At 38.0% G+C, this 72,089-nt stretch overlaps 2 protein-coding genes across 2 annotated transcripts in view; both read right to left on the bottom strand.

Moving 5' to 3' along the window:
• Positions 1 to 17,059: 17,059 nt before the first annotated feature.
• crtac1b (cartilage acidic protein 1b) lies at positions 17,060 to 39,374 on the bottom strand. Its single transcript, XM_053502486.1, has 15 exons — positions 39,323 to 39,374; positions 35,220 to 35,422; positions 33,903 to 34,099; positions 33,648 to 33,784; positions 28,509 to 28,665; positions 27,515 to 27,649; positions 26,811 to 26,956; positions 24,133 to 24,269; positions 22,657 to 22,739; positions 22,005 to 22,105; positions 21,531 to 21,699; positions 18,621 to 18,766; positions 18,209 to 18,251; positions 17,965 to 18,108; positions 17,060 to 17,642 (listed from the first exon to the last, which is right to left on the bottom strand). The coding sequence occupies exons 2-15, from the start codon at positions 35,411 to 35,413 to the stop codon at positions 17,539 to 17,541; spliced, it is 1,893 nt and encodes a 630-aa protein (XP_053358461.1). The 5' UTR covers positions 35,414 to 35,422; positions 39,323 to 39,374; the 3' UTR covers positions 17,060 to 17,538.
• Positions 39,375 to 55,822: 16,448 nt separating this feature from the next.
• Positions 55,823 to 72,089, bottom strand: part of loxl4 (lysyl oxidase-like 4) — a 19,347-nt gene continuing 3,080 nt past the window's right edge. The window contains exons 4-15 of the mRNA XM_053503014.1: positions 71,895 to 72,089; positions 66,372 to 66,410; positions 65,911 to 66,118; positions 65,475 to 65,655; positions 61,792 to 61,946; positions 61,093 to 61,260; positions 60,446 to 60,608; positions 59,983 to 60,226; positions 58,855 to 58,970; positions 58,598 to 58,734; positions 57,580 to 57,691; positions 55,823 to 57,476 (exon numbers count right to left, since the gene is read on the bottom strand). The exon at positions 71,895 to 72,089 is cut by the window's right edge and continues 20 nt beyond it. Coding sequence (XP_053358989.1) covers positions 57,406 to 57,476; positions 57,580 to 57,691; positions 58,598 to 58,734; positions 58,855 to 58,970; positions 59,983 to 60,226; positions 60,446 to 60,608; positions 61,093 to 61,260; positions 61,792 to 61,946; positions 65,475 to 65,655; positions 65,911 to 66,118; positions 66,372 to 66,410; positions 71,895 to 72,089 — 1,789 coding nt within the window. The 3' untranslated portion in view covers positions 55,823 to 57,405. The remainder of the gene's footprint in view (positions 57,477 to 57,579; positions 57,692 to 58,597; positions 58,735 to 58,854; positions 58,971 to 59,982; positions 60,227 to 60,445; positions 60,609 to 61,092; positions 61,261 to 61,791; positions 61,947 to 65,474; positions 65,656 to 65,910; positions 66,119 to 66,371; positions 66,411 to 71,894) is intronic.

Below are 72,089 nucleotides of genomic sequence, written 5' to 3' on the forward strand. Positions count from 1 at the left end.
TGAGTACACAAATTTTCTTGTATGTTGCCCTCACAAATACCTGCAGCTAAGCTTGGATGTACATTTACATTTCAATGAAGTTTACCGATGACATGCCTCTGAAGTACTTATGGGCAACTAGTTAACATATCTTCTTCTCCATTAAACATGTTAATGCTCAGTAGTACACATATATGTTTCTTAAATGTATTTGCATTGTACTAAAATGCATTCTTTTTCAATTTGTCAGGGGCGGACAGAGGTGGCTGGACGGAAATGAACCCAATAGCAGACACACAGTGATTAAATGATGGGAAATAGTGTTTTTAGTCTTTATTTTATAAACTGAGGCTTGGGTAGCAGGCACGGCAGGAGCAGGGGAGAGAAGCAGTGGCTGTGTGTGCTTAGTGACTGGGGAAGCCTTTAGTGACGTGAGAGGAGGCGGGGCTATGACGCGAGGGGATCTCCACAATCCCGGAAGTCGAACGCGGGGAATCCTCTCGGGTTCTTGCAAGCAATCTTTTCTTTTGCTGTCAGTCCGCTTAGCACGTATAAGTTGGTGAATGGAGTGCAGTGGCTTGTCTTCTTCGGCGAAAGTGAAGATCGGCGCGCGCCGCGAGTGTCTTTTCTCCGCGAATACGGGAATGCTCGAATGCGGAAGTGCTCGCGAGCAAGGCGAGCAAGATGAAGTGGCGGCTGGAAGAGTCGTCCTTGTCCAGGCAGAGGTCGATATCCGAAAATCCAGCAGCGGGGGCAAACAAATCCAAAACGTGAGTGCACATCCGAAATCCTGGGAACATGCAAGGTCATACACATTAATCAGTCCGATAACAGCAGAAGTACAGGAGGGGCGTAGACGAGAGAGAAGTCCGAAAAAACAGGCAGGGTCGATAACAGGCTAGATAACACTGAAAACTGCTTTACAAGATAGACGTGAGGCACACGAGTAAGATACTGCGGCACTGAATGGTTCTCTCAGTGTGCTTAAAAAGCCTAGAGATGATTGCATAATAGGGTTTCAGGTGTGCTTGAGTGGCAGGTGAGCTTGAGAGGGGAAAAACCTGGAGTGGAGTTTAGAGTCTGGAGGTGCTGGGTTGATCTGGCTGGCATGTGACAGTACCCCCCCTCCTACGGACGCCACCTGGCGTTCTGGCTGGTGCGTTGGGATGTTGTTGGTGGAAATTCTCAATGAGGGATGGATCCAAAATGAATCTTGACGGAATCCAGCACCTCTCCTCTGGGCCATAGCCCTCCCAATCTACTAGATACTGGAGACCCCTGCCTCGTCATCGAGCCTTCAGCAGTCTTCGTACGGTGAACGCTTCGCCACCATCGATGACCTGGGGAGGAGGAGCTGGGCGGGCGGGTGGATTTAGCGGGCAGGAGACCAGAGGTTTGAGGGGTTTATCCGACGCATAGTGGAGGCAAGACGGAGTCTGACGGTGCAGGGGTTGATGACTTTAATGATAGTAAATGGGCCGAGAAACCTGGGGGACAGTTTCCGAGAGATGGTCTTGAGGGGGATATGACGAGCAGACAACATGACCCTTTGGCCTACTCGATAGCGCGGTGCCCTGGAACGGTGTCGGTCGGCTTGTTGTTTGAAGGCTGAGACGGTGCGGCGGATCCTTGATCTTGCATTTAGCCAAGTTCTCCGGCATCTATGAATAAAGGCTTGAGCCGAAGGGACCGAGACCTCCTCCTCCTGAGAGGGAAACAGGGGAGGCTGGTACCCGAGAGAGCACTGAAAAGGCGACAGGCCGGTAGCCGACGTGGGCAGAAAATTGTGGGCGTATTCGATCCATGGGAGCATCCGGCTCCAGGACCGGGGCTCGTTGGATATCATACACCGGAGGGCTGTCTCCAGGTCCTGGTTGGCCTGTTCCGTCTGCCCGTTAGTCTGTGGATGATACCCCGAGGATAGACTGGGCGTGGCACCGATTAGTCTACAGAAGGCAGACCAGAACTGTGCCGCAAACTGGGGTCCACGGTCCGATACAATGTCCATCGGGAGTCCGTGAAGTCGGAAAACATGAATGATTAGTAGTTCCGCTGTCTCTTTGGCCGTGGGGAGACTAGATAGAGGAACGAAGTGAGCTGACTTGGAGAAGCGGTCCACGATAGTGAGGACGCAGGTGTAACCTTCGGACTCGGGAAGCCCGGTAACAAAATCAAGGACTATGTGGGACCATGGTCTGTGTGGAATTGGACGCGGCCTAAGGTGGCCAGCAGGCGGCTTATTGCTGGTCTTGTTTCTTGCGCAGAGGTCACAGGCATTCACGAAGCGACGGATGTCATTTCTCATGGTGGGCCACCAGAAGCGTTGCTGGACAAGGGCTAGAGTGCGTGCCGCCCCAGGGTGGCAGGCCAGCCTTGAACCATGCCCCCATTCCAGGACACATGGTCGTTCTGCCTCCGGGACAAAGAGCCTGCCTGCTGGTGTCTCTGGGGGACCGGGACCCTGGTTGAGCGCTGTCCTGACTCGTGACTCGACGTCTAGCAGTGCCGCCCCTACCAGGCATTGGGGGGGCAAAATGGAGGCATCAGATGCTTGATTCTGGACTGGTGAAAACTGGCGGGAGAGCGCGTCCGGTTTGGTATTCTTCGAGCCCGGGCGGTAGGACAGGGAGAAGTTGAAACGAGAAAAAAATAGGGACCACCTTGCTTGTCGGGAATTGAGGCGTTTGGCTGTCCTTATATATTCCAAGTTCTTGTGGTCCGTCCAGACCAGGAACGGGGCCTCGGTTCCCTCCAGCCAGTGTCTCCACTCCTCTAATGCCAATTTTACAGCCAGCAGCTCCCGATCCCCAATGCCGTAATTCCTTTCGGTGGGCGAGAGGCGGCGGGAGAAAAAGCAGCAGGGGTGCAGCTTGTTGTCCGCGGGAGACCTTTGTGACAGCACCGCCCCTACTCCAGAATCTGAGGCGTCCACCTCGACCACAAACTGAAGGGCAGGATCAGGTTGTTGGAGAATCGGAGCTGAAGTGAAGCGCATCTTCAGTTCCCGAAACGCCTCAGCTGCTTGTTTCGTCCAGGTAAACGGGCTCTTTACTGAGGTCATGGAGGTGAGTGGCATAGCTACAGAGCCATAGTCTCGGATAAACCGCCTGTAAAAATTGGCGAAGCCCAAGAAACGCTGAAGGTCCTTACGGGTGGTCGGAACGGGCCAGTCGGTAACAGCTTGCAACTTTGCGGGGTCCATCTGGATCTTTGAAGGGGCAATGATGAAGCCTAGAAAAGAAACAGTGTTTCGATGAAATTCACATTTTTCAGCCTTCACGAAGAGCTGGTTCTCAAGAAGCCTCTGAAGCACCTGGCGAACATGTCTTGTATGTTCCTCTATGGAGCGGGAGAAGATGAGAATGTCATCAAGATAGACAAAGGCAAATACATTAATAAAGTCCCTAAGGACATCGTTGACCAAGGCTTGGAAGACTGCCGGGGCATTGGCCAACCCGAAAGGCATTACAAGATATTCATAATGACCAGATGAGGTGTTGAAGGCGGTCTTCCACTCATCTCCCTCCCTGATTCTAACGAGGTGATAGGCACTGCGGAGGTCCAGCTTGGTAAAGACCTGGGCCCCCTGCAGAAGGTCAAAGGCTGTTGACATCAGGGGTAGGGGATACCGGTTTTTAACGGTAATGTCGTTAAGCCCTCTTTAGTCAATACAGGGGCGCAGGGACCCATCTTTTTTGGACACGAAGAAGAAGCCTGCCCCGGCGGGTGATGATGATGGTCGGATGATGCCGGCGGCTAATGATTCTGAGATGTACTTATCCATGGCCTCTCTTTCGTGTTGGGAGAGTGAGTAGAGACGTCCCCGTGGTGGAGTCGTGCCAGGGAGGAGGTCAATGGCACAGTCGTAGGGTCGGTGTGGTGGTAGGGAAGTCGCCCGGGATTTACTGAAGACCGTTCTGAGATCAGCGTAGTCACTTGGGACTGAGGAGAGGTCAGGAAACTCCTCAGGGGAGATTATTACTGGAGCGGGGCTGAGCGCAGACTTGAGACACGATGCTAGGCAGAGTGGGCTCCATCCAAGGACGGTGTTGTGCTGCCAGTCTATTTGTGGGTTATGGCGGATGAGCCAGGGACGTCCAAGAACGAGCTGGGCTTGAGCCTTTGGCATGACAAGAAATGATACCTCCTCTGAGTGGTTCCCAGATGTCCTCAGGGTTACTGGGGCGGTCCGCTGGGTAATGGGGGGAAGAAGCGTCCCATCGAGAGCGTAGACTGACAGCGGCGGTCCCAGAGGGACGGTTGGCAAGTGCAGTTCCTCAACTTTTGATGCACTGATTAAATTCTGGTCCGAGCCGGAGTCGACGAGAGCATGAAGAACATGGGAGCAATGATCCCAAAGGAGCATGACAGGAAGAAGTGAACGGTTCTTAGGCGACTGTCCTTGGCACGCCCCCTCCAGTGTGCCTAGGTTCACTGGGGGGGCCTTGCTTTTAATGGGCACTGGAGGCGTAGGTGTCCGAGTTGCCCACAGTAAAGGCACGCCCCTGTCTGAACCCGACGTTGTCGCTCCTCCGGTGAGATCCGGGTTCGCCCAATCTTCATGGGTTCGGTCGGAGAGCCGTTGGAGGTGGTTTGACCAGGAGAATTATTGGTCCTGGGCTGGAGTTGGCCAGGGGCGCGGCGTCTTTGTCGAAGGCGTGCGTCTACTCGCCCTGCCAGGTCCATTAGACCATTAATGTCTTCAGGGAGCTGCTGGGAGACTAACTGATCCTTGACAGACTTTGTCGAAGGCGTGCGTCTACTCGCCCTGCCAGGTCCATTAGACCATTAATGTCTTCAGGGAGCTGCTGGGAGACTAACTGATCCTTGACAGACTCCGAAAGTCCATTTAAAAAGGTGTCGTACAAGGCCTGGGCGTCCCACTCAGTGGCAGCCGCCAAGGTTCGAAACTCAATGGCATAGTCGTAAGCAGACCTAGAACCCTGGCGAAGCTCCAGCAGTTGCCTCACGGCCTCCCTTCCTGCGTAAGAACGATCAAAGACCCTCTTCATCTCCTCAGTGAAGGCACTGAAGGTGGCACAGCAAGGGCTGTTAGCATCCCAGACGGCGGTTCCCCACTCACGGGCTCTGTCTGTGAGGAGGGTGATGACATAGGCCACCTTAGAGCGTTCGGTGGGAAAAGTTGAGGGTTGGAGCTCCAGTGACAGAGAACACTGAGACAGGAAGGAACGACAGGTTCCGGGATCGCCATTGTATGGTTGTGGGTTGGGCAGGCGGGGTTCGTGCCGGGTCGCGGGTGTTGAAGTAGAAGGAAGGGCAGAGCATGCCTGTTGAAATTGAGTCGACAGCTGAGACAAGGCCTGGGAGATCTGCTGGAGACTTTGCTGTTGGGAATTGATCAAAAGTCCCTGCTGGGCGACAGCCTGATGCAATCGGGAATCAGAGCGTGCGCTAGACCTGAGTTGAAGCCTGGCCTGAGAGCTAGGTCTGTGGCGAGAAGCGTCCGCTGGGTCCGTCATGGCCGCAGTATGCTGTCAGGGGCGGACAGAGGTGGCTGGACGGAAATGAACCCAATAGCAGACACACAGTGATTAAATGATGGGAAATAGTGTTTTTAGTCTTTATTTTATAAACTGAGGCTTGGGTAGCAGGCACGGCAGGAGCAGGGGAGAGAAGCAGTGGCTGTGTGTGCTTAGTGACTGGGGAAGCCTTTAGTGACGTGAGAGGAGGCGGGGCTATGACGCGAGGGGATCTCCACAATCCCGGAAGTCGAACTCGGGGAATCCTCTCGGGTTCTTGCAAGCGATCTTTTCTTTTGCTGTCAGTCCGCTTAGCACGTATAAGTTGGTGAATGGAGTGCAGTGGCTTGTCTTCTTCGGCGAAAGTGAAGATCGGCGCGCGCCGCGAGTGTCTTTTCTCCGCGAATACGGGAATGCTCGAATGCGGAAGTGCTCGCGAGCAAGGCGAGCAAGATGAAGTGGCGGCTGGAAGAGTCGTCCTTGTCCAGGCAGAGGTCGATATCCGAAAATCCAGCAGCGAGGGCGAACAAATCCAAAACGTGAGTGCAAATCTGAAATCCTGGGAACATGCGAGGTCATACACATTAATCAGTCCGATAACAGCAGAAGTACAGGAGGGGCGTAGACGAAAGAGAAGTCTGAAAAAACAGGCAGGGTCGATAACAGGCTAGATAACACTGAAAACTGCTTTACAAGATAGACGTGAGGCACACGAGTAAGATACTGCGGCACTGAATGGTTCTCTCAGCGTGCTTAAAAAGCCTAGAGATGATTGCATAATAGGTTTCAGGTGTGCTTGAGTGGCAGGTGAGCTTGAAAGGGGAAAAACCTGGAGTGGAGTTTAGAGTCTGGAGGTGCTGGGTTGATCTGGCTGGCATGTGACACAATTGCCATATACAGTATCCCAAATCACTATGGCCGTTAAAAAATACTACAAAAAAACTAACAACACATTTTTCTTTTTTTTTTTTATGAGGTGTTAGTGCAGTATGTAGGCCCGTGGCCCAGCCTAAGCTTTTATCCTTAATGCTTTTTTCCCCTTACACTACTTTTACTTTTATACTTTAAGTAGTTTTGAAACCAGTACTTTTACACTTTTACTTGAGTAAAACGCTTGGGTTGATACTTCAACTTCTAAAGAAGTCTTTTTAAACCCTAGTACTGTACAGTATCTGTACTTCTACTCAAGTAATGAATGTGAATACTTTTGACACCACTGGTATTTATGAAGTGTTATGCATGTAACTATTAGCAGTTATACATTACATGATATTATGGACAGTATACAGTATGTAGCACTTTACAGTATATGTTTGAATACAGTGATTACCAGAACGAGTTACCCCCACCCAAAACTCTAAAAACTCACACTGAAGCCAATACCAAGTGCAAGACCTGGACAATACCTGAGACTGAGTTAGGGCCGAGTATTTAGGGGGTCATGCCCAAATCAAGACTGAAATCCAATACCATCAAATTCTTTTGTTCAAGGCTAAGTATTTATTTTAGCTAGTTGGCTTAGTAGCTTAGAAATTACTTCTTGGTAAACTTTGTGCATCCAGAAAGAAAAATACAATACAAAATATATGTTTTAAAATTCATTATTAGGACTAAGAACATGTTTAATGAGACCAATGATAATTGATGTCCAAATACAAATTTCATAATGAGATAAGTCTAAGACAGTACAGAAAATGTCATCACTGTATGCTTATGTCTTCAAGAGTAGGACTGTAGGACTCTACTCCAGTCTTGGATAAAACACAACTCATTTAATTTGATTGTAGATTGTTGTTTGTTATTAACTTGTTATGAAAAGTCAACAGCAAAAAAGATTCTAAATAATTTCCAGTATTTCTCTGTGATCCCTGTTGGTTATGCTCCTGTCTAAAATAGCAATAAAAGCTAGCTTGTTCACTGACTTTTGCTAGGTCCTGTATATAATGAGGGACACTTTCATACTTCAGGCAAAGTGTCTCATGGCAAAAGCAAGCCAAACTCAAAATAGAATCTGTCTCCCCTCCTTGACATTAAGCCCAGTTACTGGGGAGGGATGAAGCAATATATTTCCATTTCAGAGGAAATGATATTGTCCTTGATCTGACAGTTATGTATAGCCAAGTCAAGGCCTGAAGGTTACTGCTATGATTTTGGCATTAGTCGGTGCTATTTGTTCTGCAGAATGATGACATTTTAGCAGTTTCTGTCCAGAACATTGGCTCAGAAGATGTTCGCCGGCTCTAATGCGATTGAAGGAAAACCTCAAATACGTCTGGAATGGAAAGAAGACCTAAAGTGATTTGACATTACCTTGAAGATAAAATCACTTTTTTCATGAACAAACTTACTCTAAATGGTTAAGACACAAAGTTCTCTTGTCCTTGATGTCAGAATGAAAGAAAGTGAAAAATACAAAGCAACGCATCAGTCAGAGCCCTCTCATAAACTGTGTAGCGATAAGCCTCCTGGGGTCATGTGACCCTAAAAACAGATTTGAGTTCTCTAATAGGAACAACACACCTGTTGCAAAAGGTCACTACTGGTTCTTAGGACATCTGACAAGAGCTTCCAGTGTTTTTACTGCTCCATCACATAACAGTGGCTCTGTTCTAGATGAGAAAGGATCTCTTTTATACATGATCAAGCCTGTTTCTTTTTCCCATGTCCAAGTACCCGAAATACCTGGTACACTTATACAGTACAACAAGCGTTCTAAAATGAGTATATTTAATGAAAAAAGATAATATTAATATTGAATAAAAAATACAACACGTGTATTTGTGTGTGTTTACAAATTATTTCAACAAAACAATTATGGCCACTATCTAAAAATTTATATTCTGTTAAACCTGCCCTGGGGAAAATAACACCACTGTGTCTACACTGGTAGTGTTTTCTAATATTTCACAGGAGCACCGATAGGTTTTAATTACAGCAATGCTATTTGCCATGGCATTGTTTTGACAAACGTACACCATTTCATAAATGTATTTCGAACCAGAAATAATTATGACAGTATTATTGATGACAGGAGAGTTGAACCACTCTATAAAATCCCAAAGATTTTCAAGCAGGTTAGAGTCAGGATTCTGTGGTTTCCAACTCATATGTGAAAATGATTCCTCATGCTCCCAGAACCACAATTTCACAATTTGAGTCTTATAAATCTTGCAATTGTCATTTTGGAATATGTTCAGCAAGCAGGAAAGAAATCCTTCATAGATGTGATAACTAGGTCATTCAGAGCATGCAGGTGGGGAGCTGATTTAATTTTATTGCCACATAATGTTGCTGAGTCCTGACCTGACCAGTGGAAACAATGCCATGATACATGCTATGGTAAAATTGTATAGCAAGCACTAAGCATGATATGCTCTTCACTTCTTACCCTGACTCACCATCTCTCTGAAATAGTGTCAATCTGAATTCATCAGAACACATGACCTTTTTACTTTTGGTATAAATGCCATTCATTATGCTTCCTACAGTAACTACAGTAAAGACTTTCTTCCTGCTTCACTAATAACAAACAGCTGTTGATACCCAAAACTTTAGGGATCAATTCATTGCAGTGCATGTGGAAATGCCCTTACTATTTTATTGAACATAGCTGAGAATTCTATTGTTGATTTTTTTTTTTTTTTTTACAATTCAGCTTCACCATTTGTTTAAATTATCTCTGATCACAGTTTTTCCAACCACATATGTTCTGCAAAAGTTTACAGTTCAGCACTATCACTTTCCAGCACTATTCTTTGTTTGATGCAAGCCAATAATTTGATCCTTCTGAAACACAGTAACATCAAACATGGTAACAACAACCACAGGATATATTTTCTGACATTGTTGTTACTCACTGCATCAATTAAGGGTATCAATTTAAAAACAAATGTTGACTTTTTGACTGCGCAGTGTGCAAAGAGAACTTGGTCCACGCTTCCATGAAGAAAAATTTAACCTCGTGAGACCCAGATGTCTGCATACAGTAAGTTCCCTACATACGAACATTTAAGTTTTAAAAAAAATAAAATAAAAATGCATTCACACATGTTCAGTTGCAGAAGTTAGATCCTATGTTGGGCGTATGTTTTCACGTGCATGCATTGTGCATCCTCTGCATTTGCTTGTAATGTAGTGTACAGTATTGTAGGCTACTGTATGGAGTAAAGTAGTCCAGTACAACCCCAAGTACATGATCAATATGTTCGGAAGCATGAAATAAGCAGCGATGAAGAAGTGGCAAACAATGTTGATGGAGACAAAATTAATTATTGGATAATTAAAAAATCATCCAATTGTGTTAGTGTCCTACAGTAGTACCTAGACAATGTAAGACAATGACTTGCCAACAATTTGGACTTACGAACGAGCTCTCAGAATGGAAAACGTTTATATGTAGGGGACTTACTGTATGCAGCATGCCAGTGTACTAAGTGGACCAAGCATATGGCAGTTATTCCCAATGACATTGTTTATATATCCTTGTACAATCCTCATATAAAGACTAGTTATAACCCCAACACTTAACCCTTTTCTTTGAAGACACTGAATAAGTTCATAGTTAAGACATGCTTATAAACAGGAACAATAAGGAAAAATTACAACGTCCAGATCTCAGGAGGTTAAGCTGCTTTATGTTCTTTGTTTTTGCATGCAGACGTCCCTCTTTAATTTAGATCACAGTTTTTTAGTAGTGCCACAATATGGAAATTAAAATTCAAAACACTGATAACATTAACTTAACCATTTTGTTTTTGAAAGTATATATAGAACATAATGTTATTTTAATGACTTTTTATATTTATCTCATTTTTGCAGGTCAACAACAAAATGTGTAAAATCATTTGTTCTCATTTCTCAAGTAGTGCTCTTTTTAGAGTGGTTTTAGAGGGATTTGGGATTCAGCCTTGTGCTAAAAGTTAGTTAGCTTTGTAGCTCAACTTAGGTGTATATCAAACAACACAGGGGCAATTATTAAGGTGAGTATTACAGTATTTAGCCATCAACAAGCCTACACTACTGTAGTTTGTAATATTTTTTAATATTATTTAATTATTACAATTAATATAATAATGCTGACTTTATTATTAAAATATTAAGTTAGGATGGACATAGTTTGCACGAATTGTTGTCGGAAAACAACCCTTATGCACAGCCATTAATTAGAGTCTAAGTTTAAAATAAAATTATTATTCACCCAGTCATCTTAAAATCCCTTTTTCTGAAGTTTAGTTTCTTTCTTGGCTGCTCTCTTTAGAAAAGGTTTCCCTTCACCTCAATGAACTTCCCTCCTCATGGGAAACCTCTCATTCCACAAACCGACCTTTTTATCTTCAAAATAACAATTTATGTTCAGGAAACTTAATGGCCCAGATCACTCAACTGGGTCATATTCAGAGTTTTTTGCATATCCTGTAAAAATGTTTGCCTAATAGATTTTTGTATTTTTTATTTGTACACATCTGTGACATGTACTGAAGAACATACCTTCCTGTGTGTCAGTAATCTATCTATCCATCCATCCATCCATCCAATGTTATTTATAAGTTGGTGCTTCATGTTCAAACACACTATCTGTTTGCATATTCACCATCATCTCTTTCATCAATAGTATTGCACCTAAGCAGTTAGAAGCATTGAAGAGCAAATGTTTTTGACTTTTATTGTAATTTTATATGCATAAATATTGTAACAGATTTGCCACTACTTGATCTTGACAGATCATTATCCCAGCTAAATCAAACGTTTTGGAATGTTAGCCTCTAAAGCCAAAATGACACTTCATCCCTTTTTACCTCAGTTAAGGAGGACAGTTAAATTCGCATAAATGCAAAAGCAAATGATGGTGGTAGAAACCATACTGCAATTTTCCTCTGCATGACATGCCATGATTCACTATGTGCTTTAAAAAAAAGAAAAAGAAAGAATCTTTCAGTTCTATGCCTGGACCCATGTCTCTCGTTTACCTCTTTGGCCAACCGCCCAGCAATGGCCAGAGGACAGCACCTGGGTAAACAGGTATGTCAGTGGTGTGAGCAGAATGTTCCGCTTGCTCTGAACCATGGGAGACATGGCTTATGGCCCAGAGCAGCACCCCACGTTCTTCAGGCTCCAAAACCTACGGCCCATCAAAGGGCTTGACCTAGCCTTAGGAATCTAATGTTGCATTCAAAGACAACAAACAGACTTTGACCTCACATCATGTCAGGCATGATCCAGATCTAATCTCTTCCCACACACTCTCTATTCTTTACTAATCTGGCTCCTCGCACACACTCTTTCTTCACACTCACAATTCTCCAATTATTAATCATAAATTTCCCTGACACACAGAGTTGTATGATTTTCAATTCAAATGTATGCCAGTACTTGGCACTGTTGGAGACACAGGCGTATTATATATCACAGTTTCCAAAAAACTCTTCACAAAACGGCATAAAATATTCCAGCTTTTTTTTTAGGGGAAAAACGTCAGTAACAGCTCATACTGCAACGACAGATTTTTATTCAGTAAAAATGAAAGACATAAGCATAGTGTAGCTATATTTAGGTGCCTGCTTTCTCTGCTGTTCTCTCCAGGGCACACACTCGCCTGCTTTCTCCATTCACTTGCACCTTAAAAACTGAAACTGCCCTCATCATTGGAAGCATTTCATCCCACACACAGACCTCAACATTTTGTTTTCAAGATAATAACCATTATCACTCCACACTTAATCAAAACTTGTTTTTGCATGTCCTGTAACAATGTTTGCATAAGAGGTTTAAAATAATAATCAAATTAGTAAGCATTTTATGCTGTAAATTTTTTTTCTAGAATTTTTAAATAATAAAATAAAATAAAAATCATTTTGTAATTGCTCAATATATAGCAATTTTTATATAAAAATATATTGTAATATAATATTATATATATATATATATATATATATATATATATATAATTTATTAAAATGTTGGATATTTTTTTTGCTCATGCCTTTGCCATATTTAATTTCTAAAGCTAAACCACAAAACATGAAGCAGGAAATAAATTTTTACCCTTCACCACATACCATGAGCCACTTCTGGAGAACCACCAACCACCTCTGGGGCCAAAGTTATATATCACACTAGAACTGTCATTGGCTAGAGGAGAGAAACAGGATCTAGCTCACAATTTAAAACGATATAAAATGAATACTGGTAATAAAATGCATTTAAGGAATGCTGTGAATACATATGTATTTATATTATTTGTACCATGGTCATGTGTTTTCATTTTCAATTTGGACCTGCTGAATAAATCATTAAGCAGCCATTTGGGAGACAACATAATTTGTGTAAGAAACAGGCCGCAAAAATATAAACATACTTACAGTACATACTTTTAACACATATTATTTCTAAACAAAACGTTATGCATTCAGAGTTGCATTGGGTTTTCTAATCTAATCTAGTATAATCTAACTCATTTTATTAGTAATTTAAAAAAATGTGGAATTTGAAATGAGACATATTTCTGCACAGTGCTCAATGTTCTACTGTATATTTACAAATCTAAATGCGTAATCCAGTACAGTAGTGTGTGAGTGTCTGTGATTGTGCCCCGCGATGGACTGGCACCACATCCAGGGTGTATCAGACCTCATGTCCTCTAGCATATGCTCCAGGCCTCCCACAACCCTGTACAGGATAAGCAGTATAGAGCATAAAGGATGGAGTGAGAGAAAATGTAAATTTATGTTATTAAAAGATTTGCTGCTAACAAACTGCAGTGCATCAGAATGAATTGCCTCACACCTGATGCTATTGCCATTTTGTATTCTGACAAAATATATTGTATATTTAAACAAATCTGTGCAGTACTGATAAACCACAGTCAGGGTGCAGTCCATGGAAACAGTATAAATGTTATAATTTATACCATTTGATATACTGTAGGAGGTTTAACTTAGTGTGCAATGGATGTGAGTAAATATTGTATAGCTCTTACTTGGGTTGAGGGAATTTCTGTTTTTTTTAATTAATGGACAGGAAGACTTGTAGGAAAAGATTAAAATATCACTTCAGAGATATGGAATTTCTCAGATAAACAAGTTTATTTAAAATATAATTCCGCGTTCCACCCTAAGTGTTAATTTATTTATATATATTAAAATATAAGTTTTTCTTTGTTTCTTTCTGATGCTGTGCTCATACATGTTCCATAGGGGTACTTTTAAGTGGTGATTTTTGAGGCTGGTAACTGAATGAATTCTTCTGCAGCAGAGGTAAGCGTTGGTCTTGCTTTCCTGGGAAGGTCTTCACGAGTTTCATCATGGTGCTTGAGGGGTTTTGCAAATGCACTTGACAATACTGTTCTTGCAGGAACTGTTATAGAAAAGCTAACCTTCATCTCTTATATTAAATCTGGCTGTTGCTGTTACTTAATTACCTAATCCCAGATGAGTTATTTCATAGTTTTGAAATCTCCAGAATTTTTCTAGAAAGTTAAAAATTAAATAATTTTAAGGCTTGTTTAAACTTTTTACTGGTACTATATATATATATATATATATATATATATATATATATTCTTAAATTTAAACTTAAACTATTCTTAAACAAAAAATGTATAATATATTTAATTAAATTTCTTTCTTTTTTTCACTTCACTGTACCAAAAGTGAACCGAACCACGAGTTCAAAACCAAAGAACAATCTAAACCGTGACAGTTCTGTATCATCACACTCCTAGTGTACACTCATCAGCATATGAACTGCTCTGCACTTTTATGTGTGTTTTGACACAAAGCTGATCAGCTTCTGCAACATACTGTATGCTCTGTTGTTACTTGCCGTTACACACTTTTTTTTTTCCAGCGGCAGATCATAGATGAAGGGATTTATTTTACAGAATTTTTTTCATTTATTGGTTCTGTTCTGATTAGAGAAGTGACAACATGGCTTACCCACAAAAACAGAGATGATGACAAAGTGCTGAAAAGTTCAAAGCAAATGTGTCTATGGTGTAAGTCCAGAAACACCAGAAACATAACCACCAACAAACCATAACCAGGTGTTTCAACTGTGTAAACTAATCATTAAGTGTTAAATGGGAACTGTTGTATATTCAGATTTGTTTGTCACTTACTCAGTCATAAAATAATTTGATATAATTGGATCTTCACAGAGATTATATAATTACCCCTGGTGGATATGCTTGTGGTTGTAATGTGCGGTTTTACACACTCTAACCTTGTCTGAAACAGATGGTTGAGCATATGCTGCCCAATCACCAACAGTTTCTCTATATGTGGCCCTGCAGAGCTTAAAGGGGATTGGTGTCATTTGTTTATTCCACTAAACAAGCATTCAGTGGAAAAGAAAATGTTTGGTTTCAGAGTTACTAAACTGTTTGAATCCAAATGCCAAAATATGTAAAATGTAAGACAATGTTTGGTTAGGTGTCCATCCTATGCAGACATGGTTAAATAAAAGAGTTCATGCAGGCTTCTTATCTTCCGTGAGTCAGTACTTTTAGCATAGTTCAGTAAGAAGCTCATTCTTTGCAAAATGACCACATGTAGTGTCAAAGCCAAGCACACCCTCCTGAATGACTTCATACAAGGTGAAACTATGTTGAGCTGTGATCAGTTATCCAAACTAGAAATGAAAACAAAACATTAGATGTATCAAGAAATATTTGTGTGTTTAAAAGACTCTAAGACAATTCATTCACAATACAGTACATACAGTACAGAGTTTAAAATGAAAGCAACTAACTGTAGATTGGAACTAAAAGATGTGGTGTGGACAAGCTAAAAGTCCCGAAAATCCTCAATTCATTAAGCTTTAAGTCACATTACCACCAGAGCTTGGGTAAACTAAAGAAAAATAAATTAAAAAGGAAACAAATAAAATATTATTATTACTGTATATAATAATAATAATAATAATAATAATAATAATAATAATAATTGCAAGTAGTGATCCGCAGGGTTCAATATGGCCATGTTTTTAATTACTTATTAGTATTTAAATAAATATAATAAGATAAATAGAATTAGATATCAAGTTATAGATTAGCACAATGATGCCACAACCCACATTTCAACATGATCAGACTTTTAGATTCTGAGAAATACGTATTTGCATATTTGAACTTTGCATATCAACTCAGAATCCTTTGCCATACATGTGTTGCAAATTTTGTGTAATTTCATTCAGACTTTCATGAAATACAGCAGCTTGAGAAAATTACAGTAACTCTGCCCCACTTGAATTGATTTGCATGTGTCGGGCAACATGTCAGGCAACACTTTTTGATGAATTATTCAGCTTTACACTCTCCTACAGTAAGTTTTATGATATCAAATATGTGACAAGCCAAAAAAAAAACACTTTGTTTACAAATTCCAATATGTTCTTGATAATTATTGAGGTTTTCCTAAATGAGTTAACAAGAAGTTTGGATACATGAGTCAAACATCTTAGGATAGTTCACCAAAGTAGGTTTTACATATAATGCAACTAATTGTATACTTCATTAAAGTATACATATTTAAAATTTATATGGGTTCAGCCAATTTAAGAGGCTGGGAAAATGAGAGAGAATGAGACCTACAGTACAGTTGGCTGTAATGTAACTTACTAAACCTCAACCAGCGTTAACAATAAAGAAGAAAAAGAAAAGGCATCAAAACATAAACTGAGCTCCCCAGTGAACAAATTCATTGATGGTAGATAATAGTGGGGCCATATTTCTATCTAACTGCTAATTAAGTTTCACAACAATAGCTCAATATCACACTGTCTAATGCCAGATCAATCTTAATCGCTGATAGCCGCTATGTTTTTTTTTAAAATATATATATACATAATTAGGTCCCATTGCAGACACGTTCAAAAAGTTCCAGAGCTCCACCCCTATGCATGGTCAAGCCCCAAACTTTGCTTCTGACATCAGAATGTAATCCTGTAGTTGACTTTTATCAGAATACATAAGTTGCATTTCTGAATAATTAACACCAATTTTGTGTAGATCTGTCAAACAACCTACTGTATACTGTAACTACTGTAGTTTGGTGGGTGGGGTCTATAAAAAAGGGGTAAAAAAAACAATTGAGTGTACAGCTTATGGTTCTGGAAAACATTTGTGTTATAGCATCATGCTGCTGTTGCCTTAAAGTAAGAGTGTAGTAGAAATAATGCACCACATTGCAGTCACGCTATGACTTTAGCAAAGAAGAAGAAGAAGAAAACACAAGTAATAACAATCCTAACAATCCTAAAAACAGATTTAGATTTTATAGAATCAACATTAGCAATCTGAGTGTTGATCCCAATTAAATATTAAACTATTATGGACAATCTACAGTGCAATCCCAGGGAACCTCCTGTGCCTTTCATGGTTTTAATGTTTCATATTTGCAATGTATATTCACAACAAAATAAAAAACACTTTATCATATCCAAGTGTTTATACAGTACGAAAATTCTACAGCAAATATTTTTGGGAGGCTTTATTTAATTGTTTTTATTTAAGAAAATAACAATAACAATATAAGAAATAAGCATGTAAAAATAAACATGCAAATACTTCAACAAATAAAATAATTTGCATTATTGTTGTAGATTTCATGGAATCAACGCTAGTGATTTGGAAATAACTTCAAATAATTTAGAGATCACACTCAAAAAACAACCTCTGATCTTGAATATATATTTTATGTTACCATTTTATATTCACACTAAAATAAAATCAGATTTAGGCCTTTGTATGATAATGTACAGAAAATAATTTGGAAAGACTTCATAATTTCATCATCCATGTAACGCCTTTCTTATTTTTTTAACAGCTTGTGTGTTAAAATCTTGTTTTATTGATTTACTTTTGTAAAATGTTTTCTTCTTAAAACTCCTGTAAGTTCGTGTGGGCATGCACACAGTCTATTCTACAAGTATCAGTGCAGGAAATGAAACACAGCAGGGGTCACGGTGAAAGTTGGGAGTCCACAGAGAGTTCATTTACAGTTGATTCCCAATACACAAGAGGAAGAGAATGCACATCATATGCGAAGTGATGATGACGAGGAAGAAGAGGGCCATCAGCAGGTCAGGTAGCAAGCAGAGCGAGCAGGGTTAGAGACAGTACCCAAAAAAGAGAAGGCCAGTGTTTGAATGCAGAAGATCTGTTTTCCTCAAAGTACGCTACTTGAGCTGCAGACAGAAAGCACAGAGACAGCTCATTGACATTTATGTAATTGTTTTTTTATTATAATGACATTTTTTGGGAAGATCTGAAAATGTTAGGCAGCAACACAGAGAAAAAGGAAATTTAAAAAATTGGAAGCGATAAAGCAGCAACAGAAAAAAGGCATCATGGGAAAGCTGTAGGCAGTCATACTTGGCCATAAATGTGCCACACAGTCTTGAGTTTAAAAATGATGCAGTTCATGAAAGCTTAAAGCAGCATGACAGTTGGAAGGCCTTATGACAGTTCTTTCCTTTATTAATCCCTAGTCAGCAGTTTCCTACTCACCCACACAGGCTGATCCCTCATCATTGGACTCGTATCCCTGGTTACATTTCTTCTTCGAACGGCACTTAAAACTCCCGTATGTATTGGTACAGACAGGACGCTCACGGGGACACACGGAGGGAAACTGTGTACACTCATCCTGATCTGAAAGTTATAAAACAATGGAATGAGGGATTGCATGTGTGGGATATTTAAGAGGTTTCAGTGACACTCTAACAGCTATTCTTATATCCTAGATTCTTACCTGTGCAGCGGCCATTTTCATTGACAAACAATCCATATCCACACTGCAAAATATATGTAAAGGTTACATAACAGAATAGGACTAAAATGAATTATTACTTACTTATGTGGAGCAGTACTTTAAAAGAAGTCTCAATTTGGTGCGATTTGTCTAATCGATATCAAATTAGTCAAAACAAAAAATGTAAATCTCATAAGCTTATGGTCAGCTCATTTTCGTCTGGGAGTAGCAAGATGAAATAAATTGGCTTAATAAACAGATGGTAAGTTAAAAAGAGGAGGATCGACAATTATTATTATTAAGTCTGCGATTTCTTAAAATTTATTTATAAAATGAAAATTCTGATTATGTTGGTTAACCATTTACAAATCATAAAGGACAAAAAAACCAAACCAAAAAAACTTGTTCACACCTCAATCTCTACTGTTGGGGTCACTTCCTCCTCAAAGGTTGGATAGTTGATCTCCATAACTGTGTTCAGGTCACTGAGCTCCAATGGTCTGGCCACAGAATGTCCATCTGGCCAGTACACCTCCACATTGGTGGCCACGTCTTTCCCTGTTGGTGAAGTACATGGCAAGGAAGCAGAAAGCCTCTCAGCACTTACAGAACAGTATGTCTTTGTAACCTCCCCTCAGAGTTTGGAGACACAATGAATGATTTCTTCTCTTTAAGCACAGCTCTCAATGGAAAAATTCAACTCAGGAGAAAAGGCCTCCCAAGAAGCTCTCTGGCAAAAGCCAGGTTAAAGCAGGCTTGGGTTTGGCACAAGGGTTGCAGGCTTTTAACAAATGCACAAGAATGTGCAGGGCTGCAGCTGTGTGCAGTATGGACTAAACTTGTCTGATTTGATACAGTAAGTGAAAGTCTTATGACTAACAGCATACAAGACAGGATTATGGTTTGGGGAGCTAGTGGTATACTGTAGCAGGCAATGTTCCAAAGAGATGCTCTGTGGCAAAGTTCCAAACCACTAGATTAGAATTGAGGTAATTGTGTTGCATAGTGTGCTGAGTGCCAGAACATCATGGATTTTTAATACTGCCCAGCCAAAAAAAGGTCATACATGCAAAGATTTTGTTCAACTGCCTTTAGCTTTGATTACATTTCCCAGTATGCTGGCCAAGTCATGTGTGAAAATGACTCCTTATACTCTTTCAGTCCTGGAATATGCCTGTACCATCAGGGGAGGAAAAATCCATTGATGTGATATAACCTGGTTATTCAGAGCATTCAGGTAGTCAGCTGACTTCATTTTGTTTTAATATAACATTGATGAGCCTAGATCTAAGCAACTCAAGCAAACCCAGACCATAATACTGCTACAGTGGGCACTATGCATTATGGGTGCATCGCTTCATACTTTATGCCCACCTTTTTTCTAATTAAATCAAATAGCTGTTTAGTCCTAATCCTATGAGTTCTTGTCACACAGTGTGTGGAAATGCTCTTACTTTTACTATTAAACATAGCTGTGATTCTTTTGTAATTTTTTTTACAATAAAACTTTAACAAGCGTTTAAGTGAGTTGTTTCATTCATTATTCTTTTTTTCTGACCACAATAATTTCACAAATTTGACAGTTTGTATTGTCTTTCCAGGTTTTAATAATATATTGGATGGCTCTTACCCCAATTCCAGTAATTGCAAATCTCCTTAGTTATTTTCTTTGCTTGATTCAGGCCAATAATGTGATCCTTCTGAAACAGTGTCTTTTTGGCAAGGCAGTGTATATTAATGCTTTTGGTCAGCTTCTGGCAAAGCAATGTCCCAGATTTACCCAGCATCAACCCATCCAAACCCATCCAAACTGCCACTATACTCACCCATTTGCCGACAGTGGCACGACTAGAGCCTGGTTATAGTTACTACAACAGCTGGCATGGCAGCATGTTGGTCCACACAAAGACCACGCAAAGAAAGGCAAACGGCAGAAGAAGATTACAGGACACCAAATGAACAGAAATGGGAAGGGATGGGGGGAAGAGCTTGACTAAAAGCAGCTCCCATTTCCTTCCATTCCGCTTTTTAGTCAAGCATGGAGAGATATTTTGTGTGCCTTGCCAGTCTTTAATTAAAGCAACATTTCTTAGGTAAACAGATCCTCAGGGGCTCCTGCAACGACCCGAGGCTGCATCTCCAGGTGCCCCTTGGGAGAAAACACTGAATATGTCACCTGCTGAGGCTCATGACTGATTTGTTTATAAATAGTCTATGTAGAGCTCTTACAGGGTAGAAGTAATTACGCTAAATTTTGTGCTAGCATTTCAAGATTAGCAGCAGTAAAAGTTTCATGATGCAGATTTTTATCCAACATAGAATGTACAATATGAAGCAATGCATTGAATTTTACTGAATTTTGGAGTCAATCTAATCTTCGGCTCTGTGGGAGCTGCAAACTGAAGCTTTATGGTCAACAATTAAGTGCTCTGACAGCTATGCCAAGAACATAGAATTAGTAGTCCTTTAGATCCTACTGTAAGTCATCCGAGGTGATTTACAGTCTTTTACCTCTCATTCCACACATCCAGCCTCCAGCACCAAATATGCCTATGTGATGCTACCCAGGTATACACATATTTACAGACCCTCTGGGTGATCATTTGACCGCTAAAGGAGATCATTCAGATTTTCACAGCATATTTAGAAAGTTCAGAGCTTCCAACTGGCTTCTGGCTACAGCTACAAATCTGGATGATGGCTCCCTGATGAGTTGCTGAAGCCACGCTCGGCGGAGCATCCGTAACCGAGCCATGGAGAGGGAGCACAGTCCTGCGCTGACCACCAGTTTCTGCACCTGTACGCCAGTGCCTCATCACAGACTTCTAATCAGTGAGGATATTAAAAATACCGGCTTCCACAAGGATTATGTTACCGCTGCATGAACACACTTGACATATGCACCCTAATGAAACAGGAATCACAGGGGAGTCAAGCAAAGCACATGTTGTTCGGCTGAAAATTAATTCTCAAAGAATAGCTGTCAGATTATTAATATTATTATTATGTTCATTAGGTATAAAGAAATTTTTGTTTAGGTATTGTAGTGATTCTAACATTAGCTAATAAAATCTAACATTGGATTGATTATCAGCCGGCTTTGGATTGCTTTGTTGTCATGGTTATTATAATTCCATTTCCTAGATAATATTTTGAATGCATAACAACATAGCAACATAACAAAATCAAACTTAAACAGAAAATGTGGTTCACATATTCGTCTGAATTAACAGCAAAAACAAGGGATTGTGTTAAGCTGCTCTGAAACAATGAGAGTGGTTTGCATGCCCTGCTAGAAGTTAAATAGAAATACAGCACATACCAAGTCCAAAGTGAGCTACAGGTTCCATTTCACACAGGTATCCAGAACCGCCATCGATAATACGTGTGTGAACGCCGTTTCTTTTAGTGTACACCACCACCTTGGCCCCCCGAGCAAAAGCACCAAACTGCGTGCGTGGAATCACACGGAGCCATCTGTTAGATGATCCCTGTGAGGAGCAATCAACAGCATGGAACAACTGCAAGACAACCTCTAAAATGAATTCCTTTTAGAAACAGCTATGATAATGGCATTTATTGTTGTTTATTTTGAAGGATGTAACTAAATGGATTTACTAATGTATAATAAAAATAAAAAGGGCTGATTTAACCAGTAACTAAACTACAGCATACACAGCAATTTCACATATAATAGTTTCCTTTCACATTTGAATGAAAACCCGGTTTTCAATTTAGAATGCATTTCCCTGTATTTTGCGGCTGTTTTATTAACAGTTAGAAATCGTGTGCTTACTTGATTCACTCGGTACACAGAGATAGGCTGAGCTGCACTCTCACCGTGCGTCACCAGCAGATCTAACTGTCCATCTCCATCAAAATCAGTCACAGCAGCTCCTACAGGACAAACATACTGTAGATGTTAGATGCAACACAGGTGATAGTGCCATGTCATGAAATCAGACCCTTTTTATATGCACAACATCAAATCAAAACCATATAAATATATTAAACAAAAATATATGGAGACACCATGTTCATTTTGGTTTAGATATTATAGATGATAGAGAAGTTCATTTACTACTCAAGATCAAACATTAAATTTTTTATAGTCTATTGTTCATTAAATACCCTGACTTTTAGCCCTCAATAACCATACACTATATAATGCTTTCTATTTCTTTAACACTTCAATGTATACTTTAAGGCAAAGTAAATGTGCATATTTAGACACATGCAGGTACAACACCATAACACACCACAGTGGATCTCTGATGCCACCTACTGGTAAAGAAAGGTCACATGTTTTTGCTTTGATATATTTCAGGTTAAGTTTACCCTGTCGTTTAACTTGAAGATGTTCTATACCATATCATATCATATAATTTTGGTTGTTTTCATTTGTATAAAATGAAACAGTTGTACGTAGTATAATTATGAGCAGGTACCTGTTCCCCTCCCTTCTGGTTCTGCTGCTTCCCCAATGTTCAGCTCCTCTATATGTGGGTCTGAATTTTCTCTTCGAGACACCCTGTGAAGTTACATGCATGTTACTTTTACTTGTCTATAGTGTATTACACATATGCTACATCACAATGATATACTATCTTTATATTTTCTGCTACTGGGTTATTTTCTAACATGACTCACTTGAGGCTATGCTCTTCTAAATTGTATTTGGCGGCTGATTTATTTATGTAGGGCAGAAAACTTGTACTTATGCAAAATTAGGTAATTAAGTAAGTAATTAAGATAACTTGGTAATTTCTTGAGGCGGCACAGTGCCGTAATAGTTAGCACTGTAGACTCACACCTGCAGAGTCGAGGGTTTAATTCCCGGTTGTTCCTGCGTGCATGGAGCTTGCATGATCTCTCCATCCATGATGGGTTTCCTCATCCACCCTGCTTTTCTCCCACAGTCCAAAGACATGCTGATTAGGCTACCTGACATTCCCAAATTGCCTTTAGTATGTGAGTAATTGTGTGTGCTTTTGTGCCATGTGATGAATTGGCACCCCATCCATGATTTATCACGACTAGTGCGAGTGAGTGAGTGAGTGAGTGAGTGAGTCATGGCTTGATTAAAATAAGATAACTGCTCCTTATAATACTAAAAACACAGGCCTACATTTAAAAGAAAAAAAACAGTGGGATTTTTTCTTTATGTGTTCTGTCCTTTAATTATTAATTGTTGGGCACGGTGGTGTAGTGGTTACTGTAGCTCTGTAGCCTTGCACCTCCAGCGTCCGGGTTCGATTCCCAGCCAGGTTGATTCCCATCTCTGTGTGCATGGAGTTTGCATGTTCTCCCCATGCTTGGTGGGTTTCCTCCCACAGTGCAAAGACATTTAGATAGGTTAATTGGCGTGCCCAAATTGCCTGTAGTGTGTGAGTGTTTGTGTGCCTTGTGATGGATTGGCACCCTGTCCAGGGTGTAAGCTGCCTCATGCCCTAAGTCTCCTGGGATAGGCTCCAGGACCCCCCAGCCCTGAATACAGGATAAAGCGGTATAGACAGTGAATGAGAAAGTCTCTTTCCTGGCTGAGCTTTATTTTAATACAAGTTATTTGTTGAATTATGGCATGGTGGCATAGCTATTAGCACTGTGGACTCACACCTTCAGGGTTAGGGGTTTAATTCCCAGATTGGCCCTGTGTGTGTGGTGTATGCATTTTCTCCCTGTGCTTGGTGGGATTCCTCCGGGTGCTCCAGTTTTCTCCCACAGTCCAAAGACATGCAGATTAAGCTAATTGGCATTTCTAAATTGCCTGTAGTGTGTGTGTGCATGCTTGTGCCCTGTGATGGATTGGCACGCTGTACCACAACTAGTGCCCGAAGTCCCCTGGGATAACCAGTAATATAGTTGCGCTATAGAGAATGAGTGAGTGAGCGAATATTTGCTAAACTGAAATTCTTTTGGTTTACCTAAACAGTCTGTTGGCTGATGCTCCTCTATATGCAATGTTGTTGAAAAAGACCTCCAGTTCATTGTCACTGTCAAAGTCTGCTACGATGACCGTGCGCACAGGAGATGGCATGGAAAACTTCTGCGAAGCAATGTCCTAAGACACAAAGGTATCAGGATCACTTTCACTCATAAACAGTGCAACTTCATCACAACCTCCAAAATTTGCTGTGAAAGAGGATAATTTACAGTAAAGACAGATGCTGAGAAAGACACACAGTTGAACTGTTATGGATATTATGGATAAGTAAATAATTAATGTCTGACGTCCTATATATTTGATAGAGAAGGAAGACCTTAAGGTAAATCATGCAGCTGAAAGACCCGCAGCAGCTGGAAGTAAGAGCCAGAGGAAGTAACGGACATTTCCTTGGTTCAGTGGTGCAGCAATAAGTCCATGAAGAGTTATAGAGCACTGCACTCCCTCAAGTATTTACCCCTCATTTTAATTATAGGGCTCATAAACTCTGCTCGAGGATTACCCCAGAATGACCTTGTCCTCCTTAAATAAAGAAGACACGATGGACAGTTTTGGACAGGGCTCACATTGAGAAAAGGGAAAAAGCAAAAGCAAGAGAGAAGTGAACATTTCTCACAACCTTCCTTTGGCAGCGAAAGCGTACAAAGGTGCATTTTTGGTACAAAATCAAAGTTCCTTAAAATGATAAGCAGTTTGCAGTGCTTGTGCAGATCGAGGTCACTTCAGATTTAATTAGCAATTCAGCAAAGTGACAGAACATCTTAATTAGAAATGGCAGTGGTCACCAGAGCCAGCAGTGCATTGCAGATGTCCCTGTACAAGTTCTCCCACAGGACATTAACCCAGTATGTGACCCCTATAAAACAGCTCCCTAGTGACATTTATCTATCTGGCCAGAAAAAAACATTGCCCCTAGTGACAACAACATCTGAAACAGCACAGCAAGTTAACACACGGTAATTGTTACATGATCACACAAGGCTCCAGATCAGCATCATGCTTGAAGTTCGGAGTGATTTCTGACTTGTTGTTAAAATTAAATATTGCATGAAAATCCATTTAGTGTAATTTAGATTGCTTTAGAGCTTAGTTCAGTTTAAGCATATCTAGTCATGGATCATGAACAACTAGCTACATACTGTAGTAATTTATAACTGCAGTCCCTGGACAGGTAAAGAAAGACAGACAATTATTTCACATTGTGCAAGAGCAACTCATTCTGGCATGAACTCAAATATGATGAATTCCCCTGTTAGTCATAAATTTATTCTCAGAAGATTATTACAGTTTTGTTATCATAGACATACTGTACGGTATGCAACAACATATGAGTGCTGATTTAATAGATTGATAATGCAGTAATATTAAATTAGTTCACTACAAGCAGTGTATGCAAGCTACATCAGAATTATCCAAATATATTTTATTTAAAAATTTTTGGCCCATCATCCTAAATCTTGCAGATACAGGACAAGGCTTATCCTATACTATATTTATATAGGAACAAAGTGATTCCAGCCTAATTTAGAACAATTTAGTCAAACTGAGTCAGAGAAATGATTTAATGTGTATCTGGATAAGATGCTCTTCATATCTTTCATTTTCGTCTACTGTATTTGAATACTGTAATCAGTCAGATATAATCATGTAGACCTCTGATTGTATGTGTAATTGTACTGTGGTCATAGAAAAGGCCTCAGACACAGTAAGGTTTGAGAAAGACAGTCACTTCCTCATCAACACTTTCTCCACCAGCATTAGGATAATCAACAGTGCTCCAATCTGCAGAGCTCCATAATCAGCAGCCATCATAATGTCTGCCAGTCTGTAACATCTTACTATGTTTGCTTCAAGAGGAGTGACACAGAGTTAATTGTTCAGTGAAAGTAAGAATGCTTTAATCAAAAAGGTGAAGACAAATTCTGAATCATGGATCATAAAATTTTGCAAAGTGTAACTTAAGACATTTCGTAATCCAGAAGAAAATCTAAAATCCTAATCTAGAGGTATACGGCCCAAGCATCAAATTACCAGGACACAGATACATGGTTAAAAAAATTATAATAATAATCTAGAGCAATTATGCCAAAATCTGATAAATGACACCTAACATTTTTCATCAAAATTATTAGCTTTCAACTTTGAGCAAATAAATGTACTGAAGTGCAAACAGTAGAGATGGGAATCACCAGGGACCAGACAATATATCATAACGATACCTAGTTTTTGATTCTATTTGTATTGTGCTTTTGTAAATATCACAATTTTACAAATATCTCAATTTAATATCTTATCTTATATATTTGGATATATATATATTTCTTTTGTTACAACTCTAAACAAATTTGCAAATAATTCTTTCCTACCACAAGGATGCTGTGCTACGTGCCAACATGTGAATAGCTAAATGTACTGTAGGATTATAGAGGAACAACAAGGTTTTGCTACGTCAAATGCTAACAAAGCAATACATGAATTGCTACATGAAAGAATTCTAATGAATAACAGAATCGATTTTTTATTCCATTTCGAATAGCACTAGTTAGTCAAATAACAACTGGTATAAAACATTTATACTTATGAGCACTGTCCAGTAGCCATGTTTGGAATGACCTAAGGCTATCAGCTAATTTAAATGTATGGGTAAAAAAAACCCACCTTGAATCTTTGTTTGCGATTATTGTTTAATTGCAGGTATAGACGATGTGGCCCATTCCAGTTGCCATACACAATGTCTGTCCTCCCATCCCGATTAAAATCTGCTAGAGCTACTCCACGCCCATGCTGCATTGGGTCCTCAAGTCCTGCAATAAGTATACATCATCCTAACAATTATTACAAAGTATTTTTTTTTTTTTTGCTGTTGATCAGTTTGCACATTTAAAGTAAAAAAATACACTATGGAAAAGGTATTTGGACACTTGACCATCACTTTTATACGTATGTGGTTCTACTCCAAAATATTGACAACTTTAGAAGTGTACAATTGTATAGGATGACTTTGTTTCTGAGGTATCATATTTCCCCTTAAGTGAAAAAGATGGGCCCAAATGTTTCATTATGGAAGTGCTCCTGTGTACAAAGCAAGGTCAATAAAGCTGCAGTTGGCCAGTGATGGACTGCAAGAACTTGAGGTCTCAAGCCCTGACCTCAACACCAATAAACAACTGTGGGACACCTTTGTGATAAATTGGAATGTCAACCCCACCCCAGGTGTTCTTAGACAGACCACAATAATGCTTGTAACTGAACAAACACAATCACAGATCAACTCTTGGTTTGTCTGGATGGTTTTGAAATAGATCAATATACTGTATATGTGTAATAGTCAAGTGTCCAAATACTTTCCCTGTGCGGCTCACCTGCCTGCGCAGCCACATCTGTAAATGTCCCGTCTCCGTTGTTGCGGAAGAGGAAGTTGGAGCTGTACTCATTGTCACAGAATATATCAGGAAGGGTCTGGCTGAGTATTGGCCCCACTACAACCCCACGTCCTCCTATAGTTCATTGCAGGGACAAGTACATTTACCATATGCAATGTGCAAATCATTACTGCTTTTCCAGGCCATTTCTCTATGCAGGCATGCCACTGTTTCTGCTGACACAAAGTACAATCACATTATAGACTCTCTACAGCCATATTGTCCCTCACTGCATTGCTTGCTTTAATACCCTGGAGGCAATGCTAAAACAGAATGCTTAAAACTTACATCTTTATATGTTGTAAACATTTTCTCTGCAATGCATTCAATTAGATAAATTAATAACACGAACATGATTTTTTTGCACTGTCCTTTAGCAAAAACCAAAATGTACCCGAACCTTAAGCCCATGCAAATGAAAAAAATATATAGTATTTTAATTACACAGAATAAAAATGGCTTTATCATATATCCAAAATGACCTTTCAGAACAATTCTCTTGTTTTTCCTGCCTCAGTGCACAACCTTTCATACCTGTACTTCTACTGAAACAGCATGAATAGAGGATGAAAGTCCACTTCACAATCTATGCTGATTAATAGAATGTTTGGCCCATTGAGCAAGTCCGGGTTGAAGTATGGCTCTGTCGTCCTTGTGGCTCCCTATGACTTTCAGAACAGCAAACAGCTGAGTAGGCCAAAAGCTGCCAATGAGCTGCTGCAGTGCCTTTACATGCACCTTCTCTCTCTATTAGGGCTGCTTTACCCAATAAACAGTGTCCATAACTCAATGACTCGCAGCCGATATGAGCAGTGGGTTCGGGTGTAAATCACCCACAGGGTTAAGCACACTGACCCTAATGGCAGCTGCTTTTAAGAGTTTTTTAGTCATAAACCCCTTTCTCTCACACATATAAAGTAATATAACATCATACCTGTAAACTTGTTGACTCCGGCCTGCTCTGCTACGTTAGACAGCGCAATAATCCCCATGGACAGGTCGCTGGAGCTTTCATCCATTTCGATCAGAGCATGTGGCCCGACATTCCCGCTGGCGTAGTTGGCAACGTAGATAGAATAGCGCCCTGTTCCCTAATACAGAGCAGGATTATTTATTGTGCATCTACCATTGGAATCGATTCATATCTCTGCACAAACAGAAAACGTGTAATTATGCAAATACCAAACACAGCATGTGTATGTGCTTCCAAATGTTAACTACTACTTTGTTGGATTGTAGGCCTTCATTTCTCTTGTTTGAGGACCCCATTCCTTCGCCTTCTCTGCATTCTCCAGCACCTACCCCGTGGATATTAATTTCACACTCCATTATCAGACAGAGTCCCTGTGGGCCTGAACTCAGTGAAAGAGCCATCTAAATGAACTTACGCACACAGTTTCAATAAACTCTCCAGCGATCCCTGCATCTCCACACCAGGGAAATGATGAACTAAAGAAAAGTGTGCATAAGTATATAAATACCACTACCTAGTCTCTGCGGTCTTAATGAAGCATAGTAATATAAATGTCAAACACATTACATTGTTCTCTGCACTCTACTGGGAAGTTAACTCAGGTCAAGAAAACAGCTTGAGAATGAGAGTTAAGAGAATATTTTATATTCTATAAATATGACAGGCCTCATTGGTTTCAGTTTACTGAAAATTACTTAATGGGATAGCAATTTTATTTGATTCATAATCATCAGTAAGTACAGATTGGAAACACACACTGATAGATAGGTTCGATGATATCGCCCCTTCACTGGTACATGCCTTCGCCAAAACGTATGAAGCCAGCAACCGCAACCGTCTTTTTTTTCCACACACATGAGCTGACAGACGGCCATAATTGGCTAGTGTCGCTCTATTAACAGAGTAATGCCATTCTATCCATCCAGCATGCCCAATTATACTTTCTTGGACTCCTAGCCATGAATGACTATGGCATCTTCAGTATTAAAACTCCAGACAATAGAAAAACAACCACTCTAGCACTTTTTAACCTCATTTAATAACTATCAGTCCAGAACTGTCAGTCATTTATGCAACCATCATGGGTAAAAAAAAATTGACAGATTTTCATAGAATGAAACACACTTAAAAGGGATGTCCTACCATATTTTTCCTAATGCAATTTTGAACTAAATTTCTTATGGGATCCATATGCATGCAGATACTGAGGCATTGCTACTGTATGTTTAGCAGATTATAGCAAATCCCCTTCATATGAAAGTTGCCCTACCTCTGACAGGTTGAATTATGCAGACAGTCTCCATGATGTATGGCTATCCTGTGCTTAGTAATCATGGGACAGACTCCATATCCACAGGACCCTTCAGTCATTCTCATTCATTGGTTATTAAAGATAACTAAATGAAAAGTTGCATGCAAATGTTTTGGCAAGCCTTGCCAAATTACATAATTTGCTGATTTAAGAAGTAAAAAAAATTGGTAAGCCAACCAAGCTAATAGTAAATCACAGCGTTCAAAGGGTTTCTGTAGCCAGCTTAGATACTTTTATTCTTGCTTAATACATTTTCATTCACTTTTATTGGCCTTCAGGGGAAAATTTTTTAATTTTTTGAAAATACAAACAACTTCTTCACTGATTATGTCTCTACATGTACATTTGGTCTGATATTCTTTTTTTACTGGGATCCATCTTCCTGTTCGATGTTTTCTGCCACACTGGCTGATACACAACCCCAAAGCACAAGACATGCATCCATATGTTTAACAGTTATGGATGTTAATAAATATGAAGTAACGGCATTTACCAGTTAGCTGCATAACTATCACCTCATGGATAGGAAATTAGTGGCATGATGGATGCATTGATAACCTGACAAGGACATGGTTAGGAAGTAGTATGAACTTGTTTAATGCATATTTTTCCATTTTGATCCCGTTCCAGCTGGGTTCTTTAATATTGTTCGCACACGGTGGGATCTTCATGGTCTTTGTCAGATAAAACAGCAAATTGTGCGGTTTTATTAAATGCTGTTGCTTCTTTCTCCAAACATATCTTTAGTGATTGTGACCTTAGAATTCCATTTGCACTTTACTAGCACATAGCACTTGTTTCCAAACTTCCACTTGTTACTAGACATTGTCTTGCATAAATCAGATATTCAGTTTTGTATTAAGGTTTCCTTCTGATGATTCTTCATGCCAACATACAGAAATTTTTATCTGAACATTTCCTTGCTCTTCCAGACGTCTGCAGTTCCCCTAAACTGCCATTTTTAATGACAGTGCCAATTGTGAACTAGAAGCACTTTGAAATCTTTTTAGAATATTCCTCTACTTGGTAGTTATCAGTGAACTTAATTTTCAGAATTTCATTCAGCTACTTAGATGACTTACCATGGTAGTTAAGTGCTAGCACAAGGTTTGAAGAGTCAGGGAATTTATTACTCAAATTATTATTCCTAATGACAATTCTTGACCAGCCTAATGAGACTTAATGAGTCAGTTAAAGCTTAATGAGTTAATTAAATTCTGATCCTTTTGAACTAAACTTTCACACACACAATTACTGTTTTTTTCTGTCATTCCAAGTTATATAGTGAATTAGCTTTAAACTTTGCAGTTTTATTTTTAAATATATTACTGCAGATACTATAGTAACTTTTTTTCAATTCAATCTGAAGAAGCTGCAGCTAGATAAAATATAACATGCTGCCCGGCTATACACAGACTGACTTACTGACAGCAACTTGTATGTGTGGTAATAGTTTTAGTTTTGCTAGAATTGTAATTTTAAATATCAAGTGATGGAAACTATAAAATAAAATGTCCCAGTGTTGTTAAAATGCTGCTTGTCCTCTCAAGTAAGTGGACTGAAACAAGCTGTTCAACTGTAAAAATCAATAAAGTATGTTTTTGGCTCAACTTTTAAATACAGCTGTATAAATTCCTCCACTGGCTAGAGTGTATGTTTAATCAACATGGACAAAGGTTACCTGCATGTACCTTATTATATTCTGTCAAATATAATAAAAAAGATTTTCCCACATTATTCCTGCAAAAAGAGCGGCTTGATTTCTAAAATACTAAAATATGCAGATATTAAGCGTAATCAGGAAATGTACTGATTAATCTTTTGGCGTAAATCTAGAAAAACAAAATAAATCACTAAAATTTAAAACAACTGCACTTCCATTATAACTGAGTTTCAATTAAACAGGTTTTCTGCACTTTTCTCAGGATTGTGTGAAAAATAGTGAGTTTTATTTATTTTTATTTTTTTTGGGGGGGGGGGGGGGGTTATTACATAATGTCCTTTGACTACATGCTAAAAGAGACCAGTTCAATCATGCTTTGCTTGTATATCTACAGTATATCTAAACGCACAGGTAGAGCTGTAATTCATTTTTTCACCTTTTCATTTGACACTCTGGCTCATTCTGGATATCTTATATATCAGTTCCTACATGAGCTGAGTTAGTTACCAACTTCTAGCTTATCTCAAACATGTTGTATATAATCACAACGAATTTCAAATTAATTTACTAAACTTGGCTAAAATGTTGTGTGAGGGAAAAAAAAGGATTGCTCTAATAACTAAACTTTGGCATTATATCTCATGCTAGTTTTAAAATAACAAAAAAAAACGAAATAAACAAACCAACAAACAAACAAATAAATAATTTAATAAATCCTCGAGTAAAAGCTATTGGAACTGGACCAGAAGGGCAACGAGCTGTATATAAATAGAAAATGCAGCCCTATTCAATATAGTGTGTATATATACAGTATATAGCCTACTGTATATAATTGTTGAGGAAAACCAGAGAACCCAGAGGGAACCCATGTAGACACAAGGGAACTCCATAAACAGTACTATAAGAGCAAGATCAGGTGGGTCCTCTGGATTTACACCAACATTATACCACTAGCGAATGAGGCGTATAAAAATACTTTGTGTTTTAGATTTTAGATAGACAATATTAAACACTGCAAACCATTGTTCCTAAAAAAAAACACAAAAGACCAAAAGAACAGAATAAATTTTTGTCTTTGCTCCATTATATTGCAAATAGTTAAAGAAAAAGACATTGCTCTGCCAGTTAAATGCTGGTCTTTTTCCTAATGCATCCTGCTTCTGTTGGAAAAGGTTCCAGTAACAACCATAAAACCCATGGATAATTACTGGCCTGTACAGATAGGAGTGAGTAAGAACCGATTTATCTCCATTCCACAAGCAGGTCAATTTATCTCCCTGTCCACCCTTAAGAGACAAATGACAGTACTTCATTGTCAAACAGGACACTTTCTTTAAAATGCTTTTCTGTATTCATTGTCCTTCATGTTGATGGGTATTTAGCAGATGGATAAATATCAGCGGACCTCAAGTTTTAACACATACAGTAATACCTAATCCACTGGCATTTCTTTGTACTAATTGTTTCCAATGCCCTTATTGGACTGCAACTTCAAAGAGGCAGGTTTAGCAATCTATAGCACTACATTAAATGTTTATTTTAGTCTCCCTGGGGATCTCTTAAAACCTCCTTGCTGTTATTAAATGATGCTGTGTGGTTCTTCCACAGTTCAGTTAAATCTAGACTGAACACATTTGTGTTGTTTTAGTTTACACCCTCACCCAGCTGTGCTACATCATTTACGCAGTACCGCAGAACAGCATCCTCTTATTGCTCAGTCAAATGGAGCTGCAATCAAAAAATCTATTTCAATCCCTCGGCTGCTGCCTCACAGGATAAGTGGACATCGTTCATTGCTGACGGCAGTGGAGAAGAGTAGGGAAGCCAGAAATATGCAGTTCAGCTTATTGTACTTTAGCTATCAACTACATAATTTACACCATAAGCAATCTATAAACTTTTGCTGATTAGCTCTGAATTGTATGGAACAGCATCATCTTTCATGTGTGGTTCTAATATAAGGTCTTGTCTTGTAACATGATGCTCAGTCAGATCTAAATATTTTGCAGATGTTCCACGGAAATGAGGCGTAGCGCTTTTCCTAGCTGCCCATTTGACTCTCAGTAGACAGTCTAAGAGGATGTCTAAGAGACTTATCAGGTGAAATTTGATAAAGTTCTGTTACCTTTCTATCCACACAGGCTACAGACCGGCCTGCCATTCGATTTGCCACATCTCTCTGTTCGTTTATCTCGTCATTTAAAAGATCTTCAAAACGTCCATTGCGAAACTTGAAAAGCTTATCAGTATACGTTGCTCGACCTGGTTAATGAAAGCAGAAGATTGTACTGTATAAATAGAAATGCATTGCTTTCCTTTACATGCCTTTTGTGTTTGTACTGTATCACTGCATTAGAGTATGTGTAAGTACAGTACATACCAGAGAAAGCATTATTGGAGTTAAGAACATAAATTTCTTCCCTTCCATCACCATCTATGTCACAAGCAGTGACTCCAATTGCATTCCCCTGTCGGTCTCTGAGTGCATAGTACGGTGAACTGCGGTTATCTACAGCAATGTTCAATAATCTTTTCTTGGCTTTATCGTACTTCAGCACCAGATTTGGGCCATTGTACCTGCAGGTGGAAAAAAAAATATATATTGATTAATATTATACTTTTCTGTCAAAATACTTTTAGAGAAGTTCATCTATCAAGGAGTTTCTATTTATAATTGTTATCATGATAAATGATGTCATTTTGTAATTTTTGTATGTTTTAAAGAACATTAAGTTTATCAAAACTGCAGCATTTTAAGCCATCTATAGCTTAACAAATGTAATGAAAAAATGTTTTACTCTTGTTGTTTTCAATTATGTTATGTATTATGTATCACTTTAGAAATTAAATTATGTTATGTATTACGTATCACTTTAGAAATTTAATCTAAAATTGTTTTACAAATTTACACTACCATACTGCGTTATTAAAGCCTTTCTCCAGCTTCTTCTCTTTTTCTCTTAGCTAAATGACACTATTTAAAAAGATTATATTACAACCATAGCTGTTTTTCTAACATTCAGCAGTTCCTTGTTTGTAATAGTATAAATCAATCAGTCATAACATTCTGACCACTGGCATGTGAAGTAAATAGCATTGATTATCTCGTTACAGTGGCATCTGGAAGTTGGATATATTAGGAGCATGTGAATATTTTTTTTGTCCCTGATGTTAATATATTGTAAGCAGAAAAAATGGGCAAGTGTAACGATTTGTGCAACTTCAAAAAATGTAAAATTGTGATGGCTAGATGCCTGGGTCAGAGCAACTCTTCCAAGTCCCCAGTGGTCAAGGCCTACCTAAAGTGGAGGATCATGGGCAAATAGGATCATGTGCAGCCAAGGCTTGTTAATGCATGTGGGGACCAAAGACTGACCCCACCTCGCAACTTATAGAATCGGCCACCGATGGCTTGGTGCCAGATATTACAGAATACATTCAGAGGTCATTCAAAAGGGGACCTACTGAATATTAAGACTGTGGTCATAATGTAATGGCTGATCGATATAAAGTTTGGTGCTGGCATCTTTCTCAAGCTAACATTTGTACTTTCTTTTTAATTTTTCCCTCTTAAATATCTGTTTTGACTAAAACCTGATCAGGTTTCATGAAAAATTTTTTATAAAAACTTTTTAATTGAATATACGACCCCAATCCATATTTTGCTTTGCAAGGTCTTGTGTTTTATAATACTCACCCAGCCACAAATATTTCCAGGTCCCCGTCCCCATCCACGTCAGTGACAGCCACACCGTAATTTAGCTGAGTGGGGTTGTTCTCATAATCAGGGGGCAGCACACTCTGAGTGACAGCTACAAACATGGGCTCTGAGCGCTGAGTCAAGCAATGACCCACCATACCAAGAGCTACCACTATCACCCACGAAGACATGGCCACCTGCTAAACACATAGATAATGTTAGTGTTTCCTTTCTGACCTGGTGCTGAAATTTCAGGTGCTGAAATTCTTAATATGCATTAAGTTGATTTAGGAATATCTAACAGCCAGATATGTCCATGGATAATCTTATACTATGCCACAGTTATATAAATGTGGTTGTTAAATTAAAAATATTACTAGTATTACAGACTTTATCTCAGTTGTTCTTTAAACATGTTTTACATAGTTTTACAATACAGTACCTCAGTTTTTGCTACATTTTTAAATTCTTGGATATAATCGTTGATCTTTAAATCATTTAGCCATTAAGTCATTATAAATTTTTCATGGACATTAGGGCTGCAGCTAATGACTATTTTCATAGTCAAATAATTGATTACTGAATTAAATAATCAGCTTTTCAGAATATGAATCACACAGCTTTTCATTGGCTCTTATTTACCTAGCAGCTTTTAAATTTAGTTTGAGCTTGTTTTAGGCATGTGCTTACTACCAAAAAAACAATAAAAGTGCATACTTCATTCAAAATTAAATCTTTCAATAAACTTTCCTGCTGACAGAAAATATATCAAAACCTTTTTTTTTTTTTAAATCCAAGAACAAGGCTAAGCAAAGAAGCATCAATAAAATATACCGGTTCTTTAAAATTTAAAGATGGCAGATGGCAGTGATGGCATTTTAAGTTGAGATATGAAGAAAACTGAGCGTGTGGTGGTGGATGCGTGATTAGGCACTTATCTGTGAAGGGAGAAAGTCAAGGAGGTGGGAAAGGACACATAGTTAAGGAAAATGTGACTAAAAATTGTCTGTGGTTGCTGTAAGTTGAGATTTAATAAAGAGGAAACAACGAGAGTAAGAGGGAGAGAGAGAGAGAGAGAGAGAGAGAGAGAGAGAGAGAGTGAGAGAGAGAATAAAGAAAGTGGTCAAAAACCAGCAACATTGTGTATGTGATTCACTTAAAAATGGTTCACAGAGGAGAACTAGAAATAAAACACTGGCTCACAGCAACACAGACACTGTTTAGCACTTTGCCAGCATCTCCTCATGTGTGCGTCCTTTCCCACTTTGCAGAGCAGCAGTTGACTTCACTCCCCACCACCACTACGAAACATTTTTTTTTCCTGACTGTTTTTCCTGATGTAAAAGTAAAATAATATTCCCACAATTTGGGTGTCAATGCCTACTGTACATGTCAGAGCATTCAAAGTGTATTAATTATATTTTTTTTGCTAGCTAATTTGGTCATCAATTTTAGGCTTGCACAACTAATGAACAATAGCCATTAACTGCTAAATAAGCTGTGTATTTCTTAAATCCGAACATTATGTTTGATCTTAAATCAAGTGCAATATGCAATATATAAGTGCATATCTTTCAGTACAAGAAAAATATCATAAATCTCTGTCCAGTAAATTGCATCTTCTATGAATTTACAGCATTGTAAATAGTACACTTCAAATTAAACAAAATGGTTAAACAAACATGTTGATGTTAAATAAAATACACAATATCAGACTATTGCATCAAAAGTTAAGGTGTAATACAGCAAGCAAGTGGCAGCAACATACTGTAACTAACCATCAGGAGATGCTTGATGTCACTTATTGAGCTTGCCTGCTATACAGTATGTAGCCTTAAAATTCTCTGTGTAAGGAAGTGTGCACAAAGCACAATAGGAAACACAGTTCACTGACAGCTGGATTTAAAATGTCTTCCCCTGTTAAGAGGCAATTACCCGGTCAACTTTTCACTTACAGGGCAATAGCATAAATCAGGGGATTGAAGACAGGTGATAGACCAAGTCTAAATTAAGACCTGAGAGAAAAAAACAATCCTATTGCATGAGGCAGACATTTTGAAAAGAAACCAATCCATATGTGACCGAAAAAAGGGAAGAAAAAAAAAAAGATTCAAAGACACTGGAGCATCTGCTCAACAGCCAGGATGAGGTCAATGGAATGAGAGTATTTCAAATTGAACAGTGGACAGTCTAAGGATAAATGGCCTAGTGGACTAGATTCTGATGTATAAGGAGTGAATTCATCACACTGACTAAATACTAATTTAGAAGAAGCACTGCTTAAAGACAATGACATTGACCCGTAAATGTATGTAAACACTATGGTACTATGGTACATGAACTGAAGTGAAACTACGCTGAAATTATGTAAAGGAAAGGGTGTTGTGATTGGGAGAAATGACTGAGAGAAAATGAGCACCACGAATTTCACAAGGCTGCATGGTTTACTGTATAACGAGCTGCTTTTATTGATATAATACAGTATGATAACACAAAATTATTAAAGTCCTCAATGTGACAAAGGTGCCCTTGGTAAATGCAACATTTATAGCATGCAAACACAATCGCACAAAGTCCATTTATTTTGGCTACTCTATTTCAGACATAATAATAAATATAATGGAAGTGTCTGATTACTTAAACACAAAGGTTTAACCATTATAGGGGCTAATGGAGTGGGAAGAAGGTTGGAGGAAATGCTGAATGAAAAATGAATGTGTCGTTTTATCTATTATGCAGTGATTGTAAGGACAAAGGACAACATCCAAGACTGATGTTGTCTTTAAATGTGATATAAAATAACGGGTTTAAATAAAAAGGGAGTGTGATACTGATTCAAAGAGTATGTCATATGTATTTTTTAAAAGGAAGAATTTTGGCTAGAAATAAGAAAAAAAAAACAAGATGCATTACAGGCTAAACATTGTATGGATGCTTTAAAAGTCCTTATGCAAATGACAGTAAGGATGAAGGCTTCCTTACACATGCTAATTTTCTTAAGGTGACATATGGTGGCTCTGCATCTCACTGCAGTTGTGTACTTTTGAATGCTCACATAACACTGGCCTTCTGATAGACATTTCACTAATACAAATATCCCAGTGCAAACTGTAAACGCCTCACTGTGACACCTAGAAGCCGTGGGCTGACTTTTATTAGTGGACTTTTATTAGTAACGTTTAACATTTGAGCATTCCTGATTATACAGTATAAACTTTCCTTTGGATTATTTTCTAATTCGACATCTTTCGAAAATGACCCATGTAAAAAAACAATCATAAGGTGCCTTATCGTACTGTGCCATGGGAGCATGAACAAATATGGTAAAGCTAAATATTAAGCTCTAAGATTTTGCCATAAGCAGAAATATTCGTAGGCTGGTTAGTAGCCTTGGACATTATGCAGGTTTGGATGACAGTTTGCTGTCATTTTGCGTCAGGCAGGCTATTAAATTTTATCCTAAATGACTGCGTCAAAGAGCTGCAGCATCAGTTTATGAACTCGTGACTCTTCTCTCCTCTGAAGGACTTAAATACACACATTCACAGCAAGTCCACACACTCATTGCAAGTCCATACACGCAATGCAAGTCTATACACTCAATGCAAGTAAGTTAAAGTTAGAAAGCAGAGGTGCAAAATGAATGATGTTACCAGCACTTCTGGTACACACACACACACACACACACACACACACAAACTATATAATGTTTGCTTTTTCATGAATCATGTCTAGGCAAATCAGGGTCTTAAGTTGATAATCATCATCATCATTATCAACAACAACAACTACTGTACTACTACTACAACGACAACCATAACAACAGAAGAGAAGAATAATGAGAAGCAAAATGATCACAACCAGCAACCTTAATGATGACCGTCTCATCCGATTCTTAATAAATCTCTTTAAGTTCAGAAAAAAAACTTATCCTGTCATCTATTTGCCTACAAAATACAAAACATCCGAAATTCCCCATAAATTCTTAATGCATTATGAGAAGTAATGCGCATTCGGCATGCAACGCATCCTGATGGTCCGCTGTAAACTTTCTCTAGGAGGGAAGCCGAAAGCCCGGGAGCATGCACTCAGACACCTACATGAAAAACCGCGTCGCCGGCGAGCTAAAGGATTCCCTCCGATGCGATGCTGAGCGGGTATCCTGGACCAGTCTTGTGTGCTACACTCTCGGGTTTTTTAAAACACAACTTCTTACACAACTGAGTTTATGAACGCACTTGTGTAAGAATCTGCCCAATTATGAGAGCCTGGATTGAATACTTACCAAGATAGCCAATGACGTGCGCGGAGGGCGGAGCCAAACCTGCGGCAAGAGACACAGACTTCTTCTCATCTGATCTGAGATCAGTTCCCTTTCACACCATAAAATACTATAGACTATATAAACCGGTTGAATGGAACTATTAAATACAGTGATTATTTTTAATGGGCTGGTCACCCCCAGACCCACACCTGTCTGAGACTTTTTAAATGATTGATCTAACATCACATTGCATGTGCTAGAGTTAGTTTCTTTGAGGAACATGTTACATGTGATGGAGCATTATATGTTATGGCAGTTACTTACTGCTTCTGTGTGAGTAGTAAACAGCTTTGCATTGTATATACCATAATTTTTATGCATATTTTCCAACTCCAAGCTGTATAAACTTAAATGCTTATTGGATTTAAGCATATCAGGTGTGTTTGTTTAATGAGGGAGGGTGTACATACAGAGTATGATATGCAATGAAATGCTTATACAGTATGACTTCCTTGACCTAAAAAAGGATTAAAACAATTAAAAAAATAATTTAGCAATAGAGAATACAATGAAAAATTAAAATATAGAATTGCAGTGCAAAACATTCTTTGTGCTCTAAATTAAATCTTATACATGTGGGATCCTTTGTGACTGGTGTAGGAGAAAAAAGCATGTTTGGTGCCATTGAACTACATGTCAGTCTGCTGATACAGTTTTGTTTCTGAAACTGGCAGTATAATGCATGTCTGGAAAGCTTTTCCAAAGAAATACAGTACGTATGTTGATTTACTGTAGTATCTTGTTAAAGGGTGCAAGCTTCTGTTGATTTAACTGATCCAAATGCATGATAGATAGCCAATGTGCCTAAAAATAAATTCAGATAGACTTCTCAGCTGTGGTGTGAACATAGAACTTTAGGGCTAATGAGACTTGCTGCTGATTATGGTTCCCTGAAGAAAGGTCAGAAGCCTACAACTTGCATAAAAAATGCACAAGATCCACCTGATAGGTGGATAGGTTTACCTGAAGGTAAACACAAATAAGAAATTCCCTCCAAATATCTAAACAGTTAAGTAATTGACAGGTTTCAGATGATGATAAAACAATTGCCTTTGTCATTAAGTACTATACTAAATGTCATTAAGTATTACACCCTCCCTATAGGGTGTGTGATTCAAATTCAAATTCAAATTTTATTTTTCACATACACAACCATACACAGTATGATACCCAATGAAATGCTTACACGACTGTTTGTGACCTTGAAAAGAAAAAAGGAATTAAGGAGGGAAAATGCTAATAGAAAAGAATTAAATATGTAATCTACAATTTTGTTGCAATAAAATAATATAAAATAAAGTAGAAAGTGAAAATATGTTAATATATAAAAATGTAAGAATTTAAAAATTAAGAACTGTATAAATAAACTGTGTTAAGTATGTGGAATGTGTAATGTGCAGACAGCAGCAATACATGGTAGTCATGAAGTGATATTGTCCATCTTTAAAGTGCAGTAGTGCAATAATAGTCCTCTTTTGCATCTAAACAGAAGCAGGAATGTGCAACATATATGTTTTGTTTACTTCAGCCTTGTGCAATGTGCAAATCTTTAGTTCCATCTTCGGGGTCTGTGTGCATGTTTTTTCCCTGTGCTTGGAGGGTTTCCTCTGGGTGCTCTGGTTTCCTCCCACATTGACATCAGATTAGGCTAACTGGCGTTCCCAAATTGCCCGTTGTATGTGAATGTTGGAGGTCCCACCAGGGTTGTAAAATAGGAGTAAATTTAATTGTAATTACTATTGGCCTCCACAGTCTCTAGTTGGAGTAGAGAGGTGATGGATGGATGGATGGATGGATAAATAAATAAATGGATGGATGGAAAGAGATGGTACTCTGAGTGTGTGAGCTAGTGAGCCAGTATCAGGATTTATTTATTAATAGAGACGTTATACCTAGATAAAGTCATTTACAGCAGAATATTTTCATACATTAATTTGACCTGTGATTTGAATTAGAAATTTTGAATTTAGAATTCAAAATTTAATTATTCTTCTTTGCTTAACTGTGGCTAAAACTGTTTTAACAAATTATACTTTACATTGCACTTGCATTTATACTTGCAAATTATACTTTACATTGCACAGTGTCTACTGTGTCTATTCATTAATTCCCTAATATTTAAAGATTTCTTACTACATTATTATTCCACATACTACATATCGTATATTGTATTCAACAAGCAGAAATGCAGACAGATCCTTCCTGTCATGCTGCTCAATACACACACATTTTTACACAAGCTTATATCTTTAGGAGTGGTAATATTGTCTGCATCTTGAAAGCATTCACCTATTAAAAGCCTCAAAGATCCGAAAGATCCTGACTCATCAGTAAACCTCATAAGCCACCAGACAAGTTGGTTATTTTGGCCTCTGTTTGTCAGTCTCTGTGATCTGTTTATTGCTACAATACTGTATGAACAGAGCAACAGGGTAAACTTTGAAATCAAATGATGAGGGTTTAATTTCAGTGGTGGAGTGCTATAACATTGTTATCCAGTGTTTATGTGCTATAATCCATTATATCCATGCATTGTTCTGAAATTCAATGCAAATTCTTGCTAGTCTGAGTTCAGACTGCAGTAGAGGAAAACACATTTCGTGGATTTTGGTTTATTGCTAGGTCCGTACATCATTGAAGCCTGGCAGCACACTAAAACGTCCTTGGCAGACTCTCTCTTCCACTTGCTTCTTCTGCCTGCCTGCCTAGCTTCTGATGGATGCTGTCATATTTCTCCCACTCTCCTGAAATGCACCAATCATCGTTGGTGCTTGTAACGTGCTACATAATTCTTTATAGATGCTGATAGGTATTCTAAAATAAATGAACCATTTTCAGTGCTATAGCACGTTTGTTTCTTATTTATTCATATACCTGATATCTTTTTCATGAATAGGTATTGAGAATGCTGCCTTTCCAAGGCTTTAATTAGCTCAAATGTCTAGCTGCTGGTTCAGAACAACAACTGCTTTCTTTGTTTTTTGTCCGGCTCTAAAGAGCCAAAGCATTGTACATTTTAGTTTTCCACCTCATTTAACATTTGATTTACCTCATCAGCTAATTATCAGGGCTTTCAGGTGCTGAATTCAGTTTGCTTAAAACAGAAACAAAATTTCTGTGGCTGTCCTCTGGCACTGCAGTCTGACATAAAACCATGTTCTAATGTTGTGAAGTCAACATATCAACACCCCCACGAAATTTCACCTGTAAGCAGACTGATGTTTTTTGTTTTATATATATATATATATATATATATATATATATATATATATATATATATATATATATATATATATAATTTTTATTTTATTTTATTTTTTTGCCAAAATTCAACAACAGCACTACTTTGGCCACTTCGGTGTGACATCCCAAATAATTTCCTATAAACGCAATATTATTATGCTTGAATGTTACTCATTATGCTTACATTACATTGATCAAGTTAAATCTCTTCCTTACTGTATGACTGAGTCACTTTTACTTGAACTAGTATTTTTTAAAACCCTTTTTATACCCACTTTCCCCACCCTACAATATGTCACTCTTTAATTTGATGTATGAAATAAATGAATTATGTGTCAGTAGAAGGATGCATAAATCTGTTTTGTGTTGGAGAGCAATAATGGCATTTGTGTCCTTGTATTGATTGATATCCTTAATAGTGTTTGTTCTTTATGATCTGAGAAAAGAAAGGAATTCTGTAGAATGAACTTCCACAAAGAGCATTAGTGGAGTTGACAGTGGAGTGTTAGTTGCACCTCCAGGGTCCAGGTTCGATTCTTGCCTCTGTGTGTTTGCATGGTTTCTAAACATACTGTGTGTGTGAGTGTGTGTGTGTGTGCCCTGCGATGGATTGGAACCCTGTCCAGGGTGTATCCTGTCTCGTGCCCTAAGTCTCCTGGGATAGGTTCCTGTATACAGGACTAAGCGGTATAGACAATGAGTGAGTGAGAGTGAGTGAGTGGGTTATAAGACTTACGGTAAAACAATATATGGTGCCTTACCTAATTAAATAATAAATCTACGGAAACAATAAAAAGTCTTCCATCCATCCTACCATTGTCCGTACCACTTATCCTGTGTAGTTTGAAATTCCATTCACACAGTGTCCTCCACAAGATTCAAATGCCCATCCTGGAGGTGTGAGGTGACGATGATAAACAATAAGCCACCATGTTGCCAAATATACTTTTGTTAATTTAATTTGACCTAATAGCTTTTTGCCATGTTGTCTTCCCACCTACTCTATTGTTTATGGAATAGACTCTGCATTCACGACAACTGACTAGGGTAAAGTGAAATTATGATGAATTAATAATTCATTGCATTTGTTTTTGCTGTTTTCACATGAGGAATCTACACCGTAATCCTTGTTGATGGACACACAGTCAGTGGTCCTGCAGAAAGACAGAGTGAAGTCTACTGGCACAAAAAAAGGAAGGTTAATGGAGCTCAATAGCTAGTCTTAACAAATGAGCTGAAAAACATATCTGAATACTCAACAGATTAAACATTGAGGTAGATAACAAGTTTGTGATAATACAGCATAAAAAGCTGAATTCAACAAAACATCTAAGACATCTATTAGAAAATTTTAAATAAACTAGACATGATTTAGCACATTTTCAGCTGTTCTGTTTTGGTAAGCCTGTGCCTGCTCTACCCTCAGACTCTTGTTTTTGGCCAACAGGAGTAAAACCCAATGTGGCATTCTGTTGTTGTTTTCCATCCATCTCATGGTTCAACATGTTCTGGGATGCTTATCTGCTGACTACATTTGTAAAGGAGGGGTACTTGCGTTACCATAGACTTCATGTCATCTCAAACCAGTTCTCGAACCTGCTCATTCTCCTCTGATCTTGTATAAAATTGTATGTTGTGAACATACGTAAAAATACAATATAGTTTCACAAATAGCTCTTTAACCTTGTAAGAATATATTAATTTAAAATTTCCAGGTAAAACATTCCAAAACTATGCATTCTTTTGCTTACAGTAAAGTCTTACAAAATTAATTACATCAGTGACTGAGAAAAACACAGCTTATCTGCAGCCAAAACCCTTATAGGCTCACAAAAAGAACACAGAAATCACAACAACAACAAAAAAGCACTACTATATTTCTGCGCCACCGTTTTTTAAACCGTATAGTATTTTATGTCTAGGCTACAATAAAACATAACACAATTTACCCATCATGACAGTTTTGACACATGACTGTCATGTTCTCAGGATTTGTCAAATCAATAAGAGAAATCAAACTGTATTTTTAACCATTCCAGCTTGTATATGATCTCAGGGTGTGTGTCTCAAATGTCTTAACCAATCAGTGTCACAATGTCAGTCAGGAATGACTTTAAATAATGTCCATACATACTAAATAATCCTGCACATTTCACACTGTACAAAGGCATGCTTGCTTGTTTTGTTTACTTAAATATGGGAAGAATGTTTTAATATCTGCTCCGTATGATGTATGATGTTGTTATTGTTGTTGCTGTTGTTTTGTTGGTTACTGCTCTTAAGGGGTTGCCACTGCAGACCATGCAATCCACACATTCTGACTTGGTGCAGGTTTTATGCCAGATGCCCTCTGAAACATAACCCTCCCAGCACTGGCTGGGAATACAAACTAGGCTTTTTGACATGGCAGATGAGAAGCCTGAGCCACCAGTACAGATGCCTCAAACCTATCCAGAACCGGCAAAAAGGCTGTGCCAAGTCACCAATGTTAATCTGCTCCATTGTATACTGGGTGTAAAATAAGGAGGAGTAAAAGAAATCATTCAAAACAGTTATGTCTGAGATTTAAATCGACTGTGTACAAAAATTGCTTTGCTGAGATAAAGAGGCATGTCAGCACAAGGTGATAAACTCTCACCTCTGTCATATTTCTTGTTTGCTAAAATTAATTACAAATCGATTTAGAGAACTCTTATAAAAGCCTTAAGAAGACCTGTCCATCTCCGGAGATGGGAGTGTGAGGTAGGAACTAGATGCCAGCATGGATAGTTTTTGTAGTTTCCTGGCAATTAATCTCTGCAATATTCTTCAGAAAGTGTACAGTAATTGCTTTTTATCATTTTTGTTCTCTCCATTTTCCACAATGCAATCAAGTCTACTATATGCATGTTGGATGACAGACTTATCTTCCCTGTGAGGACTTTCTAATTTGAATGTAGCAACCCAGAATTTTTAGCAATTGTTTCTCTTTTACAGGAATGTATTTACAGTACATGCTGAATGCAAAGACACAGTGATTGCACTGATGCTAAGCGCACGGATAAAGCTGGTGCTATTCCCAAACTAATGGACTATTGATTTTAAGAAAGTGGTAAAGTAGAACCCACAAACAGATCCTCAACTTCAACAAAATACAGTCTACTTTCTGCACCTTAAGTAGTCAAACTGAGATTGAAAGATTTGTAAGTAAGCTATGCAAGTTCATACTTACTCAAACCATGAGTTATTAAGTATGGAATAAAAGGGGGCAATGTAATTATGAACAGGATGGTTACCTTTTGTTGAACTGTGTAACTGCAGGAGATTTTTTTTTACACATAACGGATAGATTTAATTCAGCATCTCCTCTATATTTTATCACTCAAAGGTGGACATTAAGAGTCTCACAGAATTACTTTTGATTTCCGCCTGTGTCTGGTTTGTAGGATAAATTTATAATAATTCAGCATGGTAACTCCCGCCACCCACGAGTGTGGCCAGCTGAGGAAATTCACTTTTTGCTTTAATTTAAGGAATATTGATCCCAGAGGGGTTTATTGCTGTATGACATCCATAATCACAACAACAGTGTGACAGAGCAGATAAATAACGAGGCAACGTCAGGGAGGGGGCACGTTCCAGAGAGCGCTGGGGGTAATCTTTCATACCACCATATTAATTACACATTTCCTTGACCGTGATTGATTTCTCATAACACCTATAAATTCCCTTTTTGTAAACTTCTATGACTTCTGTTTGTTGAACATCACTTTAGAAGATTGAAATTCAGCACTAATAAATCATCATACTTGTGTAATTACATGGAATATAAGCAAACCGTAGTGACAAAAGAGATATATAACACTTTGTGCATAAGGCTTACATCACTAGAGACTGAGACATAGACTGAATCTCTTATTACCCATGTTAGGCTCAAAAATGACTTGAATGTACCCATTTTACTCTTCTTAGGAAGGAAAATTCTTTTGATTGTGTAAAGCTGGTTTGTGATGATGTAAATCTTTAAAAACGCTATACAAATAAAATTAAATTGAAATTGAATTGAATTGAAAAAGCTGTGCTCAAAGGACTAAACTGTCATTTGCACTCTTTTCTCTAGCACAGTGGAAGTTATATAGTGAGTGTTCTCTGAAAGGCCTTGTTCAGGATTTATTTATTGTGCAGTAAAACCTGGCAGCACCTAGTGATGTGTCACCGCGTTCAGTTTTGCATATAGAGTTCAGGGTTTATCTGCACTGAGGGTGAAAAGGGACGCAGGACTGCACTTTATCTTCTTAGCCAGGAAACTTTTAACCTTGAAAAAATTTGTATATTAAACACCTTAAATGGACAGTTTTGGTTATGCTTCATTACATTGCTCTAAACTACTACTACTACTACTAATAATAATAATAATAATAATAATAATAATAAGAGACTGTACTGACCGAAATTAATGCAAAAATAACCATAATCGTTTCACTGACAGACATTGGTTGTTTAAATTGCAAATCCTGGTGAACTCTTTGTAGTGGCGCGCCCCACTAGTGGGAAATACAGACATGACAGGTGAGGGAGGAGCAATGAACGGGAGAAAATTATAGAGGTACAATATATAAGGAAACATTCGGTATTACTGTATACGTAATTTCATTTATTCCAATGTGTATGCTGATGTTTATGTATTTTTGGCAAAAATAATATAATAATAGGCAGTACTAGTCCGGCATTTCTAGTTTCCAGTGTGGCAACAAAGTTGCTTTTTGATCCTTCAGGCACTGAACAGAAGGGAAGATCAATATCGTTCTGCGCTTTTTGTTGGTGTGCGGCATTTTGCGATGATCCCTAAATCATTAGTTGTGCCGTAGAGAGTAACGGTGTTTATGCTTTTAAACATGTATAATTTAAGGCGGATGGAGCTTAAACACAATGTAGGGAGGAAATATATGTAGGTATCTTATTTGCGGGTTTATTTACGCAGCTATTGAATTCGGAGATGCGAATATGCGAACATTAAACTAACTTTACTGCGGACACAAACCGGGTCAGTAGCGAACTGTATGTAGTTCGCATAATAACATCAATGGATGCATTTGTTACACGGACCACAAAAAAGCAGGTGATTCAGCACTATCAGCCTAATCAACCAAAAAGCCAGCCAAAAGGAAAACATGATGAAGCCTATGTTGCTCTTGGATTCACGGTGGGGATGGTGGGGCAGAGGAGAGACCTGTGTGTGTTTTGTGTCTTAAACCGCTGGCAGCAGACAGCACGAGACCCAACAAAGTAGGAAGACACTCAGAAACAACACACCCCAGTCACCTTAATAAGCTACTCGACTTCTTTGAAAAGAAAGCTCTAGATAGGTGACGAAGTAAGACTGGTATAACAATTGCACGTGTATTTTATCTGTTTTGAACTTGGTGTTATTTGATCTTATTGGTTTAGAAATTGATATTTCAATAAATAGTAAACTTGGTCGATTTTCCCCAGAAAATGTTTGAGAACCACTGGTATAATCTATTACAAGCACCGCATTTGAGCCACCTCTCAAATCCTCTTTGAAATTCCCCTTTATTGCTCTTAACGGTCTCCCACTGCTTGGTTTGTCTTCAATGCTGGTTTTCTCTTCTTTGCACTTCTTCCTTCATCTGTGTACATTACTCTTGCCAATGGTGTCATCGCCATAAACATTATCTAGTACATTGGGAGACCATCTGCGACTAAGTGGATTTTCCATGATCAAAAGTAAATGCATGGCTTGTGGTTAAGACTATGTAGCACCTTTTGTATAGAGAAAGAGTTACTCTACTAAAACCTGCAATCAGAACACATGCCAGTTTTTAAAAAGGTTTTGCCCACTTTTGCAAAGAAATCTAAATCTAACTGGAAAATATCTATCTAAACCACTTAATATTTATGCAGTGCTAGACTCATAATTGATAATAAAGGTTATGGTTTATCAAACATGTAAACAGTAATTAATCACTTTTGAGAGTTGACGAAAAAAGAGCAATTTAAAAATAGTTTAATAAGGTGTGTGTGTGTGTGTGTGTGTGTAGAATTAATAATATTATTATTTTTACACAGGGATGACTCCTGCCCAGAAGTTTGTAAACATCATTTAAATAACATTTTTAACAACATTTAAATGTTTCATTAATGAAAACCTGCAATGCTGAATGAACAGCTGCAATGCTAAACAAAACATTAGCTGAATAATAAAGCATTCAGTTACTCTCTGTTTATCTTTGAGCACATTGCAGGTTTTGGAAGCTGTTTTAGATAATGAAATGTTTCAACTATAAGGACTTCTTTGTTTTCACAAGGACCTTTCACCTTGTATTTTGAAGGTAAGAGAACAGGCCACTGTAGAACAGGAATATTATTATAATTATAATGATTTATCTGTATGAAATATGTGGTAAGAAAATCCAAGAGGAACTTGTCAGTTGCCTAAAGTAAACCTTTAATGAATGTTTCATACAACTATGTACGTTAAATCTTTCTTGAGAACCAAATCTGAAAAATTAATCTTTTCATAAAGGCTTAAGTCAATTCCTATGACAAAAGGCATCTTATTAATATAAGCTGTTAAGGAATACACTCTTTAAAAAGAGTGTATATATATATATATATACACACTCAACAAAAATATAAACGCAACACCTTTGTTTCTTGCACCGATTTTTCATGAGATGGACTTAAAGATCTAAAATTCATTCTAGATACACAATATTACCATTTCTCGCAAACAATGTTCACAATTCAGTCTAAATGTGTAATAGTAAGCACTTCTGCTTTGCTGAGATAATCCATCCCACCTCACAGGTGTGCCACATCATGGTTATAGTATAGTATAAGGTACACCTGTGTACTACTCATGAATTCAGATCAGCATCTTGATGTGAATTACCTGTGAGGTGGGATGGATTATCTCAGCAAAGCAGAAGTGCTCTCTCTCTCTCTCTCTCTCTCTCTCTCTCTCTATATATATATATATATATATATATATATATATATATATATATATCAGCAAACATATAACAGCTTACAGAAAGTAGGCATTTAAGGTCACAGTTTTAAAAACGCAGGACACTAAAGAGACTTGTCTACCGACTGTGAAAAACACCCAAAGAAAGATGACCAGGGTCCCTGCTTATCTGCGTGAACCTGCATTAGGCATGCTGCAGGGAGGCATGAGGACCGCTGATGTGGCTAGGGCAATAAATTGCCATGTCCGCACTGTGAGACGCCTAAGACAGCGCTACAGGGAGACAGGAAGGACAGCTGATCATCCTCGCAGTGGAAGACCACATGTAACAACACCTGCACAGGATCGGTACATCCGAATATCACACCTGCGTGACAGGTACAGGATGGCCACAACAACTGCCCGAGTCACACCAGGAACACACAATCCCTCCATCAGTGCTCAGACTGTCCGCAATAGGCAGTCCATGAGGAGGAGATGCACTGCAGTACTTTACGCAGCTGGTGGCCACACCAGATACTGACTGGTACTTTTGATTTTGAGCCTCCCTTCATTCAGGGACACATTGTGAAACATTTTTAGTTTATGTCTTATGGTGTTGACTCTTTTAGTGTTCATACAAATATTTACACATTAAGTTTACTGAAAGTAAAAACAGTTGAAAGTCAGAGGATGTTTCTTTTTTTGCTGAGTATATATACAGTATGTGTGTGTGTGTGTGTGTGTGTGTGTGTGAGTGTGTGTGTGTGTGTGTGTGTGTGTGTGTGTGTGTGTGCGTGTGTGTGACCTTGAAATAATTTTGACATTGATATGCCATTTTTGGCTGTGACTCCATGCAAAAGCACTTTCAATTATGCAACCCAGTGGAGTGAGAACAAATATGTGATAAGTGACTGGAAGATCAGCCAATAGTTAATGTTCTCTTACTTGTCTTAGCCACAGGGAACGGTTTTACACATGAAAGGTGGCTAAGGGGAAATCTCTCTCCACTGTCCTGGTTTCGATTAACTTTTCCTATAAGTGCAAAGACAGGTCTATGTGTGAAGATGGAGTGATACCCTAAAGAACCTTGTGCGTTGTGAAATGTCTGTGTGATTACTGTTTGCATTGGAGCGCATGAACCTAAAAATATCCTGACTCCTTATTTCACTAAAATCAGGACCATATGCACAGATAACTACAGTAGGATGATTACAATTTTTGTTATAGACAAAAAATTTAATATTACCCAGAATTAAATATGAGTATTTCTAGACAATTGTTGCAATTTTACGTTTGCAGTTGTTTAATTCTGCTGGCAGATAACTAAAATAAGTAACATTATCTGCCCTTTTTAAGTTTTTAAAATAATAATAAAAATTTTTCAAAAAAAAAATCTATATTTTACCCAATATAATACAGTAACAGTTTGTACCTTCTTATTCAATGTTTTTTCTTATTTGTTTTTTCATATTTAATTGTTTCTTTCTTATTTTCAATGTTTTTCATTAATTTTTCAACATTACATATTAATACCAATATGTAACCATCAAAAATGCTTTAAATAACCCATGATTTGTTTTTTATTTTAGATTCTGTAGAGTAGTCACCTTTTGCTTTGATGAGAGTTTTTCACACTCTTGGCATTCTTTTAGTCAGACTTACAAAGTAATGGTATACAGTGACTTTCTAACAATCTTAAAGGGGTCATCCAGACACATTTTTCATTAAATGTTAATATGATCTTTAGGGTCCTAATGAAAAGTTTGTAATATATTTAATAAAAAATTCGCAATGGTTGTGTAAAAAAAACACTACTTTTACCTGGTAAAAAACTAGCTCTGTTCTCAGCAACCTGTTTCAGTACATGCTCCTTTAAATGCTTATGATCTCTGCTGAGCCCGTCCCTCCAGTTCTGTGGGGCGTGTCTTCACAACACACGTGGGGTATAGCCACGGAAGTGTAGTCTAGTGCGGGCAATGCTTTGGACTGCATTACCCACAAAGCATTGCCCACAACGCAGTGCGAGCAATGCTTTGTGGGTAATGCAGTCCAAACTGAAAAACGCTGGAATATAGAGCCTGAGCCTGTTTTCTTAAGTAGTTTTTGGTTTAATTTAAGTACGGAACCTATGCGGAAGTTTGTAATATCGCCTGACAACGCAGAAATTAAAAGAATGGACATGCATCGACTCGATTTGTCTTTCTCATCACTGCATGGGCATGAATTAACGGGGCTGTTACGCTGCCGCGAGCAACAACAACAAAAGCGGAGAAGCTTACTGAGAGAGATACGAACGCGATGTGTTTACTGATGTGTTTACATGACTTCTTAATCTTCGACAGACATCGTTATAAACCATCTAACGTAACAAAGGTAAGCATAATATAGTTTTCCGACTACGTACACAGTTTGCAACTAGACAATCACCTTAATGCATTGTTTATTATAAACGGGCGATTAGGGATTATATAGAGACGGATGTACATAGAGAAGAAGCCATAACCATGTCCTATGAGAGTGTAAGTTAACTTATACTCCGCATTCGTCGTGATTATTAGAAAAGGCGATCTGCAAAGATTCATAGAAAAAGAAATTACTCACCAAGCCTGGTAAAGATGAAGCAGGAACACGAAGCGTTAGTACAGATCCATTTTTCAGGAGCAGCTTCGTAGCAAAACCTGCTTTATATTGACCCGCGTTTATAAAGCAGTCCGGTGAAAAATGATTAGTGCAAACATGAACGCATTTAGGTAGATCGGCGGGGACGTTAGCTTTAAAAACTAAATTCAGCCACTGCGTCCTCAGCGGCTCAGATGTCAGGAGTGAATGACGACTGCTGTGTTCACAATTACACCCAACAACTGTACACAACACTCGCTTAGGCGTCATTTTGCTCCAGCGGCGAAAAACAATGGCCGACAGCTTCTTCTCACTCGGGGCGGGTCTTTGCTAAAACACCGGTGTCAATCAACTAGTGTAGGAGCGACCTCTTGTGGTGTGGCATCACAGTGACAGGCATTTGAGATTGGCCTGATTTTAGAAGGGGCATGTTATTTTAACAAATGAAAAGAAAACCACTGGGTGGCTCTTTATTATCGTAGAGTGGTTGTGTACGCACTCTCCTAACATACAGTTCAGTCCAAACAGCTTAAAAAAGTGCATGTAGGCCTGTATGACCCCTTTAAAGAAGTTTCCAAAGGTGTTGAGTAATGGTTGGCTGCTTTTCCTTCACTCTCTGGTCCAAGTCCCTCCAAACCACCTTAGGTGAATTCAGATCAGATGATTGTGAAGGCCTGGTCATCTGATACAGCACTCAATCACTCTCCTTGTTGGTCAAATAGCTTTTATATAAGCTAGATGTGTGTTTGGGGTTATTGGCCTATTAGAAAACAAAAAATGGTCCCACATGGGATGGCATGTTTATGCAAATTGCTGTGGTAGCTATGCTGGTCAAGTGTGCACACAATTTTGACTAAAATCACATACTATTACACCTCGTCCTACTTATAAAATATGTCTGCCACTTGAACTCCAAGTAGCATTTATGTGGGCTTAAATCTGAGGTGCTGTTAATCTGCTATTTCTTTGGCTGGTCATTCTTATTCTCTGCAGCAGAGGTAGTTCCTGGGCTTACTATCCTGGACTATTCTTTGGTCATGTTACTCTGTTTCAGACAGGTCAAATTACTGGCCTGAATTAAGCAAAGCAAGCAAATGCTCTACAGTGTTGGACAGATCATGGTAAGAAGACAGGCAGATGTGATGCACACAAGTGATACACTCATCATATGTAGTGGTTTTAGATTTTAGATAATAAAGGGAATCCTTATGTTTGTAATTATGTTAGTTTATTCCATTATTTATTTGCAACTAAAATGTGTGTATTTGTGTACAAATTAAAGTAATTTTGAATAGTTATGCCATACATACATACAGTACTATTTCATTTCAGGTTCAATGTGGGTTTTTTTACACAGCCAAATATCAGTAAGAGAGAGAGGTGATAAACCAGTGGCATCAGTGATGATGCTGTAATGCAGCTTCAGTGCTCGGTGCCCTCTGATGGATAGGTGTTCCACCCAGTTTGCAATTCTACCTGAAAGCAAGTGAGTAATGCTTTCATTCTTCACCACTAGATGGAGACACATTTGTAATGATCTACAAGTTTCCATATGATTTTTTTCCCTTTGTTAGATGATTTTTTAACTATGTATCTTTCTGCACAGTTGGAAGGATAGTATATAAGTTGATGTTTATAAAAGGTTACAAATTACATATATTGTCCAGACATGTCTAAAACAAATCTACTAAGAATAGGAATGGGATGTAAGAATAAAGAGATTAGTCTCAGATTAGTTCTGGGTCTATACGTTTTCTGGCGTACATTATGTGTGTAAATATTAATTAATGAGTCAACCATATAAATAAAGAAAGGTATATTAGAATGTACGTCACAGGATCTTTATTTTATTTGGAATGTTTATCCCAATTTCACGTCAGGCCACCCCACATATAGAAAAAGTAGAAAATGTAAATCATAGTGTAGGAATCTCTTCTGAGTAGTCAGATATACTGCCTTCATAAAACTGCAAAATCAGTCAAATTAGGCAATAATCTAAAGTACTCTCTAATGTCTTGGGCCAGCAACATTTTTTCCCCTGTGTAAGAGTACAGGCTCTGTTCCATTCACTGAGCACGAGCCTCATGACCCTGCTAAATCCTTCCTTTTGCCATTGGCTCTGTCCCCAATCCACCCTATAATCAGCACTTTTAACAGCTCTCATTTTCTTCAGTATATATAGCTGTAATTGTCAGGACACCCTCCCAGTGCAGAGTGGGGCTATAAGGAGTCAGTCAGATCTCTCTCTCTCTCTCTCTCTCTCTCACTCGCTCTCTCTCTCGCTCTTTCTCCATTTACTACTGTACATGCACATATACGTGTTGCCTTCAAATAAGTGGTCTGAATGCAAAATGGATGTAATGTGATATATACCTTAATGTTAATTTTTACAATACTGAAATGAGAGATTTTAACGCTCTTCTGTTTCTTTTTTAGTTTAGAGCACTAGTGATCATTACACACAAATTATGACACAATTACTGATCAATATGACACCATAACACCTCTACACAATTAGCATATGTCAGTCAGCTGCTGGTGGAAATCATCAGTGTGTACATTAATGATTTTGCTGCCATGGATGTGTATTATTAAAATAATAAATTCAAAAATTTACATTAAAGTTGCAGTTTATTCTTTATTTGAAAATAATTTGAGGTTGAACCTTCAGGAGTCTCAAAGAATGGAGTTAGAAAAAGCATGCCTTTTTGAATAACTTTGGTATTCATATTCATAAAGTGTAATAAGAATGCTATGTTGTTTAAAGCAATTTAGTATATTTAGGGCTGTAAAGGTTTAGTGCTTTATTATGACTTACTTTCCCTTATGTGTGTATTTGCTTTTTCTACGGTCACATAGTACTTGCAAGTTATTTATCTCTTGAGTGAGGAAAGGGTGGAGAGAACTTGGCATTTCATATGCAAACATGTTTGGAAACAGGACATACTTTTGGTTTGCAAGGGTAATATGGGAACACAGTGGCTGCCAGTTCTGTGTGTTGATGCTGGGTGATAAGCGTCACTGTAGTGAGTTCACCAGGTGCTTAAATCCACCCACTCATTAGAAAGACTTCTCAACTGTGCCCTTTAAATACACTCCCTATTTTACTATATTTATGGAGACACAAATGTTCAGTAAATGTAAAAAATATTATATTTACATGAACACAAAATTCACAGAATATATGGAAAAAGAATACATACAGTACATTTTTATGTGTGTTTGGTTGCTTAGTGTTTACCACTACAAAATAAGAACATACATTTCGGTTAAAAACATACTCCTATTTATTGGTCATTTATTCATTTAGCTGACTTACACCTGATTAGTTATTTTCATTCACATTAGAACACAGTCTTTGCATTAACATTATTAATAAAACTATTAATATTTATTATTAGTGCATTGACCACCAACCAGTGAGAAGCCACCTTTATGACAAAGTAACACAAAAAAAAAGGGGGGGGGGGGGGGGGATCAGCACTCTGGATTCACAACATCCAAAATGGTTTGATTTTCAATCATTTCGGTATGCTTCAGAACCTTTAATCTGACCAAAAATTTGTCAAGAACATGAAACAAAACCCAGTAAAGCAACTGTTCATCCCTGAGAGCAAATGGGATAAAAAGCATTAGTTTAGACTGTGTTGGGGACAGAGTTTTGGTTTTAGTAAAAGTGTACATTTGGTATGATATAAAAAAAACTTTCCTAGCAACATTAAACACAGTTTTCTTATGGTTGAAATACAGTATTGTGTGATGAGAGCTAGTCAATACAGTAAGAAAATAACAGTAAGTCATTTGGCAACTTTTAAAACATGACACCTAAATCCATAGCCAATTTATATAAGCCCATTTTTTAAGCTTTATAAACGTTCACATAAATACATAAACATAAACATAAAATCTTTCAAGAAAAAAACTCTAAAATGCCATTGAGAAGTACAGTTATAGGTTATAGTCTAAAATGTTTATACAGTTACTGGCTGCTAGTAAATTTAATTAAAGGGAGCCTACTGAGGTAAAAAGAGGTCAAAGATTCATAGCTGTAAAATAATAATATAATACTCATTAATATATGTGTTTCTCCATCAATGAATACATCTTTGCCAAACATTTAATCTAGGCCAAATAAAGGACCCAAGATTATGTATCATAGTAAAATGCCATGCATCTGAGCCTTTGAACAGTGCAACAATATTTAATTTTTCTCTATTTAGTTTTCATTTCTTACACTCTCCTTTTAAACCTGTCCATAAAATTCCATTAAGTAAGGCTAAACATTGTGAACAATATGCAGCATGCACTGGTTCTTTCGTTTCAGGCTCCCGATGGGTTAAGGGGTTGGCACGATGTTTTTTTAACTTAAAGCAGTAACTACATATCATACATGTTTATTCAATTTAAGGATTAACACAATAAGCTTTCCTCTTTTCAAATATAAAGTGAGCTCAACAAAGCATTAAATAAATTAAGTTGCAGTTTACACTGTACAATGCCTATAATAAGGTATAACCACTTCAGGAACTTCCCAAATTCAATAGCTTCATGGATGGGGGGGGGGGGGGGGAGAGAGAGAAACATATGAGAGGGAGTAAATACTGAATAAGACAACTAGGGGGGAAAAAGACCACTAAACTGACCCTGTGATAACAATCGGGTAATTTCTATAAGAATACTGATGATCAATAAATAAAGTGCAACACTTAAAAAAATAACTGAACATATTGTGATCAATTTCACTGTTTTGGAACCCAATAAATAAGATTCAATTGATATGTTCAGATAAAAATGTATAAAATATGTCTAAACCTAAACCCAGTAGAACTTATATCGTTATTATTTTCCATTCACCACCTTTCAAAAACATTATAAATAAATCTTCTCCCCTTTTAGTCATTTGCAGTAACTGGATAGCACTGAGTTTCTGAATTTTTTGTGTTATTTTTTGTTTGTTAACAGTAAATAGTAAAGTGATGATGCTTTTTTAAATGTCCATAGTGTCACAGGTCACAGCATGTGCTGTCTGAACAGCACAGACCTCAGAGAAAGTTATTAGTGATCTGACGCTGGTGTTCAAACAAGTCCTCTATTTCAGCGCTATAGGCATCTCCTGTGCAAGAGAAAATCAGACATAATAATGACAATTACATATTGTGTAGTTGGTGAATATAATTAATGTATGTTTGAGGTTGAGTTCAATAATATGACCAGACCTGTATGACAACCATACATGAAGACTCTGTAACCGTCATATCGACACCTACAGCGCATTACATTATTCATGTTGTCTGACTCAGCCATATCCAAAGATGGATTTACTTCTACCTACAGTGACAAAAAAAAAAGAAAAAAGCACAGTTAGTTTATTGCAACACATACAAGGCTAGAGCAACAACCTACATCTACCACAGTTACCTTCTTTATATACAGAAGTAGGCAAAGTATAAAATGGTCAATTACATAGAATTAGCACTTCCAGTTTCCGATTAGATGTGTCTTATATAAGGGGCTTGGTTGGAAATACTTTCTCTTTGTCTATTTTTTGTGCTCAGTTGAGAGATAAGAGGAAATAGTTTGATAAAAAAGAGTATCAGCTATTCTTAGAATGAATAATCTGCATTTTCTTTACATTTGGTTGAACCCACAGTGTGTAGCCACAGACAGCATCTCGGTGTTTGTTTGGATTATTTGGTATCGGCATTTATGTGATGATCAAATGGGCCTCATAAACCTTAAGTATTACCACAGCGCAGTTTATTGCTACAAACAGCCATAGCAAAATCCTGGTTTATAATTAGGATCTGAAAAACATGCCTAAAATATATATGCACCATCGTGTGCTCAGACATTTTGAGTAAATAAAGCTTTTAAATGGTATATAGACATAGGTAGACTGTAATTAAAACACAGCTCCGTGGAAACCCACCTTTTACTGCACAGTATGCATATGTATATAAAAAAAGGGTCCTAAGGCGGCTCATGCAAATTTTGTAGCTTGTGGTATGAGGCATGCTAGGGGTAAAATAGGTTCAAGCTCAGAAATAGTGATTTCAGTGGTGAAGTGGCCCATAAAGATTTGACTGATTAGCGTGTAAGTATGTTAATCCAAGAAAGAAAACACTAAAAATTCTTGCCTTGACTGCAAGGTGAGCGGAGGCTTATTTTTTAAGGGCAGGTCCATCATGTATAATAAAATATAAAATATACTATCAAGAGTATAAAAAAATCTACCTGGAAGATATAATCTCCTGGTCTGACATCTGTCATATCGACCCACTGGCAGTCAATATCATGACGATATGTATCCCAACAGCCCACGGAAATTCCTTGATCTCCATAGTTGTAACATGAAAAGCGTTTCTGAAGTCCTGAAGAAAAGACAGTAGACAGCAGTATAGATTTTTGCTATATGCAAGGCAAAATCTTTAAAAATATTTTTTTACTTTGTCTGTTCAGCATGATGAACACAGAAGCTAAGTAGTTTTTACCTTCAGGACAAAAAGTGTCCTCCAGACAAAAGCTGGCTTTGTGGCCTTCTGCCACTCTGGTTCCGTTCATCGTGAGAAGGTCATAGTGTGTAAAGACTTCAATGCTGTGGTAATGCCTGTGAATACACCAAATCAATCCGTCACTAATGATCACAGTAATCAGCTTTATTGCTTTGTTAATTTAACCAGATTGTGTCATGGGGACGACTTTATCTTAAGGAAACGCAGGATGTGAGTAAGTACAGAGGCACTATAGAGATTTACTGAATGACCTCACTGCTGCAGAATGAAGGTGTTGGCTACAGGGTAACACCCCTTACTGAACATTGTTGATGTCCTGGCAGGGTTGTGTTTGCAGTGCTGTTTATTCAGGTTGCCTGAATGGACCGCTTTGAAATGAATACCTCTGTGGTGTTTCTTCAGGAGCTTACTGAATAAAGTATAGAACGGTACTATCCTGGTCCTGAACGGCTTACCTTGTTCCAACAGACTGGGTTGCTCTCATTTTCAGAAAATGTTGATGCTATTTGCTAAGCAAAAACAGGTAATGAATTTTTTGGCTGATTATTTATATAAAAATGTTAATGAGATTCTATAATCAGCTGTATATTTGAATGTGCAAATTAACACTATTAGTTAATTTAAGCTTTCTATATTATACCAAGAGGTTTAAAGTAAAAAGTCTTGATATGTATGTTAAAAATGTATGTGGATGTGAGATAAGCTTCATTCATTGCTCTAATAACTAACATTTTAAAATGTGTATGTAAAATCTCTCTGATGACCGTTTGAGTCAATCAGAATAAGCCCTTGTAAGAGTTATGCAAGACTATCTATCGAAATGGACATCATTCATTTAAAAAATCTCGGCTCATTCCCCAACTTGACCCAAAATGTTCCATTTGGGTGCTTGAGTAAGGCCCTTAACCCTTTTTGCTCCAAAGGGACATTATCATGAATGACCCTGCACTCTGACCTCAGCTTCCTAACATGCTGAGATACGCAAAGAAAATTATTTTACTGTACTATATGATATATGTGACAAATACAGGCTTATTCTTTTTCTTATTTTGGACATGCTCCTGGATTTTCCTTTAAATACATTTCTGCCCTGGTTACCAATAATACCTGTGGCATTGATGCCATGTCCAGGATTCTCGTGATGCTTTTGGCCTAAAGTCAGCTCTCCCCAGGTTCATGATGCGGGAGGAGAAACGCAGCAAACGCCGGTGACCATAAGGCCAGTTCATGCGACTGGCTGAAGAAGACAAGCAGTTCTCCTCATGGGCACAGGTAAGCAGGTGAAGTGGACGATCTTCTAGATATGCAGACTCCTGCACCAGCTGTGCATCCACCACCAAGTCTGGGGCAACTAGAGCAGGTACAAAAACAGACATTGTTGAGGCCCCTTATGTAAAACAGTAACAATACTGTATTGATAACATCAGGAAATGCAGAATTATAGAAAGGCTTGATAAAAAATTGCAAAGATTATTGTGCATTTACATTACTACTAGTAAGAAATATTTAATATAGAACAGGTTTTCATCTTTGAGACACGAGAAAACACAAATCGACTGAAAGACACTACTTTCTGAGCAGGAGACTCCGGCTGCTTTAGGTCCTCCTCCACGGGGGCAGTATACATTGCTGTTTCTGCGACATTGCTGAATAGACAGTTCAGTGCCCACACAGTGAGTCCCACTCAGCAGTACTTCCTGAGCCTCAGGGTCCCCAGGCCAGTAATATGTGTCCTGTTTACAGTTAGGTAAAATATTAGTGTTTTGTCAATACTAAATTTTGCTATGATATGATAATTTTGCTTCTGATTAAGTATTTTCAGGTCCAGTAAAGTATTCATTTATTACACTTTCCCTGTTTCCTTAAACCTCATAATCTAATTTCAAGATAAAATAAAGCTGGCATGGCTGAATTAAGTACAAACTTTATTTTGACTCAGATATAAGTGGTTTGAGGTGGCAGAAGTTTTCCTATGTAAAAATGCTTTATTTACAAATACAATTTACATCATAAAGTACGCTCTTTACTAGAAACCTGTCTCTTCACGTCCCACCCCTTTAACATGACAGAACAACTACTGTATACACTTGCGTGTTACAATCTACACACAGACGCAACTGTGTCAGTGTTTAGAAAGAGCAGAACAAGTGATGCATTCAGCGCAGACTGGAAATTGTTGCGTTCTTAATCAGTGCCATGTGCTAAACGTAGGCTCACCTGATGGGCACGAGCCGCAAAACCAAAGCCCAGCTGTCTGCACACTACCATTGCCTCATTAATGCCCCAGTTCTCACTGCACACTGTTCCCCAGCGCTTCCTTCCCCCAACATCCATGAGCACTTCCACGCGGCCTTCTGCAACATCTCTGCCTCCTACTAATCGCACCTGAAACACACACACACACACACACACACACACACACACACACACACACACACACACACATTCAGATTTAATATATACATATTGACGTATATATACATTGACTATGAAATAAAAGCAACCATTATTAAAGTGTAAATGCAGCTATATATAGGTTATATCAGCTATGACCCACGTTTCAGTTAATCTGTTAATCTGTACGCTCTATAAAACTTTTCAACAGCAATGCAAAAACATACATAAATGTTACACATGAATTTAACGGCAGTACACAGACATTAATATTGTTGCTGACCAGCATGTTTAAACCCTGATCAAAGATACATAACTGTATTTTTATCACTAACGGCTTTTGTAATTCCACAATCTAATGTGCTAAGGACATCATAAGCTTAAAATATAAAAACATAGTCCACAAATGCAAATTTAACTTGACACCCGAGAAGAAATGCACTCTAGTCATAGCTTATAGTACAATTTTTCTTAAAGAAGAATTCATTTGCAATAGATTCTGGAAACATAAAATCTTCTTACTGTGGTCTCCAAACCTGTTTTGGGAACGTTACATCTGACAGATGCATCTTGGGTATGTTTGAATGTCCAGGGCTGGACTGGCTGGAACTGGCAATCAAAGATGGAGCGCTCTCTTCCTGTACATTGAACTGAATTCATATGGATTGGCCCAGTTCCTGTAAAACATCAAAAGAAAAAAGTATCATATATAGTTTCATATTGCCAATTCAGTATAATTTTGTTTCAGGTAAAAAAAAAGGTCATGATTCTGACTATGATTATGAACTATATCTATAAAGCTTTGCAGTACGTATGTACATTTTCTTTATTTGTATAAACTGCACCTAAAGTAGGTTTTCTAATTTAACATATCCCAGGCAAAAATAACAAAGGCAAGCAATTTAATTCCTTCATGTCTCTTTCAATTAGCAACAATAAGGTAAAATAATAAATAAAACAAACGTCTGCTTATTTTTGTTAAATCTGTTTGGCCCTTCACATCTGTGCCACATAGAAAGCAGTTCAGTTCAGCTCAGTCTTTCTGCCAGCTCCATGATGATAACTATTCAAAGATAATTGTGTAGATTTGTTTGCTTGCAACAGACAAATACGTGGCTAGATAGCCTTTTAGAAGGCAGAAAGCTGTGAGTTGAAATAATTACACATAGAGTTCCATGGTGCAAATGAGGTATAACTTGACTTGGAATGAATGACTATGAATAAGGCTAATGTGAGAGGGGTGTAATCATATGTTTTCCTTATCTTTCAGTGCTGCAGAGGCAGTTTTAAGAAAATGCTGCTACAGTAGGAGCTTTGGGGAGTGGCTATGGACAAAAGCGGTTGTTCTAAATTGCAGTATGGCGTGTTTCGTTAAATTCTACAACTCATCAAAAAACCATTTTCAACCTAGCCACTGAAATCTCCACCAGTTGTTTACTTACATAGACAAACACGATAACCACACTATCTAAATGGAGACTGCACAGTGCCCAGTTCTGCTATAGTTCTGGGAAACCATTTGAGTATGGAAGAAATGACAAGAAACTGGTTTTGGCCTTGAGGTTTCAAGTGGATGTATACCTCACAGAGAAAATTACATATGAGGTTAAAAATACACCATTGGTTTGAAGTGGAAACAGATACTCATCCATTGTCCCTGTAATTTTACAACTGATTATGTGATCAAGAAAAGTCAACTTATATAGAATGTTTCCTGTAGTTATTTTATTTGAGATTTCCCATTTAATAAGTATAAAAATAAAAAGGAATATCATAATTTCAGTATCAAAAGTGCTAAAAATGTTTGGAGTAAAGCATTGCACAACTCAACAAAATCACTCACTCACTCACTTTCCATACCGCTTTATCCTGTATTCAGGGTCGCGGGGACCTGTACCCTATCCCAGGAGACTTAGGGCACGAGGCAGGGTACACCCTGGACAGGGTGCCAATCGATCACAGGGCACACACACACACTACTAACACACTATGGGCAGTTTGGGAACACCAATTAGCCTAACCTGCATATCTTTGGACTGTGGGAGGAAAACTTAGTACCCAAAGAAAACCCTCCAAGCACAGGGAGAACATGCAAACTCTATGCACGCAGAGATGGGAATCGAGCCTGGCCGGGAGTCGAATCCGGACCCAGGAGGTGCAAGGAGACAGTGCCAACCACTACACCACCGTGCCAACTAAATTTTGCAAATGGAATATTTGCGTGGCTTCAACTAGTAAATCAGGCAGGGAAAAAATGGCACCTTGTATGTACAATCATTGGTCATTACATATACACTTAGTACTAAAATGTAGCCAACCTTCACACACTTATTTACACATAGGGTCAATTTAGTCTTATCTAACCAGGAGGAAACCCATATGGAGACAGGAAAGCATGTTCAGACAGTAGCAAAAGTCCAAGATTAAGCTAGTGTCCTTGGACCCTTGAGATAACAATTTTAACAGCTGCTCCACTGTGCTGCCTCACCAATCTGCTGTTATGCTGTAAATCAACCAGATGATATTTACAGTAAGTGGAGAGCCAGTCTCAGCACACCACTGACATTGTAGCATGTGTGTGGTTATAGTTTCAGTGCATCAGGCACAGCAATATTGCTGGTACACTTACCCTTATAGACTGACAGTTATATATAATCTCCAAAGTGATTATGTATCCTTTAAATAAACGTAATTTGTAATTAATTATTCATAGCCAGTCACAACAAGCTAACTTCAGTTTCATCCCATTGAGACGATGGATGGATGGATGGATGGATGGATGGATGGATGGATGGATACTTTATTGATCCTTGATACCAAAGGAAATCCCCAAAATACACTAGCAAGGATGTCTACTTTAAATTGAGTTTTCTATAAATCATGCTGCTCTTTGCATGCTATTAATGACTGATTAAGTGCTATGCTTCATTCAAAATTTGCAACAAATGTACAAGGAAATAAACGTTACTGTGTCAGCGGCAAAATATGTTTGCATCAGTGAACATGCTGCAGTGCTCATTGTTCACCTTTTACGTGTTTAATTCAGAAAAGCCAAGTAATGAAGCAACACACCACCACTGACCCCACTTTTCCCAATAATGACCTCAATCCGTTTAGCCTGACTCAGTTTAACCAGCTGAGTCAGACAAAGCCAACCAACCTAACTAATTTATATGTTACAGAAATACAGTTTAACCTGTCTCTGGAAAAGGTCAACATTTTGGATCATTAATTATATTAATAGTGGCCAGGAATTTTAAACAATCGTGTTATCTTTGGACTACAGGCTACCTCACATGAGCAGCATACAGTACAGCACTTCACCATGATTGAACCATGGTTCCTGAGAAAAAGTCATTAAAAAGTCATGGCTTCTTTAGCCTAATATTTGTATAACAGCTTTAAATCATGTAAGATCTGCTGACTACAGGCAGCAAATTTTATATAATTGTCTGCTCGGAAGTTATGGCAAATTTAGTTGATTCTATTTATGTACCTTTAATATTAAGCACTAAACTTCATTCCAGTTGCAAATTTTATAGGACGCTGGACCAACTACAACTTCTTACTTTTGCTTGGTCTATATGAGCTGGTCTTTTTGTTTAACACAATTTCATTTGCATAGTGATTTGAACAATAAGCAGGCCTTACAAAGCAGGATCGAAAGTCATAACAACTAAAACAAATTAATCTGGTTATTTAAAAAAAAAAAAAAATGCATGAAGAGATGGAGAATTATAATACAATAAAGTATTAGCAATTAATTATGCTTCAACATGAAGAGATTTACAATACTATTGTATTGCTATAGACCACAAAATGTGCCGCATGCAACATTTTGCTTTAAAAAAAAAAAAACTGCTGTTTATTACTGCATAATATTACTGCAGTAATAATATTACTGCAGTAATATTATGGCATATTACCGCAGTCATTTGTTTGACTTAATTGAACACAGCCATAAAGAAGTCATATCCTGTCTCACTAAGCTATTATGATTTAAAATCACAATAGCAACACATTCAGGTGAGAATATATACTGTACTTGATAGTCCATTACACAATGTCATGCACACGTTCATTGACACATATGAGAGTAACTTGCTAACTAATCCATCTGCATGCCTATGTTTAGGAAGTAGGAAGAAACTGAAACCTCAAACAAAAGCCTCAAACAAAAGCCATTCAGCAGAAAGGTTCCTTACCTTGGCCCATGTAGGCTCCTGTAGGGGCCTCTTTGGCAGTCCCAAAACCCAGTTCTCTGCACACCACACTAGCAGAGACACGATTCCACAGATGATCAACCACAGTTCCCCACTTTCCTTCACGCAAAACTTCCAGCCGGCCCTCACCCAAGCGTGGTCCTGACTTCAAACGCACTGCTGGCTAAGAGGAGGCAAAATACCCAACAAAGGATGTCATTATTATTTCTTGCTCTTACTTGCTTACTGAGTATCATTAGTGGACAAAATAATTAGCAATTATAATTAGTTATGCTTTGAGCTTCAATGAAAGAAGACAATGCTTTCTGAATCAAAGTAAGCTTGCATTTTAAACATATTCAGTGTGATTACTACACCTTAGGTTTTGCATACCATTTTATCCCTTAATTTACTGAAAGCAAAAAAGTTATACCTTCACAGCAAGTGGGGCTTGAGGCTTTCCTGAAAACATGCGTGAAAATTGTGGTCCTGGTTTGCAGTGGGCCACAGCATAGCGTCCATTTTTACATGGGGTGGAACTGTGGGGAATGGAGAGCTGGGCATGACACTCTGCCAGGCTGGGCTCAGTACCAAGGCAGTGCATTTTCTCCACCCAAAAACTTTTCTTTTTGGCCATAAAACTCAGCCTGTGGGAGAGCGAGGAAGCAGTTAGGCATCAGGTTATAATGCTAAAAAGGTACAGAGGCCTAAACTTTATAGCACAGATGTTGGTTAGCAATGTGTGACAAGTGACGTGATCTAACACTGGGCAGAACTGTAATACTAATATTAAAATTTGTATTTTATATTTGCATTTAGCGTGTTAACACAAACACAATTTATACATTTTTACTTCTTTTTAAAGAGAGAAACATTTATGATGTCATAAAATAGACATACCGGGTTGATGGATCCTTAACCTTTACATCCCATAATTTTCTATAAAAAAAAACACAAAATACAATGTGTAAGTTAGGGTAACTTTAATTTTATAGTGCTGCTCACAACCAACCAAATGATTCGGAATCAAATAAATAAAAAATAAAATGGAGTAGCAAGTATATGGATAAATATACGCCCAATATAATTATCCAAGAAAATAAAACAAGCATCTTTGAGCATGTTTGGTTTTGTGGCAGACAGTTTCAGTAAAAAACATATTGTTCTTGTGTCTCGACCAAGTCAATCCAAGTTACAATCTTCTACACAGGGTATTTTTTGATCCAGCCAGAATGTCCTGTGTATGCTTTGAAGGGTTATTATGGAATGTTCAATGCATAAAGGCATAAGTTAAAAATGTACAGTCTGAAAGTATGATGTATGTGGAGTGGTGGTCCAAAAAAAAAAGTTTAAGTCTCTGTTTACTCAGGCTCCCTGATTCACTTTATCCATATCAAAAATACAACTGTAAACCACATAACTGTTCGTTTTAGAAATAGTGGTTAAAATGTTAACACTTAGAGAGGATCAAATGAAGCATTTTGCCCGAAAGAACAAACACAGCAAATCCAGTGGCAAATATGGGTGTCACTGCTAGGAAATTCCAACATGGAAATACCAATATACAGCCAAACAGAAATACAGTTTTAGTCAATAATATTTTGGTCTAGGAAAGCTTTGAGACAGCTTGCAAAAATGTTTGGCATTTCCAGCTACATGAGTGTCCTGAAATGAGAAAGGCAAGGCATCCCACAAAGCAAACTGACCTTCAAAGAGTTGTAGCTGACCAGACTTAAAGTAAAAATCACAAACAAGTCTGTTTAAGACAAAAAAATACCTGCAGGAGCATCTAATGCTTGTGCAATTCACATGTAAGGCACGTAATATCTGTAATAAATTTTTAGTATCCTCTGGTCAGGTAAATTAAATGTTTCCTGTTGTTGACTTTCATACAGCTGTGCTTTTCTATAAATGTTTTATTTATAGACTGCTGACATTTAAAGCATTAATCAGGTGTATGTTAAAACACCACCCACTGTGGTTTAAGATAAAACAGAATGCCAAAATCACTAACAGAGAGCCACAGAAATCCGACTACTGCTAAATTTGCAGTTGACGGCAATAAGGACATTATTGTCAGTTCAGTTTTTATTAGACCTTCCAGTTTAATTAATGCTATAATATAGTCTCCCAGCTAACACTGACTAGACAAATGAAATTTACAACTGCTAATGTTTTTGGCAGAAAATATCAAAAAAAAATGTTTGTGATTGCTGAACAATGTTGCCAAATTGAATCAGTTCCAAACACACAAGGATTCTTCATAAATCATTTGTTCACAGCTACTTACAACCTCATAAGCATTACTGCTCAAGGGCAACATGAGGAGCTAAACATGAATGAAGTATTCAGTCTAGAGTCACCCAGAAATCTTTTCTTACAGAATTGTTTTTAAATTTGTTCTGACAGTCTTGGGCCGGAAAATACCCACCTGCTCATGTAATTAGTCTTAGAGTTACACCCTTATTTTACTACTGAACCAGCAAAGCTTAATGATAGGGAGGGCTAGTCTGTTTTGACGCAACAATCGCTGTACTGTTTTTAGGCATCACTCAACACACACACACACTCTCGCTTCCTTGTTGAATCTCAGTCATGTCCTATGTCATTGCTTATACCCTTCAATGTCCATTCTGAGCAAATCCACTTTCTAAATTATACATAAAAACAATCACTTTTCATTTCTGTAATTTTACATTTCTTTGACATATTCTGACAATACTGAAGGGGAATCTTTATGTAAAACATTCTAATTCTAATGTTTTGTTTATGGGGAAAAATAGAGTAAACGGGACTTTTTTACTGTAGCATGTTCTCATTTATTTGCAGGATTTTCATATTAGCCAAGCCCTTTTATGCAAATATCCTTTCACTGATGGAAATACCCATTTCAGTGCCCATAACAATGCAAGCTTTGTTGATCAGCTGTTAGACTACAGGATCATTACGTCGTGATGGTTAGTTTCAGTAAGTCTCCTATAGTCAAGTAATTGTTGACTTGCCTCTATAAGTGTTATACAGTTTGCTGATTGCAGTCTTTAGAATCCACAGTTGACAGTTACAGTACTTTAACTGAAAAGCACACAATGTAGATACACATAACCTTAGCTTAAATCCCTAGCACAATTCGATTTTAGTCTGTGACAATGCTAACGGTTTGTTGGATCTTAAAATTTAGCAGTCATCTGAATATATAAATATAAAAACAAATGTTTAATTCTTCTATATTCATCTAATATGTACCCTAAAATCATAAGTTAAATTTATTGCAGAATCTATTAAAACCTACAAGCCTGACAGACACTACTGGTCAACAAAAAAGTTAAATTGATACCTGACTATAAAAGAACTTGAGCAATAGTTTAATTAAAGCAAACAGTGGTCTACGTCTTTCAAAGTCTATGTGGTGAAGCCCAGAGTCTGGCGCTGACACAGCAGTCCATATAGCACAGCTATAATTGAATTCCCATTTTTCCTTGTACATGAGAATCTCAGAAATCCTCAGCTCTTAAACATGTAATTAAAGTATCTTCAGCAAAGCACCGAGCAGAAGGTGGGTGGAGCTACCTGAACTTAGACGCTGAGTGGGCGAATAAAGAACTTGCCCTGTCTGCCTTGGTCACGTCTGAAGCTGCGTGGTGTATAGACACGTACAACATGGTGAGGTCAGGGGGGTGGGTGACTTCAACTTTAGACATGATAAATAGGGATGTTTAGAAAGTCAAGCCCTGCTTTCATTGACCACACCTAATTTTAATTGAATATAAAACACCACCATCGTACAACACTATGAAAGCACTAAAGTTAGTGTTTAATCAGATATTAAATTACTTTTATATTATATTTTATATTAAAAAGGTTGATTTTATTAACTTTGTGTTTTAGACTGCATGGAAGCTTGTGTAAAAACAAAGTAATATCAAATCACACAAGCTGACCTTAAAAGTTTGTTTAATACTTATTCTACATTATTTAATTTTTGTCATATGGAATCAATTTGGAATGTATTTAAAATGTGTCCATCTATGCAGTAGTTTATTGGTAGGGCTGCCTTAGCATGCTTTAAAAAACACATTTAATTAAATCACTGAAACCAACATAAGCCCCAATATAACGAATGTGCACAGTGGAAAGCATCACAATGTCTAGAGGAAGAATAAAATTAAAGATAAAATTATTTTATTATGTACTAAGACCATTTTGGGAAAGAGAGAAGAACTGGAACTTCTTACTATATTTATGTACTTCTATCCTATATTTATGTTTGAAAAAAGGGCCTCATTCTAAAGCTCTAAAAATACATTTTCTGTCTATGTGGCACTGTGAGAGGTTCTTGAGGCCACCATGCAGTGCCATAGATTGAACTTTTAGCTCATGCAAATTTTAGGTAACCTAAAGGGATCCTAAAACAAAAACCATTGCTTCCTTACTAGATATTTAAACCATTGCTCACTAACTTATCTGCCAAATATATTGTATCCAATTTTAATGTTTTGTAAGGTTTTGTGCAATGTTTAGCAGGTACATAGAAAATGTTTTGTATATATATACAGTATGCTGATTAGCTATAACCTTAAAACCATTAACATCAAAATCAAAATAAAAAAATAGGACTTGTGCTGCCTGGGCAGCTCTGGCCTTTAGGGTGTGTCTCCATAGGGCCTCTGGTGGTGTGGATATTAGCAGCAGATCCTTTTGTGGGGTTTGTGTTGTGGGACATCCATGCTTCGGACTTGTTTGTATGGCGCGTACTTAATGAGATTGAGATCTGGGGAATTTTGAAGCCAGGTCAACAACCTAGAACTCTTTGGCTGCTAAGCCCCATGTGCAGCAGACTGTGGTGCACCGGACGTTCTGACCTTTTTAAGTGAGTCGTCCTGCATTGGCTTTTCTGCCTTTGGCCCCCATATGCATAGATGAGCCTTAGGTGAGAAGGCACCCCAAGGCTTCAAATTTAAATCTTGATACCAAAAGAAATTGTGAGGAAAGGAAAGGAACACTAATTATGCAGATACAGATACACAGTTTATACCTTGATTTCCTAAATGCAACTGTCATCAACCATGCCTTCCAGGAGCTCAGAATACTTTCATTTCAGTGGAATGCTTTAGGAATGACACAGATTCAGCAATTTAGAATATAGCTCTGTCTGCTTGACTGATTCTCCAAGCTGAACATGCTGAAATTATTTTAGATATGGCTATGAGAACATAAATCCTTTTTTAAACATTGTTAGGTTTTTGTAGGTTGTTTAGATCTAGTCTTGCTAATAAATTGTTAAAATTAAGACTGCACTCTCAGGAAAAATGATACTAATCTGTACCTTTCCTTGTCCCTGGGGTGGTACCTTAAAGGTTACATCTTTTGCACCTTAATGTTCCTTTTACTATGGAGACAATGTGTAGTTTTAAATGATTGAAGATACATAAACTGACATAGTCAGTTCTAAAAGAAAAATACTGAAGTTACTCTAAATATACTTTTTGAAAAAATATGCATAATACAGATACAAAATATGTACATTTGATGGTACCATTATATGTGTCTGTGTGTAGGAGGGATGATATTGGGAATGAATGTATTTATTTATTTGTTTATTTAAATGGCCATATTGCATTTATATGAAGGTTCAGATTGAACTAGAGAGAGAGAGAGAGAGTGTGTTATGCCTAATACTGAATAATTACTTAACACTGTGCTGGACATTTAATTTAACTGTAATCCTTTAATTCTTAAAACAAATATTACTACTGTAAATTACTACAATATCACAATTCTATGGTGATTGATAAATGTTCAGATGAATAACACAATTGACAAAGGTAAAAAAAAATAAGGAATGACTGTGTATTCTAGGAGTAAAATCAGAAGGGTGACAGCCATAAAACCATTAGTATAACAAACAGATGCTCTATCCACTAAGACTTTTTGTCGTTTTAAATTGATGATGTTTGGCAAGAGCAATCAAGAGTGATATGGCATTTAACAGAAACTCAAAGGCTTAGGCTAGACATTTTATCTCCAAAATTGGGTGCACAGATAACACAAGTAAATACTGAGAGATCTTTAAATCACTTCCTAAGTGTTCAGGTTTGTAAAGGGTGACCAGAGGGAGTAGATAAGACAAACAAAAGATCTGCTCCAGTAAATAGAGGAGATGACTTAAGGTTATGTTGTGCAATATGTCATGTCTCTTAAGACTATAGAGCCATCAACAGTACTTTATCATAAGACTGTTTAGAAAACTAAGCAATAAAACTTCATGTCAGTGTTAATATTGAGAATAAAATTGAACACTGAACAATTAGTAACCATTAAAGGTTCTCAAATTAACAACTGGGCATGGGTTTTTGCATCTTTTTAGCGCCAGCTTAATGTCAGATGTACCACATCAAAATTCAGACATGTAAAACCAAGACCTACTTGTATGCCTTCACGTTGGGCTGAACCGCCTCAGGAAATCCCAGCATGCCACACACCACCCTGCTGCTGTTCAGACTCCAGCCTTTGTCACACACCTGCCTCCATCTTCCAGCATGCTTCACTTCCACCACACCCTGTGTCACTAGGGCATGTTTTTTCGTAGCCATTAAAACCGGTCGCAAACGGACTTCATGA

The sequence above is a fragment of the Clarias gariepinus genome, chromosome 8 (genome assembly GCF_024256425.1).
Source record: "Clarias gariepinus isolate MV-2021 ecotype Netherlands chromosome 8, CGAR_prim_01v2, whole genome shotgun sequence".
NCBI classification, from domain to species: Eukaryota; Metazoa; Chordata; class Actinopteri; order Siluriformes; family Clariidae; genus Clarias; species Clarias gariepinus.

Excerpts from the sequence above, each read along its gene's own strand:
- crtac1b (XM_053502486.1), bottom strand. The coding sequence starts at position 35,413 with ATGTCTTCGTGGGTGATAGTGGTAGCTCTTGGTATGGTGGGTCATTGC. Across the intron at positions 26,957-27,514 it reads AGATGTGGCTGCGCAGGCAG|GACTTGAGGACCCAATGCAG; the intron begins GTGAGCCGCACA and ends TACTTATTGCAG. Across the intron at positions 18,767-21,530 it reads TGTAGCTCACTTTGGACTTG|GGAAAGACGTGGCCACCAAT; the intron begins GTATGTGCTGTA and ends CTTCACCAACAG.